Genomic DNA, 72,089 nt, shown 5'->3' with positions numbered 1-72,089 from the left:
AGACAATGTTCGGCGGTTGCACGATTGTGAATAAAAAGTAGTAGCTTTCTGACTAGCTGTAGTCAGAGTATCCGCCATATAATGCAATAAATATGGAGAATCTAACAGGGTATCTTCTTGGCCTCTGAAAATTTCTACAGAGTCACCTCCGACTTGAAATACATACGCCCTTCACTCAATGTTGGTTAAACTTCCCATCGGGCCGTTGGTGCATTCGACGCCTCGCACTGCTTGGGAAGAGACGAAACCACGACTCATTGGACCACACTGCACGGCTACAGTCATCTACTGTCCAGTTATTGTATTTCTTGTGTTGTTTTGCGTTGTATTGTTTGAACATATAACTCTTCGTGCACCTTGAGCAATGGTCTTCTCCACAATACGACACGAGATGCCCTCGTACTTTCCTTCGCAACGTTCCCCTGGAAATGAACCTACATTCAGTGACTGCTGCAACTGCTGTTAGGTTTGAAACTGACTCTTATTGACAAGGGGTGACATCCCCGGTCTCTGTCGACGATTGTTCTTCCGCAGTACTAGATAGCGGCGAGAGGTACACTATTCCTTGTCCATACACTGGGCTGTCCGCGTAGATGTATCGGCAAATTAGGCAACTTAATTCGCCCCAAGCTGTGTGAAGGTCCAGAGAGCGGTGTGTCTCTCCACGTTAGACCACCTTACCGCGCTGCTTGCACACAACCGCCTGCGACAATACACACGACTTCACTGTCATGGCATACGTCAGCCGTGGAGGGTCAACCGAAAGCCTGGTACCAGTTCTACAGCTACAGAGCTCCGAAGAGGACAGTGTACGCTTTTCAAGGGGGAGCTTATAGAGCAGATCTTTTCGCAAAAATCTTGAAAGTGTTGCACTAGTGGTATATTGTTAAAAACACTTAGGATCAATTTGTTATTTGAAGAGGCGTGACTATGATCAAAACCTAGCTATTTAACCGCCTTCAATTTATCACGTGACTTTTAAAAATTACTAGCGGCAAACCCGGCGTTGCCCGAGTATTCATTTTGAAAATTTTCTATTCGAAACGGAAACAAAAAAGAACTGTGTTTGAAGCGTAACATAAAAAAATTCATTTTCATTTATTCGTGATAACACCTTTGAAACTATTAAACAGTTTCCGTATGCTGGGTGCAGCTGCTTCGCGATTTCATTAACGTCTCTAAGGCAAAGCCTCTTCAAAACTCTAAAGACGGCTATTGTTTTCGCCTGCACCCCTTTGAGCTTAGAAGGTGAAAGCTGTCAAAAGTGCTGTCAGGTATCAGATATTTCCTTAAGTTGATTCGGCTGTGGGAGTGACCTAGTAGTAAATAATAAGTGTATTAAAATTTCATGCATGATATTGCATTTTTTCATGCACCTCAGTGTTTATGACGTCATCTCTTGAAATGCGTTTCGTAAAGTTATATATTTCTGTACATACATTCAGCGCCATACATGGATGCCCTCTGCGAAATATGTTGCGAATAGAGATAGTAGCGAAGAAATAATAAATCTCAATGTCATGCACAATGCGGTAGATTTTCAGGACTGTCATTGTTCATGATGTTATATCCCCTGAGCTATATATAGTAACAAGATATAATTTTGTAGGTGTGTCTAGCGGCATATGTAAATACTTTCTGCGAAATTTATTGCGAATAGAGTTAGAAGCACAGAAGTTATAATTTTAAACGTCATTCATGATGCGACAGTTATAACAAATCTAGTTCTTCATGACGTCATATCTCCTGAATTATAGATAGCAAGCCGGCCGCAGTGGCCGAGCGGTTCTAGGCGCTGCAGTCTGGAACCGCGCGACCGCTACGGTCGCAGGTTCGAATCCTGCCTCGGGCATGTGTGTGTGTGATGTCATTAGGTTAGTTAGGTTTAAGTAGGCCTAGTTCTAAGTTCTAGGGGACTGATGACCTCAGAAGATAAGTCCCATAGTGCTCAGAGCCATTTGAGCCATGGATAGCAGTTGTTGCCTGATAGTAAGGAATATGTGTAACAAGTTTCGTTGTAACTGATCCGGTGATTTAGGAGGTATGTGGAACATGCAGACGTACATATATACATTTTTATAATATGTATGGCTTGTTATTTTTAAATTTTGTCTTGTTTCACACGTTTTGTGATTTGACCGATCGTATAACGAATTATACACTCCTGGAAATGGAAAAAAGAACACATTGACACCGGTGTGTCAGACCCACCATACTTGCTCCGGACACTGCGAGAGGGCTGTACAAGCAATTATCACACGCACGGCACAGCGGACACACCAGGAACCGCGGTGTTGGCCGTCGAATGGCGCTAGCTGCGCAGCATTTGTGCACCGCCGCCGTCAGTGTCAGCCAGTTTGCCGTGGCATACGGAGCTCCATCGCAGTCTTTAACACTGGTAGCATGCCGCGACAGCGTGGACGTGAACCGTATGTGCAGTTGACGGACTTTGAGCGAGGGCGTATAGTGGGCATGCGGGAGGCCGGGTGGACGTACCGCCGAATTGCTCAACACGTGGGGCGTGAGGTCTCCACAGTACATCGATGTTGTCGCCAGTGGTCGGCGGAAGGTGCACGTGCCCGTCGACCTGGGACCGGACCGCAGTGACGCACGGATGCACGCCAGGACCGTAGGATCCTACGCAGTGCCGTAGGGGACCGCACCGCCACTTCCCAGCAAATTAGGGACACTGTTGCTCCTGGGGTATCGGCGAGGACCATTCGCAACCGTCTCCATGAAGCTGGGCTACGGTCCCGCACACCGTTAGGCCGTCTTCCGCTCACGCCCCAACGTCGTGCAGCCCGCCTCCAGTGATGTCGCGACAGGCGTGAATGGAGGGACGAATGGAGACGTGTCGTCTTCAGCGATGAGAGTCGCTTCTGCCTTGGTGCCAATGATGGTCGTATGCGTGTTTGGCACCGTGCAGGTGAGCGCCACAATCAGGACTGTATACGACCGAGGCACACAGGGCCAACACCCGGCATCATGGTGTGGGGAGCGATCTCCTACACTGGCCGTACACCACTGGTGATCGTCGAGGGGACACTGAATAGTGCACGGTACATCCAAACCGTCATCGAACCCATCGTTCTACCATTCCTAGACCAGCAAGGGAACTTGCTGTTCCAACAGGACAATGCACGTCCGCATGTATCCCGTGCCACCCAACGTGCTCTAGAAGGTGTAAGTCAACTACCCTGGCCAGTAAGATCTCCGGATCTGTCCCCCATTGAGCATATTTGGGACTGGATGAAGCGTCGTCTCACGCGGTCTGCACGTCCAGCACGAACGCTGGTCCAACTGAGGCGCCAGGTGGAAATGGCATGGTAAGCCGTTCCACAGGACTACATCCAGCATCTCTACGATCGTCTCCATGGGAGAATAGCAGCCTGCATTGCTGCGAAAGGTGGATATACACTGTACTAGTGCCGACATTGTGCATGCTCTGTTGCCTGTGTCTATGTACCTGTGGTTCTGTCAGTGTGATCATGTGATGTATCTGACCCCAGGAATGTGTCAATAAAGTTTCCCCTTCCTGGGACAATGAATTCACGGTGTTCTTATTTCAATTTCCAGGAGTGTATTATGTGAAACATACTTTCTATACTAAAAATCGTTAGTAAAGCACTTTGTTTTGTTTGGCATAGCCGTCCATTCGTTACATTTGTTTTGTGTGTGTGTGTGTGTGTGTGTGTGTGTGTGTGTGTGTGTGTGTGTGTGGTGTGTGTGTATGTGTGTGTGTGTGTGTCTGTGTGAGTGTGGATGTGGATGTATGTGAGTATGAGTATGTGTGAGCAGCGGTGTAACTTCTCCTGGTGTCTCAGTTTCAGTGACAACACAACACGAAAACCATCTCTGTCAGAACTCTCAGTTGTGATGTAACTTACCAACTCGGCAGTCCTACACATCTACTTGCCCATAGTGTTTGTGTTTAGTTATAGGATCTTTCAAAAGCAACTACAGTGTTTACGTAGTGAATATTTGTCGAGACAGAAAAACGACTCTAGTTTGTATGACTTCCTCAACAATTGCGTGGAAATGAGTCCGCAATTCTCCACGTTCCATTTTCATTACACTTCTTGTAGAACTGAGAAGAAAGAAGAGCGAAAAACCTGTGGTTTTCAAAACTAAATTGACTGCCTTCCTTTCAGTAGCAGCAGTAGTTCTGCGCAGGAGTTCCTCGCAGTAACTTAGAATGTTTCATCGTAATGTCCTGTTTGTTTGTATGTGCTAACGGAAACTCTTTTGTTTTTTAAGCCTTTAGTTAACACTTTGTGAGTTAACAAGTGATTGGTTTTCTCGATACTTAGTATGACTCACCCATACCCACAGAACTTCAGGAAGGTAAGGCGAATTAAGGAGATTACACATACAGTTCTCCGATTTTTCGCCGTGGTAAAGTTGCACAACACAGATTCGCTTAACAATACTGCAGCCTTCTCACATTAAAATGAATCTGAACCAGTAGACAATATGTAGCCACTTATTTTATTAGTTTTTCGTAACTGATGGAACCGCCAATGATCTTATTAACTCTGAACCTAGCGTAGCAACTGTATCCGTATTAAATACAGAACGTACTGGACTAAATCTTTAGTAGCACACTATAACTACGCAACCCTGTGCTTAAGTCTCGCAGAAGTCTCTGCGTAGATTTCACCTTTAAGATAAAATTTCTAAGTTTTCTATTATATTGTACTGACGAAAATGTTTTGTATCCACCTACAATGTAAATTCTAAGACGAATGAAGCCCTTTGACAATAATGTGTATTTATTAGTGAGGTGGATTAGCGTTTCCATGTAGCACCGGGAGGGAGAACATTTCCACTTCACAGAATCTTTCGGAGGTTCAGTGGAGGATGTATGCAGTGGAGCGTGCCTCTTGTGGTGAAGGGAAGTGTGCACTGTACATGTCTTCCTCGACGAGAGAAACCTTAATATTTACTTTTAAGAGGAACACCGGAAAGCTCACGCCCATCAGTATCCGTAAACGGGTACTGGTGACATAACGGGCGATCAGGAATACTGATAGTAGCGTAAAATGTAATCATAACGATGGACCTGTCAGCACAGTCTTAATAACTTACGCAGGTATTGGCTTGCGATCTACGATCTGTAATAACGTACCGGTCGAAGTGCCGCTCGAAAAGATTAGACAAGTTCTTAGCTTATGCGGGACAGTTTATGGTGTCGGGAAGGAGTGTGGTCTGAAAACTGTTGGCATGGGAAGGTAAACAGCAGTCGAGTAACTGAAGTGGGATTACAAAAGCCCATACCCTCTTGTGTGACTGTCTCTGTCATAGGGCGTATGTTGTGTATGAAAGCCATGCCAGCACTTGCTCCATATGAAATTACAAGATTGAACACCTGGGGGGTAATTGTGCCCGCAGACGTCTTGTACAACTGCATTTTCAACCTAATCAACCAGGAGTGGTGGTATATGCAACTGTACTGACCCCGCTGTGGACACATCGGGGTCTAAAACTGGGAGCAATGTACATGAGGACGTTAAAGAAACTATCTCTGAATAGCAAGGGTGCGAACTGGTGAGTCATAATGCTGACGGCAATTGTAAGCCACCCAGCAAATTTGCTATCAGCGAAAGTGGTAACAAAAATGATGCTGAACATCAAAATGTGCCTATGGACGTGGAGGACCATCTGGGGGTGGCGGTAAGCGTAGTGGAACTACTGCCGAAGAGCAAGGGAACGGAATGGATAGCGGCATAGCAGACGATAAAAGTAAATCAATAGACGAGTATGTTATTAGCATCATTGACAACATATTGGATGAACATCAGAATGCTACTAAGCCTGTAGAAGAGAATATGGAGATGACAAAAAGCGTTAATGAACCCATATCAAAACTGAAACGCAGTGAAACTAGCTAATCTGAACTTGCAGCAGACAAATGCGACGTCAAATCTTGGACTGCTGGTGAAAAGCAGCAAGCCTCTCGGTTTGTCTCTTTTCATTCAGTATGAATGAAGGACATAGTATTGCGAAGATACAGACACAGACACTGTAACTGTCAATGATGTATCCATGCCTCGACGAATTAAAATGACGATGTAATATTTGTCTCCTTGTACTGGAATCGCGAATTGTGCAGCATAGGCGTTGTGGCGACGTGGCATATGGGACGCCAAATCAAACACTTTTCGGTTGTCTAATTTCCAAATTTATTTTATTTGGCCAGTTTCGGCAGTAGTGATCGCTATAGCAAGCAGAAATCTACAGATACCACTACTTGAATGCTGGTCCTATTTTGACAGGAATCAAGGTTGAATTTTCCTACACGTCAGTCAGGGGCCTGAAGATGACGTTGTAAATTGCCGAAACTGATAGCCAAATAAAACAAATTTGAAAATTACACGGTTGAAAGGTGTTTGATTTAACATTTTGTGGCGAACAGCCGAGTCCCACAACCATCTCTGGAAAGATGGACATACAAAGACCTGACATATGAGAGTTTGGATCGGTCCTGGAGGAGTTCTCGGGTGGCCGAAGCTGTTAAGCCGACCGCTCACGAGAAGTGAGAAATCCGGGTTGAAGTCCCTGTCCGACAAAAAATTTTCATGCGTCGCAAACAGCTGACGTAAACGCATCCTCGTAGGATGCGAATCTATTTCGTAATGTTTCCCACAATTGTAATCGTCAGTGACAGTGTGTTTCTTCAGACATGCATGCAGCTCTGAAGCAGATTATATCATGGAAATGCAGACACCGAATAAACACAGACATTATAAGCACTAATCATCTTACTATTTATGAAACACAGTGCTTAACATTCTCTATCTTGCCCTGAGTGCCAAGTCGTCTTAAACCCCAGAAATATTAATTGAGATTACCTCTTGTTAACAAAAACAATATTAATAAAAAAGGCGAAATGAAAATTGAACTACACGACTTCAGACTGACCGATCAGGGATTGAATATTAATCAGTGTTTTCTACTAACTGCCATTCATGGGGTAAATGAGGTGTGTGATCACAGGAGGAAGGATGGCGTGCTGGTACACACACTGGGGAAAATTTTAAGGAACTACACCGAATTTGAGAGGAAATTTACTCACAAAGTGCAGCATTCTCCTTAGGTGCATTAAACACGGAACACTTATAAAAACTAACATTACGCTTCTTTAAGGACAAATTGTATTACTAAGTACGCTACTGAACACTAATATTGCAGCCGGCCGCGGTGGTCTAGCGGTTCTGGCGCTGCAGTCCGGAAACGCGGGACTGCTACGGTCGCAGGTTCGAATCCTGCCTCGGGCATGGGTGTGTGTGATGTCCTTAGGTTAGTTAGGTTTAAGTAGTTCTAAGTTCTAGGGGACTATGTTGAGTCCCATACTGCTCAGAGCCATTTGAACCAACTAATATTGCAACACCAAGAATAAATGCAAATGATAAGCAGGTATTCATTGGACAAATATATTATACAAGAACTGACATGTGATTACATTTTCACGCAATTTGGGTGCATAGATTCTGAGAAATCAGTACCAAGAACAACCACCTCTGGCCGTAATAATGGCCTTTATACGCCTGGGCAATGAGTCAAACAGAGCTTGGATGGCGTGTACAGGTATAGTTGCGCATGCAGCTTCAACACGATACCACAGTTCACCAAGAGTAGTGACTCGCGTATTGTGACGAGCCAGTTGCTCGACCACCATTGACCAGACGTTTTCAATTGGTGAGAGATCTGGAGAATGTGCTGGCCAGGGCAGCAGTCGAACATTTTCTGTATCCAGAAAGGCCCGTACAGGACCTGAAACATGCGGTCGTGCATTATCCTGGTGAAATGTAGGGTTTCGCAGGCATCGAATGAAGGATAGAGCCACGGGTCGAAACACATCTGAAATGTAACGTCCACTGTTCAAAGTGCCGTCAATGCGAACAAGAGGTGACCGAGACTTGTAACCAATGGCACTCCATACCATCACGCCGGGTGATACGCCAGTATGGCGATGACGAATACACGCTTCCAATGTGCGTTCACCACGATGTCGCCAAACACGGATGCGACCATCACGATGCTGTAAACAGAACCTGGATTCATCCGAAAAAATTACGTTTTGCCATTCGTGTACCCAGGTTCGTCGTTGAGTACACCATCGCAGGCGCTCCGGTCTGTGATGCAGCGTCAAGGGTAACTCCAGCCAGGGTCTCCGAGCTGCTGCAAACGTCGTCGAACTGTTCCTGCAGGTAGCTGTTGTCTTGCAAACGTCCCCATCTGTTGACTCAGGGATCGAGACGTGGCTGCACGATTCGTTACAGCCATATGAATAAGATGCCTGTCATCTCGACTGCTAGTGATACGAGGCCGTTGGGATCCAGCACGACGTTCCGTATTACCCTCCTGAACACACCGATTCCATATTCTGCTAACAGTCATTGGATCTCGACCAACGCGAGCAGCAGTGTCGCGATACGATAAACACAATCGCGCTGGGTTACAATCCGACCATTATCAAAGACGGAAACGTGATGGCACGCATTTCTCCTCCTTACACGAGGCACCACAACAACGTTTCACCAGGCAACGCCGGTCAACTGCTTTTTGTGTATGAGTAATCGTTTGGAAACTTTTCCCATGTCAACACGTTGTAGATGTCGCCACCGGCGCCAGCCTTGTGTGAATGCTCTGAATAGCTAATCATTTGCATATAACAGCATCTTCATCCTGTCGGTTAAATTTCGCGACTGTAGTACGTCATCTTCGTGGTGTAGCAATTTTAATGGCCAGTAGTGTATTATTCAGTGGAGATGAGTCTGGGATAAGGCAACATAGACGCACATACACTTATACTCAAAGTATTAGACAATCACAGAATTATCGACGATAATATTCACCTTTTCATAGCCAAAGTTGAGTCGTCGAAACTCGTTTGTGCGAATAGTTACCTTTTAAAGGACAAGCTCTGCCCCATCTTAATTTAGTTAAATGGTAGCAAAATTATCGGTCAGGAGAACCCCATAACGCTTCTAACAAACGACGCTGCAACTGCGGAAAGGTCGCCACTCGAAAACTCTGAACTACTTTCCACCTTAAAACAATTCACTAACTAGAGGACATACTGAAAATTGAGGAACACATCTGCAAGACAAGAAGACTGCAGGAATACGACAATCATGCTGAAACACAACAATCACGTAAACCCGCGCTGAATATGCAATATATCGGCGTTATGCAGTTAACTATTTTATTGGGACCCACAAAGCGAAAAACTGAAATCTGTTTTCGATGGCTAGGGAACCTGCTGGTAAATCTGAAAAAGTCCCTCTCCGATGTCGGCTGCAAACTCGGATGGACTGCTCGTTTTACCATAACCCCGGCTGTCCTAAGTTGTGTGCTTAGTGTGCCATTACATTAATCATTTCTTCATCATTTTCGCAAGTCTGAAAAAGAGAAAGGTAATAATAATAATAATAATAATAGTAACAAAAGAGACAATAACTAGTGCACATGAAAAAAAATTATGTTATATTCACTAAAGGTTTTTTTTATATAAGTGATAAGTACCGACCGTCGTTGTTTGTCAATAGTTTACAAATCACCTCAATGAACAGGGGAGAAGACGCCATGAATTACACTACTGTTCGTGAAAATTGCAACAAGAACAAGAAAGTGACATGGGATTATAATGAAATTTGTTGCACAGATTATGGACATTACAGTACAACAATAAATAGAATTACAGAACGATAAATGCGCTTTGATCGTGGGAATTCAGTGTAGTAAAGCCACAACACGCTGCAATCGGAGCCTGCAGATGTCATGGCATGGGATCAAAGAGGACTTGGATATGCTTATGAGGAATAAACTCCCACACGATTGGTAGGCGCTAACTCAAAGCACTGACAGTAGTAGTACGGACCAGAACGACCAAGCTACCGACTGACCACATTCCAGACATGTTCCATTGGTGACCTATAAGGCGAAAGTGTAGGCCAGAGAAGCAGGGGTACCTGTCGTCCTTTCCTTACCACGCGTGGCTGGGCATTGTCCTGCTGAAATATGACATGTGTAGCAGCCTGCAGGAGTGTCAATACCTCTGGTTCTAAATCGTCGCAGAAGTAGCCGTTTCTGTTCTGACTGACAGTACGTAGTGGGCAAGATCGCGTGTTGTAGCCAATGGCGCACCAAAGCACCACACCCAGCGTTTGTCAGCTATGCCTCTCAACAACGCATCTGCTCAATAGCTGTTACCTCGGCACCGTCTAACACGTACACTGGCATTGCTCTAGGACATCCTGAAGCGGGACTTGTCCGTAAACATTAAATCTTGCCGATCATTACGCCAGTGACAGCGTCCACTTGCCGAAATCTGTCTGAAGCTGAGGCGTCCGCAGCTAGCTTGTAGCAAATCGTTCTTGCGATGGTTTTGCTGCGCCTTCTACCTCTTTGGTCGTTTCGTTTGTTCTCCTGAAACTTCCCGTCAGACGGCATCTTGTACAGAGAGCGGGAAGCTGTTTGGGCGTGTGGGCGTTGCCGCTGGAGATACTTGGAGTGCAGCGCTAGGGTTTTGTGGCAGCTTCCCGCAAGGTGCCATGAGTGACGCAGAATGTGGAGACACGGGGCCGGAGCAGTCGGCTGTGGTGTGTTCACTGTGACTTGTCACTTATAACGTGGGCCACTATGCGATTGCTAGAGGCAAGTGTGTCTGGAATGGCTCTGTGAGCATCCAGAAGTACAGTGAAGGTGCTGCGTGGTATCCAGGAATTCTTTGGTTCGGAGTCTTGTGGAGCCTACAATGGGTTGGTTACATTGTGGTGGACGTTTGCAGGAGTCTTGTCAGGTCTTTTTCACTCTGTTAGTCTGTTGCCACCATGTTATTTCTAGTTGGTTCAAAAAAAGGCTCTGAGCACTGTGGCGCTTAACATCTGAGGTCATCAGTCGCCTAGAACTTAGAACTACTTAAACCTAACTAACCTAAGGACATCGCACACGTCCATGCCCGAGGCAGGATTCGAACCTGCGACCGTAGCGGTCGCGCGGTTCCAGACTGAAGCACCTAGAACCGCTCGGCCACCACGGCCGGCGTCTAGTTGGTCTTGAGAGCTAAGCGGCGGTGCAGTAGCTCTCTTCTCCCGACTCCTCCAGAAATGATTCAGTCTTTTATACTGTTACATTTGAAATCCGAATAATGTGTTTACTCTTTTGCAAAAGTTTGAACTGTGTCGTGAAGTCAGGTTGGTCGCATTTTGTGAACCTATTATGTTAACGGATACCACTAATTCGGTCCTTGTTTGCCATGTAACTACCTTCCCCCATGTTTTATGTATGTGGCTTGGTTGTGGTAATAAAAGTATGTTTCAGGTATATCCATCCAAATGTTCTACACTGTTAAATCGATTATGAAGGCAACACTATAATTACTAATTTCTCTATTCAAGTTCTGTGTACTCTGGGGGTCCTTAGTCACAGAAATTTGTTATTTAGTTCCAAGCGGTCGTTACTATTTCTGAACTAATTGACAGAAATTCCTGGTAATACAGTACATCGGCTCCCATAGGTAGATACCACTTCGAAGAGGCTGTGTGTGATTAATGTTATTTCGTATTTCTGTGCTCAGGCTTTAATTTTAAGAGTTTCCACTAATTGAAGTTACGGAATAACAGTTTTTTTAATCTGTTCATTGCACTGCGCTTTGGCATAACGCCATTAACAAGGTTTAATACTTTATATTATAGTTGCAAGTTCATATTAGCTTGACCAGGCTGAAATATTGTAACTGAATTACGTCAAAATTTCGTAAGCACGGTTACGTTGCTCAACTCAGGGCTTCAGTTATATATCAAGGGGACCTTTCATTTTGTAGTTATCTAAAGTCTTTGAAACTCATTTGAGTCTTGATATGTTCTCTTTTCCTGAGATGTACTCTCTTTGTAAAATTTATTTTTATAGCTTAGTTTCATGCGAATCACCTTCGGATTCTTTATCTGTTATTTTTTGAAGTATGATGTCATCATAAATTGTAATTCGACTTACAGACCTTCTATTAGTCATTCTGAAAAAGTTAAAACAATGTATTTGGGATTTAACATAAAAGCATGAATTTTTGTGTAATAAATTATTTTAAGTAAAATGTGAAATGTAATTTTGGGCCAGTATCTTATCACTTCCTACCCGCTCCTACTAATTTAGAGACGTTGGTGGTTTCTGGTCATTTGGGGCCGACGCAGTGGCACACGTGTTATCAGTCCAAGCTTCACAGAAGGCGTCGAAGCGTCGTAGCAGACAAGTCCACACCCGTTGCAGCGCTCCAACGTCCAGTCAACAATGTGGACGAGGCAACAGCCACGTGGACAAGATGGTGGCCATCCTTCGCTGTGATTACATTGTGGTCCGGTATCCATTGGTAGCTGTCTACAACTATCTTCTGTCCATTGGTTCGACACAAACATCACTGTCACAGCAGCGAGGTTTGTGCAAGCAGCAACCTCACTGATCGACAAACCCTTCTCCGGGAGACCAGTCATATTACCCCGCAACAACTTATGCAAATGCCGATATTGCACCCCTTGGGCCTCGACGAGTCATACTGGCATTCTATGCGATGTTTTCACTTATTTTTACGGCTCTGCGCCGACTGAGCGTAGCGTAACGCTGACCTGTCCGAGCACACAGTGGAGGCCGCTCCGAGGCCTATGTGGACCCAATATCTTTGCAGTCTTGATCAATTATGGTTCCACTGTTCTACATATCCTCCGGTTTTGGAGTGATAAATGCCATTTTCTCCGGGTGCTGCAGTTTTCACAAACAGAAGTGAGGTTTAGATAGGAGGTGCGAAAAGTAAAGCGTCCGAACCTATGATGCAAAAACTTTTAAAACTGTTTAATTAAAAAAAGTTATTAACATTCTAAGTCTTTATTCTTCATGTCTGCATATTTGTTCCTCAACATAGTCACCCTGGCGACTAACAACGAGACCTGTTCGTAGATACGGTCACTGAAGAATGTTTTGACCTTGTCGATGAAGCCAAAACCTCAACTCTTCATGCACCGCTTCATCACTGTTTAAGAGACATCTTCGAAAATGATCTTTTAATTTAAGGAACAGGAGAAAATCGGATGCAACAAAGTCGGCACTGTATGGAGGATGATACACTGAAGCGCCAAAGAAACTGGTATAGGCATGGGATTTCAAATACGGAGATAAGTAAACAGGCAGAATACGGCACTGCGGTTGGCAATGTCTGTGGGTCTGGCGCAGTTGTTAGTTGGGTTACTGCCGCTACAATGGCAGCTTATCATGATTTAAGTGAGTTTGAACGTGGTGTTGTGGTCGACGCTCGAGCGATGGTACACAACAAGTTGGAGGTAGCGATGAAGTAGGGATTTTCCCGAACGATCATTTCAGGAGTGTTCAGTGAATATCAGCATCGCTGCGACCAGAAAAAGATCCTACAAGAACGGGACCAACGGCAACTAGAGAATCGTTCAACGTGGCAGAAGTGCAACCCTTCCTCAAATTGCTCCAGATTTCAGTGCTGGGCCAACAACAAGTATCAGTGTTCGAACAGTTCAACGAAACCATCGATATGGGCTTTCGGAGCCGGAGGCCCACTCGTGTATCCTTGATGACTCCACGACACAAAGATTTACGCCTCGCCCGCGTCTATCAGCACCGACATTGGACTGTTGATGACGGGAAACATGATGCCTTGTCGGACGAGTCTCGTTTCAAGCTGCATCGAGCTGATGCACGTTTATGGGCATAGCGACAAGCTCATGAATCCATTGACCCTGCATGTCAGCAGAGGACTGTTCAAGCTGGTGGAGGCTCTGTAATGGTATGGGGCATGTGCAGCTGGAGTGGTATGGGACCTCTGGTACGTCTAGATACGACTCTGACAGGTAAGCATTCTGTCTGATGACCTGCATCCATTGAGCATTCCGACGGACTTGGGCAATTCCGGCAGGACAATGCGACACCCTACACGTCCAGAATTGCTACAGAGTGGCTCCAGGAACACTCTTCTGAGTTTAAACACTTCCACTGGCCACCAAACTCCCCAGGCAAGAACATTATTTAGCATATGTGGTATGCCTTGCAATGTGCTGTTCGGAAGAGATCTCCACCCCCTCGTACTCTTACGGATTTATTGACAGCCCTGCAGATTCGTGGTGTCAGTTCCAGGGAGCAGAACTTCAGACATTAGTCGAGTCCGTGCAGTGTCGGTTTGCGGCATTTCTGAGGGGGTGCTCGCGATATTAGGCACCTGTACCAGTTTCTTTGACTCTTCAGTGGACCGTGGTAGTCCACATAATTACTATTAATTAGTGGGTAAGCTATAAATTATGACTTCCTGTGAAAAAATTATGGAATAGGCCTAGCTAAATTTACGATGCTTTAGTAACAAGGTAACATTCCCCCACCCCCATATTGTTCTAGGGTTAAGGAATCCTCACGCTCAAAACGTTAAGGAAATTGTTGACAGATGTCGAGTCTCCTCTGTTTCATGTCAGGTGTGAGAATTAGAGGCATCCACCGTGCATAAATCGCACTGTTTCTCATGCATCGACGCACTTACGTCACGAACCTCCATGTTACAAGCTACAGTTCGGAGTTCTCTAGCGGCAGAGAGCTGCAGCTGGCGCAGCAAGCGCGAAAGTAGACCGAGTATTATGCATGGTATATGATACCTCAACCATTTTTAAGAACAGAATAAAAATTCAGATATATTAGCTTTCAGCACGCCCTTGTTTGTTTCATTTTTGCTAATTATTTCTTGTACTCGTTGCTTACCATGATAAGAAAGATTCCTTTTGTAAAAATTTTTAAAATTACACGGGTTTTCATATTGTTGGGACTCAGAGGGTTAGAGAGTTGTGTGTCCAATCGTCTGAGGGACTGTCCGTCGACTGGCCCAGAAGGGTCATTTCAAGCTCAAACCGTGCTATCATCATCATTTTTCTGCGAGACGTTACCTGCTGAATTGTGGTACACCACAGTGATGTCATTTGAATATTAGACTGCCACGCAGGCATTGAAAATCTACCTCGTGCTGTTTGTCCTCTATATACACTACTGGCCATTAAAATTGCAACTCCAAGAAGAAATGCAGATGATAAACGGGTATTCACTGGATAAATATATTATACTAGAACTGACATGTGATTACATTTTCACGCAATTTGGGTGCATAGATCCTGAGAAATCAGTACCCAGAACAACCACCTCTGGTGGTAAAAACGCCTGGGCATTGAGTCAAACAGAGCTTGGATGGCGTGTACAGGTACAGCTGCCCAAGCAGCTTCAACACGATACCACAGTTCATCAAGAGTAGTGACTGGTGTATTGTGACGAGCCAGTTGCTCGGCCACCATTGACCAGACGTTTTCAATTGGTGAGAGTTCTGGAGAACGTGCTGGTCAGGGCAGCAGTGGAACATTTTCTGTATCCAGAAAGGCCCGTACAGGACCTGCAACATGCGGTCATGCATTATCGTGCTGAAATGTAGGGTTTCGCAGGGATCGAATGAAGGGTAGAGCCACGGGTCGTAACGCATCTTAAACGTAACGTCCACTATTCAAAGTGCCGTCAATGCGAACAAGAGGTGATCGAGACGTGTAACCAATGGCACTCCATACCATCACGTCGGGTGATACGCCAGTATGGCGATGACGAATATACGCTTCCAATGTGCATTCACCGCGATGTCGCCGAATACGGATGCGACCATCATGATGCTGTAAACAGAACCTGGATTCATCCGAAAAAATGACGTTTTGCCATTCGTGCACCCAGGTTCGTCGTTGAGTACACCATCGCAGGCGCTCCGGCCTGTGATGCAATGTCAAGGGTAACCGCAGCCATGGTCTCCGAGCTGATAGTCCATGCTGCTACAAACGACGTCGAACTGTTCGTGCAATGGTTGTTGTCTTGCAAACGTCCCAATCTGTTGGTTCAGGGATCGAGACGTGGCTGCACGATCCGGATAAGATGCCTGTCATCTCGACTGCTAGTGATACGAGGCCGTTGGGATCCAGCACGACGTTCCGTATTACCCTCCTGAACCCACCGATTCCATATTCTGCTAACAGTCATTGGATCTCGACCAACGCGAGCAGCAATGTCGCGATACGATAAACCGCAATCGCAGTAGGCTACAATTCGACCTTTATCAAAGTCGGAAAGGTGATGGTACGCATTTCCTCTCCTTACACGAGGCATCACAACAACGTTTCACCAGGCAACGCCGGTCAACTGCTTTTTGCGTATGAGAAATCGGTTGGAAAATTTCCTCATGTCAGCACGTTGTAGGTGTCGCCACCGGCGCCAACCTTGTGTGAATGCTCTGATAAGCTAATCATTTGCATATCACAGCATCTTCATCCTGTCGGTTAAATTTCGCGTCTGTAGCACGTCATCTTCGTGGTGTAGCAATTTTAATGGCCAGTAGTGTAGTTATTTTTGCAGTGGTAAAAAGAGCATTCTTAGCCAAGAGAAGTCTGTTAGTATCAAACATAGGCCTTAATCTGACGAAGACAATTCCGAGAATGTACCTCTGGAGCACAGCAACGTGTGGCAGTGAGGTACTGAATGTGGAAGAACTGGAACAGACAAGAATAGAAGTATTTGAGCTGTGGTGCTACAGAAGAATGTTGAAAATTAGGTGTTCTGATAAGTCATCGAATAAGCAGTTTCGTCGCTGAATCAGGGCAGAAAGGAATATATGGAAAACACTATCAAGGGACGGTACGACATCTGTTAGGTAATAACTTTCACGGTACCAGAGGGAGCTGTAGAGGCTAAAAAACTGTAGAGGATGATAGAGATTGGAATACACCCAATAAATAATTGAGGAAGCAGGTTGTAATTGTTACTCTGTGATGAAAAAGTTGACACAGGATAGCATTTGTGAGAATATGTAAGAAGATTGATGACTCAAAAAAAAAAAAAAGGTTACTTCTATAGTTCCACAACGATTATTTTGTCATTAGGTGCTTCCGTTGTGATGTACTCAAGCCCGACACACATTCTGAATTCTTTGCCTCCGCAGGTACAGGTAATTTAACATTATAAATGTATATATTCGAAATAAAGGTATCTACTAAAATTCATTATTCCACACACACAACATATCTTATATGTTTAGATTTGACGTAAAATGTTATAAATTTAAATCTATCTAGCTTTGGTAAGTATTTATCTGCTAATGTCATTGACAAAAGAATAAACTTGATTGTTTCAAATGTTACGTTTGTACTTCTTCTTTTTGTACACTTGGCGCGAAGTTGAGAAGTAATGGAAACGAGTCGTGCGTGTCGTGTGATACAAAGTAGACACATTAGCTGGGATTGACAGCTCATGGAATGTAATGAATTTCACATTTCGTTACTCCGATGTTTGAAGAGTTCAAATACAAATATTTAAACTGCAAATACCTTTTATTTCGTAGATTTAATTCACCAGACTCTCAGAATGCCAGTATCAGTAATATTGTACAAAGCAGATGTGCGGCATTATCGTACCTAGGTAAGAAGCCCATGAAGCCAGCTTCAAGACAATAAGCTACGTAAAAAGTAAGTTTTAGAAAAGTGAAGTCACCCTTCAACGCAGTTTCATCCAGAATAATGACAAACGTAATTTCCATGGACAGCTTGTTGTACATACAGTATTGATCAGTACAATACACGCATTTTCAGATATGAAGATTGTGTAAAAATTCTTTTGGGTTGTTTATTAATTTGAAATAATTTTTTATCCTTTTACGAACATCAGTTCTAAAGTTCCTACGATTTTCTAATAATAGTACTCATCGTTTCAATGCCCTTGACACAGCTGCACAAGTTTTTGCAGGTATATAAGAATTTTTAAAATTATTATGACGCAGCCAGTATGGCTCCGGGGGTATCCGGCTACCAATCTAGAGGTCCGCAGCTCAGTACTCGGCTGGTCCTACGATTTTTTCTTTCTTACCCTTCCTTTCACGTGTTAAATGATTTCTAGATGTTAAAACTGCACAGAGATTCGTACTATAAGTTAAGCTCTAGGTCTCTCTATTACGGGGAAAGTGAAAGCCTATCGTCTGCCCTAGAACCCTGCCTACTTAAGCTGTACGGAGTTTTACCTTCGGATTATGGATAGCTTTATTTTAACATAATGGAATCAATAAGGAATCCAGTTTTACTACTGGGCAAACTGCATACTACTTCACAGTAGTATTTAATCTTCACCTATCTTCTACACGCCTTCCACCTTTCAGCTGATATTCCATCAGAACTACTGCCAGCCTTGGGAGAGCCAGTCATGACAAAACTATTCCAACTGGTGCGCAAGACGTATGAGATAGGTGAAATACCGTCAGGCTACAGGAAGAACATAATAATTTCAATTCCAAAGAATGTAGTTGCTGACAGGTGTGAATATTAGCGAACTATCAGTTTAATAAGTTATACCAGCAAAATACTAAAGCGATTTCTTTACAGAAGAATGGAAAAACTGGCAGAAGCCATCCTCAGGGAAGATCAATTGGGCTTCCAGAGAAATCTACGAACACGAGAGGCAATACTAACCCTATGGCTTCTCTTAGAAGATAGGTTAAGGAAAGCCAAATCTACGTGTACAGCCTTTGTAGACTTAAAGAAAGTTTTTCTCATTGTAGACTGAAATACCCTGTTTGAAATTCTGAAGGTTGTTGTTGTTGTGGTCTTCAGTCCTGAGACTGGTTTGATGCAGTTCTCCATGCTACTCTATCCTGTGCAAGCTTTTTCATCTCCCAGTACCTACTGCAACCTACATCCTTCTGAATCTGCTTAGCGTATTCATCTCTTGGTCTCCCTCTACGATTTTTACCCTCCACGCTGCCCTCCAATACTAAATTGGTGATCCCTTGATGCCTCAGAACATGTCCTACCAACCGATCCCTTCTTCTGGTCAAGTTGTGCCACAAACTTCTCTTCTCCCCAATCCTATTCAATACTTCCTCATTAGTTATGTGATCTACCCATCTAATCTTCAGCATTCTTCTGTAGCACCACATTTCGAAAGCTTCTATTCTCTTCTTGTCCAAACTATTTATCGTCCATGTTTCACTTCCATACATGGCTACACTCCATACGAATACTTTCAGAAATGACTTCCTGACACTTAAATCAATACTGGATGTTAACAAATTTCTCTTCTTCAGAAACGCTTTCCTTGCCATTGCCAGCCTACATTTTATATCCTCTCTACTTCGACCATCATCAGTTATTTTGCTCCCCAAATAGCAAAACTCCTTTACTACTTTAAGTGTCTCATTTCCTAATCTAATCCCCTCAGCATCACCCCACTTAATTAGACTACATTCCATTATCCTTGTTTTGCTTTTGTTGATGTTCATCTTATATCCTCCTTTCAAGACACTGTCCATTCCATTCAACTGCTCTTCGAAGTCCTTTGCTGTCTCTGACAGAATTACAATGTCATCAGCGAACCTCAAAGTTTTTATTTCTTCTCCATGAATTTTAATACCTACTCCGAATTTTTCTTTTGTTTCCTTTACTGCTTGCTCAATATACAGATTGAACAACATCGGGGAGAGGCTACAACCCTGTCTTACTCCCTTCCCAACCACTGCTTCCCTTTCATGTCCCTCGACTCTTATAACTGCCATCTGGTTTCTGTACAAATTGTAAATAGCCTTTCGCTCCCTGTATTTTACCCCTGCCACCTTTAGAATTTGAAAGAGAGTATTCCAGTCAACATTGTCAAAAGCTTTCTCTAAGTCTACAAATGCTAGAAACGTAGGTTTGCCTTTCCTTAATCTTTCTTCTAAGATAAGTCGTAAGGTCAGTATTGCCTCACGTGTTCCAGTGTTTCTACGGAATCCAAACTGATCTTCCCCGAGGTTGGCTTCTACTAGTTTTTCCATTCGTCTGTAAAGAATTCGTGTTAGTATTTTGCAGCTGTGACTTATTAAGCTGATAGTTCGGTAATTTTCACATCTGTCAACACCTGCTTTCTTTGGGATTGGAATTATTATATTCTTCTTGAAGTCTGAGGGTATTTCGCCTGTTTCATACATCTTGCTCACCAGATGGCAGAGTTTTGTCAGGACTGGCTCTCCCACGGCCGTCAGTAGTTCCAATGGAATATTGTCTACTCCGGGGGCCTTGTTTCGACTCAGGTCTTTCAGTGTTCTGTCAAATTCTTCACGCAGTATCATATCTCCCATTTCATCTTCATCTACATCCTCTTCCATTTCCACAATATTGTCCTCAAGTACATCGCCCTTGTATAGACCCTCTATATACTCCTTCCACCTTTCTGCTTTCCCTTCTTTGCTCTGAAGGTAGCAGGGGTAAAATACAGGAAGCGAAGGCTATTTGCAATTTTTGCAGAAACCAGATGACAGTTATAAGAGCCGAGGGGCATTGAAGGGGAGCATTGGTTGAGAAGTGAGTGAGACAGGATAGTTTATCGGTGATGTTACTCAATCTGTTTACTGAACAAGTGGTAAGAGAAACAAAGAAAAATTTGGAGTAGGAAGTAAACTCCAGAGAGAAGAAATAAAATATTTCAGGTTTGTAATTCTGTCAGAGACAGCAAAAGACTTGGAAGAGCAGTTGAACGGAATGGAATGTGTCTTCAAAGAATGATAGAAGACGGACATCAACAAAAGCAAATCAGGGATAAAGGAATGTAGTCGAATTGAATAGGTGATGGAATTAGATCAGGAAACGAGACACTTGCAGTAGTAGATGAGTTTTGTTACTTGGGCAGAAAAGTAGCTGATGATTGCCGAAGTAGAGAAAATATAAAATGTAGGCTGGTAATGGCAAGAACAGCGTTTCTGAAAAAGAGAAATTTCTTAACACAGAATATAGATTAAGTATCACAAGTTGCGACATTGTCGAGAATAGTACAGTGATCCGTATATACAATATGTTTCCTTTAATTTACGTCTACGGTCACAAACTTTTTGTTAACAGATTACCGGTTTCGGTCTATAATGACCATCATCAGATCTGTTTTAAAAAACAAAGTCCTAAATTAACGAAGTCCTAAGTAAAAAAGATCTGAAGATGGTCAATATAGACCGAAACCGGTAATCTGTTAACAAAAAGTTTGTGACCATAGACGTAAATTAAAGGAAACTTATTATAGAGTAAGTGTTAGGAAGTCTTTTCTGATGGTATTTGTATGTAGTAGAAGTGAAACATGGAAGATAAACAGTTTGAAAAAGAAGAGAATAGAAACTTTAGAAATGTGGTGCTATAGAAGAATGTTGAAGATAAGATGGGGAGGTCATGTAACTAATGAGAAGTTACTGAATAGAACTGGAGAGAAAATAAATTTGTGACACAACCTGACTAGAAGAAGAGTTCGGTTGATATGACATATTATGAGACATCAAATGATCTCCAGTGTGGCGGGTAAAAGTCGCAGAGGGAGACCAATAGCTGAATACAGTAAGCAGATTCAGAAGGATGTAGGTTGCAGAAATTATTCGGACATGAAAGGTCTTCCACATGATATAGTAGCATCGTGAGCTGCATCAAACCAGTCTTCGGACTGAAGACCACAACAACAAACAGCATTATTTTTGGGCACACCTTGAAAAGCGAAATTTCTTCGGTAATTAGCTGATTCTTCCACACGAAATTTTACGAATATTACATGAAACTACAGTGGTGGAAATATTTATTACATCACCATGTATTACTTCGTCTTTTTGTCTCTTGCAGCAGTTTGCTTCAGGTTATACCAGTCCCATTGTTGCTATACTTTGTTGACATATTCTTGCCTTAATAATCTGACTTCTTCATGCATGTTTTCCAACAATACACAACTCTTTGTTGTTGTCGTTTGGTTTTACAATGAAACCAGTGTTCATCCTGCCATTTTGAGTTGACACTTTGCAGGTCAGATCAATTAACGGCAGAAAAGAAAGCTGCTATACTTGCTTATTAGTCTGTTGGTCTCAGCATCACAGAGACAGTCATCAGTCTACGATTTCGAGGTTACTGAAAAAATACAGGGAAAAAGGAAGAGGTGGGAAAAGGGCGTCTACTGCCAAACGGACAGGGTATTGAAAAGTCTTTCGCTCAGCGATCGTTGTCTGTCATCAACTGAACTAAAGCGAGACTGGGAAGAAATGTGCGACATCTGAGTAAGCAGTAGAACTGTAAGAAAGACTACTGGAGGCTGGACTCTCAGCCCGTCGTCCTAGAAGGAAGTCTTTATTGAGCAAGATAATGCGACAACAACGACTACAATGGGCAAAGGTACATGCGACATGGACACCAGAGAGGTGGAACAAAGTTATCTTTTCAGACGAGTCCAAATTTAATCTGCATGGCTCAGATGGAAAAGTATTCGTGCGTCGAAGAAAAGATTAAGCATTTTTGCCATCAGGCATAACACATACAGTCAAACACCCACAAGGACAGATGGTCTGGGGGTGCATTTCCAGTCACGGAGTAGGTCGTCTGGACTACACTGTCAACGCAGATGACTACATAAGCATCCCTGAAAGGAAGCTTACGCCAACCATTAGAGGCCAGTTTGGAGACGTTTCCAATAGCATTTTTCAGGATTACCCCGCTCCTTGCCATGGAGCTTTGAAGGTGAGTCCTATGACTAATATTTGTACCGAACACGAAGCAGATTAATTTCTTAGTTAATTATCACGTACTTCTACATTTCAGGTAAAATCTTTCCTTCGACAAAATGGGGTTAGAGTATTAGAGTGGCCTGGAAACAACCCTGATCTCAATCCTATTGAGCACTGTTGGAAGGTTATGGAAAATGCTATCACCAAAAAGAAGCCACGGAATAAACAGGAGCTGTTGGAGACCCTTGTGCGTGAGTGGTTTCATGAACTGAGTGAGGAGTACATTAACAAGTTAATTCTTTCAATGCCTTCACGATGCCAAGCGGTGATTAAGGCGCGTGGTAGAGCAACCAAGTATCAAATGCAACAGTATGTTGAACATTTGTATTCGTTTGTAAGAATGGCAAACAGAATAGCTGACATATCGGCTTACACTCATTTTTCAAGAAAGTGTTCAGTTATAAAAAACAAACATATTATAGAAACAAAAATTAAGAATAAAAACAAATTGACAAAAATTATTGTGTATATTCACTTCTGATAGAAATAAAGAGAAATCAGGCAAACTTAGCTCAGTTACTCATTGATTGTAACAAAAATTGTTGTTTGTAAGAGGTGATGCAATAAATATTTCCACCACTGTATATCTGCTTGACGAATCTGGATTGATCTGTGTCTTAGACACACACTCAGCCGTGAGGATGATAAATATTACGAGCCACGACACTTGATACTTTGGCTAGCCGACTGCGTGCCTAGACTTAGATCGAACGTGAAGATACAGTGGCTTCCGTGTAGAGACAAGTTGCGCCGTGCACGGTGGAAACAAGTGGTGTATTTTACGGCGCTCTGGAACCGTTAGGAAACAGTTGCAATGCGAAAGAGGCGGGCAGCTCAGCCCGCCGGTGCCGCTCGAGTGATGCAAAGCAAGGCGAGGCGAAGCGGGGCCGCTGTGTGGAGTGACGTGGACGCGCAGCCCGCTCCTCATGGCAGTCACGGCTGTCGCTCTGGCGTCTGCTCCGCCCCGCCGGGCCGTGTACTGACAAACAGGCTGGCAGGCGATACGGAGCGGCCAACGGGACCGAGCAGCGACGATGACTCCGGGACGCCGAGGCGCCAGTCGCCTCCGCGCCGTCTCAGCAACGCGGTCCAGCACGCCTCAGGCCCCAGTTCGCGATCGCAGGTAAACACACAGTTCCACTTTGGTGGCGGACGACGCAACTCTCCAGCCCCGTGTGGCTCTTGGCGTTAAGTCTAGGGCGGCTCTTATGGACTGTAACTAAACGTTAAGATGTCGACACACAGGACGAGTTAGCTAAAGTTTACGGGGCGCTCTAAGAGTTTTGTGACGTCACTTCCTGCTATTTCTCGTTGAGGAGCCATTTCGTCACGTGAAACACAAAATAAGTTGTGCGATATTTCGGAACACGCCACGTAAAGCAGAACCAGTAGAAAGGAAGCATTTAATGATTATAAAGAATCCGCCACGATTGCAAATAGAAACCGGATGTTGACCTGGGTTTCGGCGCGGATAACCACGCCTTCTTCGGAACACACTAAAACTGCAAACTGCCAAAAGAGGCAGTTTTAGTGTGTTCCGAAGAAGGCGTGGTTGTTGTTGTTGTGGTCTTCAGTTCTGAGACTGGTTTGATGCAGCTCTCCATGCTACTCTATCCTGTGCAAGCTTCTTCATCTCCCAGTACCTACTGCAACCTACATCATTTTGAATCTGCTTAGTGTATTCATGTATTGGTCTCCCTCTACGATTTTTACCCTCTACGCTGCCCTCCAATACTAAACTGGTGATCCCTTGATGCCTCAGAACATGTCCTACCAATCGGTCCCTTTTTCTTGTCAAGCTGTGCCACAAACTTCTCTTCTCCCCAATCCTATTCGATACCTCCTCATTAGTTATGTGATCTACCCATCTAATGTTCAGCATTCTTCTGTAGCACCACATTTCGAAAACTTCTATTCTCTTCTTGTCCAAACTATTTATCGTCCATGTTTCACTTCCGTACATGGCTACACTCCATACAAATACTTTCAGAAACGACTTCCTGACACTTAAATCTACACTCGATGTTAACAAATTTCTCTTCTTCAGAAACGCTTTCCTTGCCATTGCGAGTCTACATTTTATATCCTATCTACTTCGACCATCATCAGTTATTTTGCTCCCCAAATAGCAAAACTCCTTTACTACTTTAAGTGTCTCATTTCCTAATCTAATTCCCTCAGCATCACCCGACTTAATTCGATTACATTCCATTATCCTCGTTTTGCTTTTGTTGATGTTCATCTTATATCCTCCTTTCAAGACACTGTCCATTCAATTCAACTTCTCTTCCAAGTCCTTTGCTGTATCTGACAGAATGACAATGTCATCGGCGAACCTCAAAGTTTTTATTACTGCTCCATGGATTTTAATACCTACTCCGAATTTTTCTTTTGTTTCCTTCACTGCTTGCTCAATATAAAGATTGAATAACATCGGAAGGTGTGGTTATCCGCACCGAAACCCAGGTCAACATCCGGTTTCTACTTGCAATCGAGGCGAATTCTTTATTATGTTACTTATAATCCGTCTTGATTGCAAAATTTTGTTTTATTCATATGACCGGTTTCGGTTCATCCAGAACCATCTTCAGATCTGATATTTCAGTTACAGGAGTAACCCGTCCAAATCTAGCAACTTTCACATGCTGCGTCACATCATGTGAAAGTTGCTAGATTTGGACGGGTTACTCCTGTAACTGAAATATCAGATCTGAAGATGGTTCTAGATGAACCGAAACCGGTCATATGAACAAAACAAAATTTTGCAATCAAGACGGATTATAAGTAACATTATAACACTCACTGATTGCTGCTATGTCTGTTTTTGCAAAGGATTCTTTATTAACCATTAAATTATTCACTATTGCTGACGCACTGCAATGTTAAAAGTCTTCAGAAAGGAAGAACGTTTCGTACGTCACAAGCAGAAAGCAATACGCCTTACTGTCGTTGTCGTGTTCAGTAGAAGCCCATGTGATACCTTACACCGCATGAATATATTCTGTTTCTATACTCCAGCACATTGAATGACTCGAGAACGAATCTTTATTGGCACGATTTCTTGCAATTAAATGAGGGAAACGTGATACAGGTGGTTAAAGAATTTTCGTATTTAGTTATTTTCGCGTTCTAGCTCAAGTGTTACGAGAGCAAGGCATTTTAAGGCAACAACACTGTGCAGATTCATGAAAACGTGCCGTCCTTGTTAGGATTTATTATACTTAAATGTGAACGAAATTTCGGCCATGAAAGCCTATAGAACATTGTAACATAAAATATGAGGTCGCTGAAGCAGAGTTGCAGAATAGCGAGGTGGTTGTGGTGCCACGTTATGGAAGCAAGGATGGGTCTGTCTGTAGAGAGTCCTCCTATAAGTTTTTTTATTATTTTTGCGTTTTCTAAAAGATTTTGAGAGTTTTCTATGAAATTAATAGAAATATTTCATTTATTATTTGGTGTTACGTAAACGTCTTTCAGGTGTGAGTTTGTTCGATTTGGTGACCTTTTATTACATAATGTGCTTACTGAGTGAACATGTATATTCATTCTTTCTTATTACACGTTCACGGATACTGGAGCTTTTATTTAGGTGTACCACTGATGGAACAATATGACAAGATGGGAAATACGTGTTTTAATAGAGCTAAAGTTGGAATTCTACGCGCGTCTATTTTCATGAACAAACTCTATGGTGGTTTCCGAGCCAAAAAAAGCCGACAACGGCCGCTGCAGAGCACTGAGAGAGCAAAATCACATCAACCACCTAGTGCCGTGTCCCGAAGACCCTATGTCTGGTGACGTGGATATACCACCTGCGTGAACGTTAACGTTGCTGCCTAGTACCGTGTGCCCATGACTTTAGTTTTAGCCCAGAAGGAACAAGCGATAAACAAAGACTCTTTCGGATAAGTAGTTTTAAATCGTCACAGATATAGCTCCTCTTGCGGCAACTATATGAGATTCTCTGGCATATTGTTTCGTACGAAAATGCAATTTGTTAGTTACATATACCATAGACCTTACTCATATTTATTTCTCAACGTAGTCGACCTAGCGACAAACACATTTCTCCCAACGAGAGATCAGATCGGTGATACGGTACCTTCTACTGTCCTGACGCAGTCACAACCTTCGTGAATATCATAGTGAAGTCCTCGAAGGTGTTATATGTAGTTCTGGTAACAGATAAAAATCGGATGTATGGAGGATGATCGATTACAGTGAATCCAAGGAGTTGGATTGTTGCAGATGTCGCAGCGCTCGCGTATGGTCTGGCACTCTCAAGCCGAATAAGAGGGTCGACGAACTCTTCGGATTCGAAACTCAATTGCAGCACGCTGTTTCTCACACACCGAAACACTTAAGTTACACACCGTCATGTCATATGCTATAAATGTGGGAGCTCCCTAGCGGCAAAGGGCTGCATATACTCATACACTGAAGCGCCAAAGAAACTGGTATAGACATGCGTATTCAAATACAGAGATATGTAAACGGACACAATACGGCGCTGCGGTCGGCAATGCCTATGTAAGACAACAAGTGTCTGCTGCAGTTGTTAGATCGGTTACCGCTGCTGTAAAGAATGGCAGGCTATTAAGATTTAAGTGAGTCTGAACCTGATGTTATAGTCGGTGCACGACCGATGGGACACAGCATCTCCGAGGTAGCGATGAAGTTGGGATTTTCCCGTACGACCTTTTCACGAGTGTACCGTGCATATCAGGAATCCGGTAAACATCAGATCTCGCCATCGCTGCTGCAGGAAAACGATCCTGCAAGGACGGGACCAACGACGACTGAAGAGATTCCTTCACCGTGCCAGAAGTGCAATCCTTCCGCAAACTGCTGCATATTTGAGTGCTGGTCCAGCAGCAAGTGTCAGCGTGCGAACCGATCAGCGAAACATCATCGATATGAGCTTTCGGAGCCGAAGGCCCACTGGTGTACCCTTGATGACTGCACGACACAAAGCTTTAGCCTCGTCTCGGCCCGTCAACACCGACATGGGACTGTTGATGACTGGAAACATGTTGCCTGGTCGGACAAGTCTTGTTTCAGATAGTATCGAGCGGATGAATGTGTACGGGTATGGAGACAACTCATGAATCCATGGATCCTACATGTCAGCAGGGGACTGTTCAAGCTGATGGAGGCTCTGTAACGGTGTGGGTCGTGTGCAGTTGGAGCGTTATGGGACTTCTGATACGTCTAGATACGACTGACAGGTGACACGTACATAAGCATCCTGTCTGATCACCTAAATGTCAATTGTGCATTCCGACGGACTTGAGCAATTTCAACAGGACAATGCGAGTCCTCACACGTGCAAAATAGCTATAGAGTGGCTCCAGGAACACTCTTCTGAGTTTAAACATGCCCGCTGGCGACCAAATTCCCCAGAAATTGACATTATTGAGCACATCTGACGTGCCTTGCAACGTGCTGCTCAGAACAGATCTCCACCCCCTCGTACTCTTACGGATTTATGGACAGCTCTGCGGGATTCATGGTGTCAATTCCCTCCATCACTACTTCAGACATTAGTCGAGTCCTTGCCACGTCTTCTTGTGGCACTTCTGCGTGCTAGTGGGGGCGCTACATGATGTTAGGAAGGTGTGCCAGTTTCTTTGGCTCTTCGGTTTATGTAGACATGTAGAACGTTAATAACGTTTGTTTTATTAACAATTTTTAAGATTTATCACATAACAAAGTTCAGAGGTAATAATTTGAGCATGACCTCACATAGAGATGAAGGTAGTATTGCGTGCATGTGGTGTAAAATGAAAGTGCACAGTAGGAGCTGCCATGTGTACTCGGATGGTCAATGTGAAAAGGCTTCCGACGGGATTATGGTGGGACGGGATTTAGCAGACTTTGAACGCGGAATGGTAGCTGGAGCTAGACGCATGGGACATTACTTTTCGTAAATCGTTAGGCAATTCAAAACTCCGAAATCCACAGTGTGAAGAGAGTGCCAAAAATACCAAATTTCACGTATTGTGTAAAACATACAAAGCAGTGACCGAAGGCCGTCGCTTTACGACCGAGAGCAGCGGCATTTGCGTAGAGTTGTCAGTGCTAAAGATCAAGCAACACTACTTGAAATAACATCAGAATTCAATGTGGGACGTACGACGAAAGTATCCGTCAGAACAATCCGGCGAGATTTGACATTAATTGGGTATCGTAGAAGATGGCCGATGCGAGTGCTTTTGCTAACAGCACGACGTTGCCTGCAGCCATTCTCGGAAGGTCGTGACCATATCGTTTGGATCCTAGGCGATTGGAAAACCGTGGCCTAGTCAGATGAGATGAGCCCTGATTTCAATTGGTAAGAGCTGATGCTAAGTTTCAAGTGTGGTGCAGGCTCCACGAAGCTGTGGATCCAGGTTGTCAACAACCCACTGTACAAGGTGTTGGTGGCTACATAATGTTGTGGGCTCTGTTTACATGTAATGGGTTGGGTCCTCTGGTCTAAATGAAACCATAATTGACTGAAAATGGTTATGTTCGGCTACTTGGAGACCATTAGCAGCCATTCATGAACTTCATGTGCCCAAACAACACTGGAATTTTTATGGATGACAATGTACCATGTAAAGTGGCTGCTTATTCTAGAACAACTGTGTAAGTTGAAATGACCAGTTTAATGTCGCAAATTTTAGTACAAAAACTAAACCTTTTACACAGTTTTCAGCTCGACAACATAAAAACAGCACAGTGGATAACACATCTCGCCAACATCAAAAGGTGAGACAATCGTATACACAACACTATTAAATATTAACTCTCTGAAAGAACGTTAATCCTACGCACAATAATATGAAAGTTTAATAGGAAGTTTCTTAACAAAATTGCTCCTACACATATGTTATGATGTTGGTCAACACTACGAAAATCGTCCGATTCAAAGTTCAGTACTATTTAGGATAACAATGCAGTCTATGGTGGATGGTTAGTTATGTGACAAATTATGTGCAAGATTACCCAAGGCCCCTCGAGTTTACAGTGGACGCAAGCTGGTCAACCAATAAAGCTTACGCCTCTGCATGCGGTATTTACCTTAAGCTGCGACGAGCTGCCGACTGCAAGGCCGCTCCCTCCCACTGAAATTCCGATAAAACTTATCTGGCCTTTGCTGAACTTTCCACCAGAAACTTTCCCGATGTTTCTCGTTATGCGAGAAAACACGTAATCATCCCAAGTCTTTGTAGGTGGCGATATACACGCTCAAGGTTGGAGCAGCGTGCATATTATAGTGCCCTCTCAGTTCTTACAAGAACCGTTAACTAATTTGGCTTGTTCATTTCTCCACAGTTGGAGCTAAACGTTGCTACAGTTAATTTCTAGCTGGATTGCAGCGGCTGTGAACGCAGTGTCCACACAATTTTCTCCTCTGCGTCGTACAGAGTGTTAAGCTCTCCGTTCTGCACTTGACACCAGTTCAGAGAAGAGTCCCTGAAAATTTCTCTCTTGTCCTACTCGTTTCAGAACTTCCTACACCACTTGGGTTCATTCGTTCTTCATGTCACGGCCTTTTTCGAACAATAGGAGCGTTCCCCTTATTTTGTGGAAACACTCTCTACCAATCACAATGTCCCTTCTATCAAACTGCGTCGAAACTTCAGTATTTTTTTCCTTCCTAGTACGTTTCCGCCAATCGGACTTTTTGTGCCCATTCTAGACGTCTAAAGTACATTGACCTTTCCATATGTCTCGCGTGCTGGACAAGTGATCGAAATGCGTTTTATTTGTATACTGCTGGAATTCCGAAACGTAACTTTTTAAAGCTTTTCCTCTGTCTCTTGTGCAAACGTGCCGCTACGCGCGGTCCTCCCTCCTGAATCACCTGGTTGGAGTCACTGACCTTCCTCCTGCCACCCCTTTAAGTGGTTTCCATCGTAACTCTTGCACCGTGCCTTCGCTATGCTGTTGTCTGCCTGGCTTTTCAAATTAAAAACGACTTGTGTTGCCTGTTCCACCTTCCACTCAAAGACATGCATTATATAGGAATGGTGTGTTAATTATTATCAATTGACTGTCATCCCTCTTTTGCATTACATACTGATAGGCAAAATGTTCTCATAACCGCCGAATTACGTTAGGTGTCATATTCACCTTCTCGTTGCGATATATAAAGCTCTCATGTAAGGTGTGAATTTGACCATTTATTCTGCTACCTTACAACCAAGTCACCGTACCACAATTGTTTGCGACTGATTTGAAAAACGTTCTGAAGAATTCGAGTGAATGATCTGGCCAGCCATCAAACATTTATGGAACATAATAGGGAGGTTCACTGCACACAAAATCCAGCACTGGCAATACTTACGGAATTCTGGATGGCTATAGAGGCACCATGGCTCAGTATTTCTCCATGGGACTTTCAACTACTTGTTGAGAACATGCCATTTCGAGTTGCTGTACTATGTTCGACAAAAGAGGTTCCGACACGATCTTAGGATGTATCCCATGAGTTTTGTCACCACAATATGTATGTAGGAAGAGTCGTTAAGGTGAAATATCTTAGTTAGACGAGGTTCTAGGCTCGCTACCATCTTTCAAGTGAAATATTTCAGACGAAATATCTTGGAAGATATCGACACTATCTGCGTTCAAGCCGAAAACCTCATGTAATACCCGTTGAGCCGTGAAAACTTCAAGAATCACATCTCGAATTTACATTTCAAGACATTTTCTGCTGTTTGTTTAATTCCACATTGCCAAACAGTTGTATAGCTTCCTATTCCGCCACTTTCTGTTAGATTTATGAAATGTAAATGGTGTTAATCTTTCATTCTAGTGTTGTAAGTATATCAGTTGCTGTCAAAGTCTGATGGATTGTTGATAACCCAATGCACAAAGTGGGACAGGAAGAATTTCGCTGACTTTTGGCCGACTTCAGTGTAATTTGTGCCAAAATCAGCGCTATTTTTTTGTCAAATTCTGTTATTTTCTGTCAATTTCGGTGTTATTTTTTGCCGAATTCGGCGTAATTTTTTACCAAATTCGGTATTATTTTTTTCTAAATTTGGTATTATTTTTGTAAACTGGGTGTCATTGTCTGGTAAATTTTTTGCCAGTTTCTCTGTTTTTGATATTTTCAGCGTTTTTTTTTTTTACAAATTTCAGAGTTTCTTGCCTCTCTAAATGTTTTTTTTGCATATTACGTGTTTTTCCAAAATTCTGTGCTATTTTTAATGTCATGTCATAGTCCGTTATGCGGAAAATGAACCGCCTTTTTAAGATTATACGTGAACTTTGAAGGAAAAAATGCAAAATTCAATTTCTGTATTCAATGACCATCTGTTACGAACGTTGATAAACTGCCGTCAATACGGAAAAATGACAAATTTCATGATATTTCGTAAAAACTGACGATTTAGTCTTTTTTAGCTAAAAGACACCTGTCGTCGCGGATGACTAAGAATCAGTTTTTGGTCAAGGATTGCAGCGAAGCGTGTGGTTTTACGCAGATTCTATTGGTGCGCGCTTCTTCCGTACGTTATATTACTCGCTAATTTTTACATTTCATATAGTTTTAATGCATTTAGTGGAAAATAAACACTTGCCGGACGTGTTTACGCACTGCATTGCCACTGATTTAAAAAGCACTCTGCGAAAGGCTCTACGTAATTTCGTGAAACAGTCAGTGGTTACTGCTTGTAGTGGGATAGATTGAGTAGGGACTCGTCTGCTCGCTCTTCAGGCTGCAGTCACATCGTAATAGATACACGTGTGCTTCTTGTCTACATTTTGGTATCATATATGTATGTAACATATGCTCTCGTATTTCAGTATGAGGAACGTAAAATACGTCTCGTCGAGGAGAGCCGCGTATATGCGATTATTACGGACCGTTAGTGCCACAGCTTCCCCATCGCTTTCCTGTCGCAGTTAATCTGCCCTCTGCATCCCCAGGATACGCGCCATGCGAGGATTAAGCCACAACTAGTAAAATTAAGGTACGGTAACAATAAAATCTCAAATATTCTGTAGATGTAATACTACACTCCATAATACGCTTCAGGCAGAATGTGGAAGATTGAGCAGCTGAAAACATGGGATATTTTGTGTGCGTAAAACACGTATAATGCGGAAATGTACTGTCAAAATTTCACCGCATTAACAAATACTGAAACCGTAGAAGGCATTACATAGTTCAGTCGTCTGGTAATCTCTCAGCCCCTTCAGTATCATAGTTCGAGGAATCCACCTCAGATATGGAGCTGTCAGTCGATATATTTTTGTGGGGAAAGGGAAACAGAAACTACGATTTATTGGCAGAACACTACAGAATGTAACCTGTCTGTTAAAGATGCTGTTTGCACTACGCTTGTCCACCTTCTTCTGGAGTATTGCTGTGCGGTGTGGGATCCGCATCAGACAGGATTGACAGAGAACATCGATGCAGTTCAAAGAAGGACAGCTCATTCCGTGTTTTCCCGAAACAAGCGAGAGAGCGCCACGGAGAAGATACATGAACTGGGGTGGCAGTCTTTTAAAAAAAGGCGTTTTTCACTACGATCGGACCTTCTCATGAAATTTCATCACCAACGTTCTCCTCAGAGTGCGAAAATATTTCGTTGGATGCTACCTACATAAGAAAAAATCAGAGCTCGCCCGGAAAAAAAAGGCAGTTAATTGTGAACTGCAGGGTAATCATGTAGACGTAGATGTAGATGTAGCCATTCAACGACAGCATCCTGGAAAGCAACCAGTTCCTGTATTTGCACCTTCGATGACATAGCACTTTTCACAAAATCGTGACATTTTCCTGGCATACACGATAAATTGAGAGTTATTTTTGAAATCTGCCTTATCGCCAGCGATAGATCTAACTTAAAATATTTTTGAATACATCCAGCGCATTAGACGCCAGTAAGGCATCTGGCCCAGACGGTATTCCCGTAAGATCATATGTTGACTATGCTACAAATATAGCACCACTCTTATCCATCATCTGTCAGAGATCATTGTAACAGCGGAAAGTTTCAGGGGACTGGAAGATGCTCCAGGTCATAGCAATAAATAAAAAGGGTAGAAAATCGGATGCACATAATTACCGGCCAATTTCAGTGACATCGATTTGTTGTAGAATTATAAAACATAAGACCTTTCTAGACTCTGAGAAGCTCATCTGCAGAAAGCAGCACGGTTTTAGGAAATAGCGGTCATGCGAGACACAGCTGGCCCTGTTTGTGCATGATATACCGGTACAACAGGTTCTAGATATCGGCTCCCAGGTTGATGCCATATTTCTCGACTTTCGAAAGGCGTTCGACTCAGTTCCGCACTGTCGCTTGCTGCAAAAATCGCGCGCTTACGATCTATCCGATGATATATGCGGTTGGATAGAAAGTTTTCTAACAGACAGAGTGCAGTATGTCGTCCTGAATGGGGTGACTTCAACAGAAACAAGCGTAACTTGAGATGCCACAGGGCAGCGTAATTGGTCCGCTGCATTTTACGATTGACATAAACGATCTGGTTGATGCTATTGATAGCGGCATTAGACTGTTTGCCGATGATTCTGTAGTCTGCAGGAAAGTAGTATCACACGAAAGTTGTGAACAAATCAATGAGGATTTGCAGAAAATAAATGCGTGGTGTAATGACTGGCAGTTACCCTCTATGTTAGTAAGTGTAACCTACTGCGTATAACAAGGCGAAAATCACCGTTAATGTACGAATACAAAATAAATGCCCAGTCTTTGGAAGCGGTAACATCCGTCAAGTATCTTGGTGTGACTATTCGAAATGATCTCAAATGGAATGAACAGATTACACAAGCAACGGGCAAGGCGAACTATAGATTGCAGTTCATTGGTAGAATCCTGAAGCGATGCAGTCATTCAACAAAGGAAATTGCTTAACATACGTTAGTTTGTCCAGTCTTAGAGTATTGTTCGTCTGTATGGGACCCTTACCAGTTGGGTCTCATTCAAGAGATTGGAAAGGTCCAAAGAAGAGCGGCAAGATTCGTTACTGGTACATTTAGCCATCGCGAGAGCGTTACAAATCTCGTAGAAAGTTTGAAGTGGGGTATACTTGCAGATAGACTACGCGCTAAACGGAAGGTGCTGCCCACTAAATTCCGAAATCCGACCTTTGCCGAGAATGTAGAGCATATATTATTACCACCAACTTTCAAATCGCGCAGTGATCACCATTCAAAGATAAGTGAAGTCAGACCTCGTACTGAGGCGTTCAGACAGTCGTTTTTCCCTCGCGTGTTCAGGGGGGGGGGGGGGGGGGCGGCACACACCACACACCACACACCGCTTGATGGCTAGCGGAGTATAAACGTAGATGTAGGTGGTTCTCACTGGTTTTTAATGGTCTTCCGCGCATATCTTTCACTACACAACAAGAAAAAAAGCAACATCACACATTTTCACAGCGCATGCGAATGACAAGACCTCTTGAGCACGACTGGTGGGAAAGAGAAAGCTACTGTCCAATAATATCTGAAATGCGAACTAGATGATTGGTAGGAATAATTTAGATTTTCAGTGATTTGGTGTGCGCCATTGTGATATTCACGCTAAAATAACGACAAAGTAACTAATACATGAGTAGGGTCCACTTCCAGTGGCGTCGGTGGTGTACGTGCGCTGCGCACGACGAGAAGTCGCTGAGTGTGCTGAGGAGGCTACCAACCACAATCTTGTCACGTCGCCATGTAAATGATATTATGTTCATTGACGTTGGCTTCGTGATATGCAGATAGAATAGCTAAGTCTCAGGATAAAATTAAAACCGTATGGTCAGTCGTAAAGGAAGTGGCTGGTCTGCAGAGACAGGTCGAGGATATAGAGTCAGTGCGTAGTGGGAATGTCCGTGTTACTGATAAGTCGCATATATGTACAGTATTTAATAATCACTTTCTGAATATAGCAGGTGAACTAAATAGAAACCTAGTCCCAACAGGGAATCATATAGTGCTCTTAGAAAAAAGTGTTCCGAGACTGTTACCTGAAATGCTCCTCCATGACACTGACAAGAGGGAGATTGAGTTAATAATTAAATCACTAAAGACCAAGAACTCTCATGGATATGACGGGGTATCTAGCAGAATACTGAAGTATTGTTCTATGTATGTTAGCTCAGTACTTAGCCATATATGTAACTTTTCTTTTAGGAGTGGTCGGTTTCCTGACCGATTAAAGTACTCGGTAGTGAAGCCACTTTATAAAAAGGGAGACAGGGATAATGTTGACAATTATAGACCTATTTATATACCATCGGTGTTTGCTAAACTTATCGAGAAGGTTGTATATGCAAGGTTACTGGAGCATTTAAATTCACATAATTTGCTGTCAAATGTTCAGTTTGGTTTTGGGGTTTAACAACTGAAAATGCTATATTCTCTTTTCTCTGTGAGGTCTTGGACGGATTAAATAAAAGGTTGCGAACGCTAGGCGTTTTCTTTGATTTAACGAAGGCTTTTGACTGTGTTGACCACAAAATGTTACTGCAGAAGTTGGACCATTATGGAGTAAGGGGAGTAGTTTACAATTGGTTGGCCTCTTACCTTAAGAACAGAAAGCAGAAGGTAATTCTCCGCAGTATTGAGAGTGGTAGTGATGTTCAGTCCCAATGGGGCGCTGTTAAGTGGGGCGTTCCCCAAGGGTCGGTGCTGGGGCCACTGCTGTTTCTTATTTGTATAAATGATATGCCTTCTAGTATTACAGGTGATTCAAAAATATTTCTGTTTGCTGATGACACCAGCTTGATAGTGAAGGATCTTGTGTGTAATACTGAAACAGTATCAAATAACGTAGTTCATGAAATAAGTTCGTGGCTTGTGGAAAATAATTTGATGCTAAATCACAGTAAGACTCAGTTTTTACAGTTTCTAACACACAATTCAGCAAGAACCGATATTTTGATCAGACAGAATGGGCATATTATAAGCGAGACGGAACAGTTCAAGTTCCTGGGAGTTCGGATAGATAGTAAGCTGTTGTGGAAAGCCCATGTTCAGGATCTTGTTCAGAAACTAAATGCTGCTTTATTTACCATTAGAACAATATCTGAAATAAGTGACACTTCAACACGAAAAGTAGTCTACTTCGCTTATTTCCATACGCTTATGTCGTATGGTATTATTTTTTGGGGTAATTGTTCTGATTCAAAAAGGGTATTTTTGGCTCAAAAACGGGCTATATGTGGTGTAAGTTCGAGAACCTCTTGTCGACCCCTATTCAATAGTCTGGGAATTCTGACATTGCCCTCACAGTATATATTTTCTTTAATGTCGTTTGTTGTTAGCAATATTAGCCTATTCCCAAGAGTTAGCAGCTTTCATTCAGTTAATACTAGGCAGAAATCCAATCTGCATGTGGAATGCACTTCCTTGACTCTTGTGCAGAAAGGAGTGCAGTATTCTGCTGCATCAATTTTCAATAAGCTACCACAAGAACTCAAAAATCTTAGCAGTGCCCCAAACACTTTTAAGTCTAAACTGAAGAGTTTCTTCATGGCTCACTCCTTCTATTCTGTCGAGGAGCTCCGGGAAGAGCTAAAAAATTAAGCAAATTCCAGTGTTACATTGTTGATTTTCTTTATTTAAATTTACGACTTGTCACTTGAATATGTTTTTTTATATTTCATTTTATCTGTTTCTAATATCGTGTTATAATTTCATGTATTGACTCGTTCCATGACCATGGAAACTTCTCCTTAATGTGGTCCCACGGAACAATAAATAAATAAATGAATAAATAACTTCTCAGAACAATAATTTGGTATCCGTGTTTCTCTTAGTAACACACTTTGTTAATTATATTTCTCATCGTTCTGCAGTTTTCCTACAACTTTCAAACTTATCCCATTACACACTACGATTCATTGTAACCTCCCCACCGCAATTTTTTTATAAGAAAATATAGCAATACTTAATAGAAATGGGGGCCAAGTGTAACCTCCCTACAAAATTTTTAAAAGAAAATAACGATACTAATTAGAAATGCTGATGGTCATGGCTCTATGCGTAACCTGCCCACAATGAAATGTACTGACAATGGCAACAAAAACGTGAAATTCGCAATCTGACTCAAATATAAATCCTTCAAAAAATTAAAGTCCATTCAGTGACAAGAAAATTCAATTAAACCGAAATATCGGTCTTTGGCCCTGTGTAAAAACAATCAGAATTAAAGTCTTACCTCAGAATAAATGGATGTCACATATCTGCTCTTGTTGTTGCGCACCACTTGGAGGAACTACATTGCAAATAATAATATTCTCCTTTTTTTTTGTAATTCTAGTGAAATTTTTCTTCAAAAAGAAGTAGAATGAAATGGGAAGTGCAACGAGATCTTTAGTTCAAAAAAATTAAAGTTTTGAGAAAATGCTTTTGAAATAAAAAATTATTATTGGGAGACTTGTTGGAGAATAATTACAATAAATAAAATTTTTCATTATCTAATGATTATATTAATTAACAGTATACCTTATTCCTCATCTTGACCATTGTTGCCGACCGCCTACATCACACAACCGCACTGGGCTGCTACTACTGACCGACCGCTCTGCATGACGACTACAGACTGAGTACTGCTCTCAACTAGACAGAGCTACAGACTCGCAACGACTGACTGACTGCTACTCTGCATAGCGACAACTAACTCGCAAAGACTACTACTAACTGAGAACCGCTCGCAACACTCGCGCGGTCAAGCGCATACTCTCTGGTCACAGATGCTACAATGCCTCGCCATCGCTGCTGCGTTACATACGTGTTTCATAACCCTCCACTCGGGGGGCAAAAATTTGGCAGCGATGGTGAGTCATTTGGACTTGCCAAGCGCGGCAAAATTTTTCTTTAATTAACAAAATCCTACAACTTACAGAATATTTAAATGTTGTGCACACGCACTAAGTACAAAATATATCAGACAAGGACAAAATGTGAATACTAAACATAGTAGCAAATCAGAAAAGTATATACAAATTATTTGACAGATAACAAAGTGCACAGGCACTGAAAAAATTCTTTAGCATATTCAGAACAAATAAACAGACTGGCAAAAAATATTATGTTGACAAGTGTACATGCACTGAAAAATGTCTTTAGCATTTTCACAACAAATAAACATAATGGCAAAAAAATTCATGTCCAAAGTGCACATGCACTGAAAAATGTCTTTAGTATTTTCACAACAAATAAACATAATGGCAAACATCATGTCGACCAGTGACATAAGTGTACTCACACTGGAGTTTAGCGAATCGAAAAATGTATAACCTATGAACATAAATGATGTTACCAAAAAAAAAAAATTTTTTCTTTATGTGACAAGAATCAGGATAGGAAAGGGAAGGATTGCATCATGGTTGTAGCACTTTAGATTGCACACAGCTGCTCTGAAAGTCCATATCTTTCCACAGTAGTACAACACCAAGTGACACAACTTGAAGTTCTTTTCCCATCAGAATTTATCAGTGTAGCCAAGACACTGAACTGTCGTAGTAATGTTCCATGTTTTCATTTTGGCAGTACATTAGGTACACCAAACAGTGGGACCATAATAATGTCTTCATCGCTCATGGTGGTGGACAGCATGTCGTGTCAACACCACACTCTTACAAGGCACACCAACGTAGAATTAGTGCAAAACCAAATATAGTGCTCCATGATCACTGGGATAAACAGGACAATGGACATTGCAGTAATTCAGGGTAGTCAGCTTATGAGGTGAAGGACATCAAGTCACATAATATTGACAATTACAGTCTTCATTGATAGTTCGTGGCATTCATAGCCCAGTTATTGAACATTTATGTACCAAGTATGTAGTATTACAGAAAAATGTTCATTAATTGTTTTACACAGAATCAGTAGCCTTCTTTTCCTGGTTACAAAGCATTATGAAATAATCGCATTCTTTTCAGTTACAGAGTATAATCAAGAATCATTAACCTTCTCCTAATTACAGTTAATTAATCATTTGTCTTTAATTAATCATTTGTCTAATTACAGTTAATTAATCATTTGTATAATTACAGTTAATTAATCATTTGTCGTTAATTAATCATTTGTCTAATTACAGTTAATTAATCATTTGTCGTTAATTAATCATTTGTCTAATTACAGTTAATTAATTAATCATTTGTCATTTCAATATACTAAGAATTATTAGCCTTAATTAATTACAAAGCATTATTAAACAGTACCATAGTTAATTAATTATGTGTCATTCCAATCTATTAAGAATCATTAGTCTTTTCCTAATTACAAAGCATTATGAAACAGTCACATTCATTTCCAACAACAAAGTATCAACATTGGAAACAAGAGCTAATCAATGGCATAATTAATAACAATTCGTGGAGTGACATTAATTATTGGCACTCAGTGGCCATCAAGTATTGAATAGAATAAAACATAGTTCATCATTCAGTATTATTCAGATCATTACAAAGTCATTATTAAAAATCAGTTAATTACAGTCAAATCATTAGTAATCACAGGCATTACAATAAACAGTGGCAGTTATTAGCTAGTGACAAAGCATTATTTTGAATATAGTCTCATTAAGAGGTCATTACTCGAGTGACATGCTATTCAGAGTTGATCAGTATTATTCAGAATTATCATAAACTAGTGACATTATGTGGGACTGGTAATACATTTTTTTGGTAGCAATGCATTGCGTTGGGATCGATAATTAATTGCTGAGGCATAATACTTTTTGCTTTTGACCTATTGCTGCAAATGAGGATAGGTAACGTCATTCGTCATGAGTCAGCTGTAGCAAGATTATGTAACAAGGCAGTACATGTGATCACATTTATAAATGATAAACACAAATGGGTAAAAAATATAAAAATGCAAGTACTAGAACAGGTATAATAAGTAACAGGTTTAGTAAGTGTCATGAAAAACTTCTCCTGGAAAAAATACAAAAACGGATTATTGACCTGAAAGAAGAAACGCACACTATGCTGAAAAGTAGTGAACTTCGAATTAACAAGTAGTGAAATGTGTATAAAATGTGTTCCATAGCTGTCCTTTCCAAAACTTTCCGTCATCCTACTATGCAATGTAACACCTGCTGTCAAAGCAAACCGCAACAAATACTTAAATAACTACGTGGCATAAAGAAAAAAAACTTCATTATCCATATCATCATAACTTCACCATTATCATCACCTGTAAAGAAAAACTTCATTATTCATAATACCATTTCCTTCATCATTATTCATCAGTATTCACTATCATCTGCAAAAAATCACTTCATTACTCATTACCTAACTATTCCTTATCTCTAGCATATTTCATCACTAAAATAAGATGTGTAGTTCTCTCTGACAGCCTGCATCAATCACCTTGTATTCTGAAAGAAAAAATTAGTTAAGACTGCTATTCTGTGATGAGTATAGTATAGTCTTGTTAATGCTTGTTAATCCTGATCCCTTTACTCTTCCTCATAAAGTTATTGCATCTCCTTTCGTTTATTCCGTAGGTGAAATTCCCATTTATGTTAAATTTATTTCTTAGAATCATCATTCCTTTCTGAAATTGATGAACAAAGATTAATGTCTTGCATTTAAATCCTATACCCACTAAATAATGACTGGTTTATGGTGACACAATTAACCATACAGCATAACATGACAGAAAACGTAATATGTCCAAGACATTGACAGTGTTCGGATGCGAAAAAATGTACACAGAATAATACAATGCAGTAGCAAAAAAAATGTGAAACAGTCACGATGTTGAGATGTCATAAGGCAAAAAAAAAATGTCAAAGTCGACTGGTGTGTGTTATATCTTAACTATTTCATAGTGCATACAAACAAAACTGGAGTACAGTCATATACACAAAAAAATGGAAAATGTGCACGGTCTGATGTGTAACGACAAGAAAAGCGACCTGCTAACCTTACCTTGCCGGGCACTTGCCAAGAAAAAAAAATACGATAATCATCAATAAGTAGTCACATAAATATAATTGCAGAAATAGTCGTAAATGTGTAAATTCATCTGGAAAAATATGCACGGTCTGATGTGTGACGACAAGAAAAGCGACCTGCTAACCTTACCTTGCCGGGCACTTGCCAAGAAAAAATACGATAATCATCAGTAATTAGTCAGGTGAATTAACTGCATTAGTAAATGGCATCATAGTGTGTTGAATCATACAGTGGTTTCACTCAATAAACGGTTTAGTGTTTGAGATATGGTGATTGCCTTTCGATTTTCTGGTTCTCAAAGTTTCGACGTGTACAACATTGGGGTGAGGGATGCTGCGAATCCGATACGGACCTGCGTATAGAAGTTCAAATTTACTGCACTTACCTTTTAATTTGCTGGATAAATAGTGTGTACGTACTAATATCTTCCGTCCAACGTGAAAGTCGCGGCGTGTACAAACCTGTTTTTGCTGTCTTCTCCGGCGCTCTGCGGCACGTTTGATGTTGTTCAGCGCAATGTCAATTATTTCGTGGTGTCGTAGGCGACGATTTTTGGGGAATTCTATTAATTCTTTAATTTTGTTCGGTGGTTCAACGTTTTTCAGTATAACAGTCGGAGATAGCATAGTGGATTCATTTGGAATGGAATTAATTACATCTTGGAATGAGAGTATGTGTGTATCCCAATCAATATGTCTTTTGTGGCAGTATATTCTGCACAGCTTACCAATTTCCTTCATTAATCTTTCACAAGGGTTCGAAGAAGCGTGGTACTTGGATATATAGATCGGAGAAATGTTTCTAGCTCGTAACATGCGTGTCCATACACTACTACGAAATTGAGATCCATTATCAGAAATTACTTTCATTACATGCCCTACATGAAATAGAAAATGTTTTACAAATGCTTTCGAAACAGTTTTAGCAGTAGCTTTGCGTAACGGAGTGAAAGTAACAAATTTTGAAGTGAGCTCAACAGCGACAAAAATGTAGCAAAAACCTCTGTTAGTTCTCGGAATCGGACCAAAAATATCTACTGCGGCCATGTGTCTTAATTTCACAGGTATAATGGGATATAAAGGAGGAATATGTGAAGTGGTGTCTGATTTAGCTTTCTGGCAAATTTTACAAGACGCTAAAACTCGTCGTATACGTTTTTCCATGTTGGTAAAATAACAGTTCTGTCTCAGTATAAGAAAACATTTTCGTGCTCCGTAATGTGCGTAACTTAAATGAGTGTACCAAATTAGTTTGTTAACCAGTTCGTCAGGAATGCATAATAACCAAATGTTGCTGTCAGGATGAGAGCGGCGAAACAGAATGTCATTGCGTACAGTGTAGTGGTTCCTAATCGTAACATTTTTCCTATCTTGCCAAAGGTGTTTAATTTCTTTCCACACATTGTCCTTATTTTGTTCTTGTGCTATGTCCTGTAATGACGATGAAATAAAATTTTCAAATGCAACTTGCTGAATGTACATGACACTGAAATTTGTTTTGCAGAAGTTGGTTGCTACGTCTTGCTGATTGTTGCCGAGAGAACGCGATAGTGCGTCTGCTATAACATTTTGTGTGCCGGGAATGTGAACAATCGTAAAATTAAATTCCTGTAAATAAAGTTTCCATCTACTTAACCTGTCGTGAGTAAATTTAGCTGAAAGTAAAAATTGTATCGCTCTGTGGTCTGTGTAAACGGTGGTATGTCTGCCATAAAGAAAATGCCTAAATCTCGTGAAAGCCCATACAACACATAATGTTTCAAGTTCTGTAACGGAGTAATTTCGTTCAGCAGGTGACAAAATGCGATTTGCAAATGCGATGTTTTTAATTACTGTAGAGCCATCTTCTTCTATTTCCTGGAAAATGTGTACGCCTAAAGCGGTGTTGGAACTGTCGGTAGCAATGGAAAAATTTCTACTAAGATCCGGGTGCGATAAAAGTGGAGCATTCAACAAAGCATGTTTCAGGTTCATGAATTCAGAGTGTGCTTGCTTATCCCAAGACCAAATAGTGTTTTTACCTGTTAATTGACATAATCTGGGTGTGTCTAAAGCAGAGTGATGAATAAATTTGCGAAAAAAGTTAATTAAGCCTAAAAAACTGCGTAATTGCTTCTTCGTCGTAGGAACAGTAATGTCACGTAGAGCTTGAAGTTTTTCTGGATCAGGCGCAATGCCTTCTGCTGAAATTACGTGTCCAAGAAATTTTATGGAAGTTTTGCCAAAATGCGATTTACTGAGGTTAACTGTAATTCCTTGTGCATGAAAAGTTTGCAGCAGTTGTTCAAGAATCAGGTTGTGTTCAGACCAGTTAGCTTCTGCGATAAGAATGTCGTCTACATACGTCGTAATTCTGTCTTTAAGTTCTGTCGGAAGTATTGTGTTCAAACCGCGAATAAAAGCTGCAGAAGAAATAGTTAAGCCGAACGGTAGTTTGCAAAATTGATAACAGTCGCCGAAACAGAGAAAAGCTGTATATTTTCTACAATTCGGATGAAGTTGAATTTGCCAAAATCCCGATTTCAAATCTAATGTGGAATAAATAGCTGTACCGTGAAATTTCTGTAAAAGTTCCTCTAATGTCTGTGGTCGATCTGTTTCATTAATAATAATGTCATTAATGTGACGTGAATCAAGTACAAGGCGAAGTGAGCCATCTTTTTTCTTAACAATATGTAGCGGGTTTATGTACGGACTAACTGCTGGTTCTATAATTCCTTGGTCGAGCATATCCTGCAATTCTTTTTTAACCTGTTCTCTGTGAATGTATGGAATAGGATAATGCTTTGCTTTAAGTGTGTCATGCGGTTTGACTTGAAATTCATACATAAAGCCGGACATAGTACCAGGAATGTTGTCAAAAACTGGAGCTTGCTGTAAAAGAATTTTGTGTAATTGCGTTCGTTCGTCGTCTGTAATTGCACTACTCTCTTTAACTTTATCGGAAATCATTTGTATTACGTCGTAGTCCATTTCGTCTGGAGTATTATAGTTGTGTACGTACGTATCCGTTAACAATGTGGGATTACAGTCTATGTCACGTGTTGCGGAAATGACCTCTGTGCGGTTAATTGTTTGTTCTTCCGCAGATAATGAGTGCTGAAATTCTAAAGCAAGTTGTACATTTTCATCCTTTAACATTAAATAAGAATTCTGAAAATCAATGACTGCTTCGTGTTGTACCAGAAAATTCGTGCCTAAAATAACGTCTGTTGTCAATAAAGGAACAATCCAAAAATTAGAGTGAAACGTGTGACCTGCGATACAAAATGATAAATGTGTCTGTAATTTAACGTCTACTCCTTTACTCGATACTGCTCCTTTCACTTTTGTTTTGCCTAAAGGTAATGTCGGATAAGTATTCTCTTTGTTGCACTCGTTGAAAGTCTCCTCATTAATTACTGATATAGGTGATCCGGAATCGATTACTGCTGAAAATTTCGATGAACCAATTTTAATTTCGATAACAGGATGTGAAATGGTTTTCTGAATAACTGGTCTTTCCTGTAAAAGAGTGTCTCTGATGTCGTCAAAAGTAATTACATTTTCGTGAACAACATTTTGCGTGTCAAAGGTAGTGCTTGTGTTACTAGAAGATGCGTCCTGTGCAGTATTTAGTCAGATTCTATCTGACGTGTTATTATTATTAGGAGGATTCTGTGGCATTTCAACTATTTGAACTGTCCTATTACTTCTTCCAGGCGTGTTACGCTCTGGATGGTACCTACTGTCGGGTTCATTCATGAGAATATGTTCTTGCGTATGATTTTGCTGCTGGTATGACCGACTGTTGTTAGATGTTCGCTGAAAATTGTCCTCATTATTTTTACGTCTGTCGTAATAGTCATTCCTATACGGTGCATTACGATAGGAATTGAAATACTGTCTTCTTTGTACGTAGTTGTTTCCTTGCTGACGTACGTTACTATTTGTTGTACCAGGGGCTATACGTCCACGCGGCGAAACATTAAAGCCTGGTTGACCTTGTGTATTCCATTGTTGGTTAGGTATGTTAACCGGCTGGTTTTGATGTTGTTGTTGTAAAACACCTCTATTGTTACTAAAGTGTTGTTCCTGTTGCTGAAAATTTTGACGGTATTGATAATTCGAATTTTGCCTGTTATTAAAGTTTTGGTAATTGTCGTTCCTAAAACGTCTGTTATCTTTCCGACTGGAATTACGTCCCTGATCATAATTGTAGTACTGTTGTTGACCTTGGTTGTTACTCAAAAAGTTTTTGTTTACAAAAGAATAATCAGATTGCTGTACTTCCAAGAGCTGTAAAAGATCTCTGAATGCTGAAATGTTTTCTTTTTGCTGGCCCGTTAGAAGTGACACTCGTAATGACCGTGGTAATTTAGAGATGCATAGTTGTATAAGTGCGGATTCACTGTACGGTTCACTTAGGTACTGGTTTTGTTGTACCATATGCTCAAAAAATTGCGTTACACTGGGAAAATTTGAGTTTTCATAGTTTGGCAAACTAATTAGTTGGTCTTTAATTCCGCGCTGTGTCGTCTTCGACCAGTACGCTGACAGAAAAGCATTCTGAAATTCCTCTACCGAGTAACACTGTCTCGCGATCGGTCTCATACGAGTTGCCGGTTCGCCTTCCAAAAAACTGCAAATAAATTCAAGTTTATGTGTTACAGGCCAAGTCGGTGGCAGAGCAAAACTAAACTGTTGAATCCAATCCAGTGGGTGAATCTGCGTTCTATCGTTTTTGAAAACCTTAAACTTTCTCACTGACAGAAAATGTTTGTAGTCGAAGTTATCATCTCTGCATGACGGAACAGGTTCAGGATCGTAAGAGTATCTATTGAACTGTGGTTGTTCGGAATCTAAGTCCCGTACTCTCTGCAGATTACCCAAATTATACGCGCTGCGTGAGTCTGACACATGTTCATAAAGTGGCGTCTGTTGTGTATTATTAACAGAAGTGTTTTTCATTTCTGTTACTTCTTGTTGTAAATTTGATAATTTCCGACGTAACGTGTTGTTAGATGAATCGATTTCATTAATTGTCAGCTGTAAATTTTGAAATTCAGGTGTTTGGATAAAAGAAACCGGTGCAGTATCGTCTGATTTATTATCATTAGTATTTTCGATAACATCAATACGACTGGCCAATTCATCACATTTTTCAGTCAGTATTTTAACCTGATCATCGGTTTTAGAATCAGACGCATTAATCTGTTTTTGCAACTTGCGCGTAGTTTCGCTCAGTTTTTTAACATCAGCTTTGATGACATCGCAATCCTGTGTTAGATCTAGTTGTTCGAATCTATCTGTCACTGTTTGAATATTTACTGTGTGTGTATCTGTTTTTGCTTTAAGATCAGAAATTTCATCCTGTAATTCCGCGTTCAATTGTTCTATGGTATTAATTTTGTCGGACACTGTAGTAATATTATTGTCTACATACGTCTTCGCTTTCGCGAATATTTTACGTTTGTCCTCTTGTCTCTGTGCAGTGATTGTTTCCATGACTTGTCGTTTTACTTTGTTTTGATCTTGAATAAATCTGCGGAAACGCGTATCACTGTTCTGTATGTGATGATTAAAGCGCTCGTTAATCTGAGTGTTCTGCTGTTCGAATTTCGCGTCTATCTTTGCGTCCATAGTGCGCGAAAGTTCTACCGTCATTGCTCTAAACTCGTCCCGTAATTGTGTAGCTTTTTCAGAGCATTGTTTAGCGACTCCGCTAATTTCGTCTCTGAGTGTTTCTGTTGCGACTGTTTGCATTTCTCTTAATTCTTGCGCAACAGATTTAATTTCTTCGCTATTTTTTTGTGAACACGCCTCAATTTCCGCGCGCAACTGTTCCTTAGTGTCATGACACTGCGCGGCAACAGCTTTAATTTGTTCACTAAGCTGCCTCGAATTGTCGTCAAATTTTTCATTTTGTTGTCTGACCTGTTCACTAAGTTGCTTGAGGTTTTCATTTTGTTGTTTGTTATCTTCCCTAAGTTGTTTGAGATTTTCGTCATTATTGTCAAGTTTCTCATTTAAGTGTTGTTTGAGTTTTTCATTATCTTGTTTGATATCTTCACTCTGTTGTTGTAGCAATCTTACCATGATTTGTTCAAAGCCAAAGTTAGCGTTTATACTCTCTGTGCTGTTTAGTGGTGGATCTGGAACTTTCACGCTTACTGTAACCATTTGGTTATTCTGAGCAGTCGGATGTACACTGTCAGACATTATTTCGGAATTAAATAAATCCGTCGTACTTTCAGTATCCTGTTCATTTTCATTAGACAAATTTGTCTGTACATTACTTGGATTTTCTAAATCGGGTGTGTTAAGCTCGGCAGCGCTCATTACTATAGACCGCTCCGCGTCATCAATTGTCGTCAAGTTAACAGACGAGACAATTGAGTTCGTTTGTTCATCATTAAGGTGAAAGTCATCTTTAGTGGTTGGAATGCACTGATTGTTAGTGAACGCAGGATTGTCATCATTACGTTGCGTATCACAGAGCCAACTGTAACCTCCCCACAAATTTTTTAAAAGAAAAAGGACGATACTAATTAGAAATGCTGATGGACATTGCTCTATGCGTAACCTGCCCACAATCAAATGTACTGACAATGGCAACAAAAATGTGAAATTCGCGATCTGACTCAAATATAAATTCTTCACAAAATTTAAAGTCCGTTCAGTGATAAGAAAATTCAATTAAACCGAAATATCGGTCTTTGGCCCTGTGTAAAACAATCAGAATTAAAGTCTTACCTCAGAATAAATGGACCTGTAGAAAGAAAGTCACAATATTATTAAAAGCGTTGCGCCAAATCCTAATTATCTAAGCAAATAAGAGCAGATATCTGACTGTCGCTCAAAAGACTCTCAACGAAATACGATCCTGGACTGGGTGTCGCCAAGTGTAACCTCCCCACCGCAATTTTTTTAAAAGAAAATATAGCAATACTTAATAGAAATGGGGGCCAAGTGTAACCTCCCTACAAAATTTTTAAAAGAAAATAACGATACTAATTAGAAATGCTGATGGTCATGGCTCTATGCGTAACCTGCCCACAATGAAATGTACTGACAATGGCAACAAAAACGTGAAATTCGCAATCTGACTCAAATATAAATCCTTCAAAAAATTAAAGTCCATTCAGTGACAAGAAAATTCAATTAAACCGAAATATCGGTCTTTGGCCCTGTGTAAAAACAATCAGAATTAAAGTCTTACCTCAGAATAAATGGATGTCACATATCTGCTCTTGTTGTTGCGCACCACTTGGAGGAACTACATTGCAAATAATAATATTCTCCTTTTTTTTTGTAATTCTAGTGAAATTTTTCTTCAAAAAGAAGTAGAATGAAATGGGAAGTGCAACGAGATCTTTAGTTCAAAAAAATTAAAGTTTTGAGAAAATGCTTTTGAAATAAAAAATTATTATTGGGAGACTTGTTGGAGAATAATTACAATAAATAAAATTTTTCATTATCTAATGATTATATTAATTAACAGTATACCTTATTCCTCATCTTGACCATTGTTGCCGACCGCCTACATCACACAACCGCACTGGGCTGCTACTACTGACCGACCGCTCTGCATGACGACTACAGACTGAGTACTGCTCTCAACTAGACAGAGCTACAGACTCGCAACGACTGACTGACTGCTACTCTGCATAGCGACAACTAACTCGCAAAGACTACTACTAACTGAGAACCGCTCGCAACACTCGCGCGGTCAAGCGCATACTCTCTGGTCACAGATGCTACAATGCCTCGCCATCGCTGCTGCGTTACATACGTGTTTCATCATATAACAGCGTCTTCATGGGCAGAACCCATTCAGATATCCTAACAGCATACTAATAGAGTCTCGGTTTATTTGCTGAAGAAGTGACCCTAATGAGCAGGTTTTAGTAGACTGTCAGTCCTGTGGATACACGTTTTGTGTCTTAAATGCAATGATCTCCATTGTCTTTTGCATCCTCATTCCACTGAACTGCGCTGATTCCCCCGACGTTAGACAACAGAGGTGGTTTTCTACGACAAGATCAATAGGGACGCCATTACTAGAATTCTTGATAAAATATAATTTCGAAACAGTAGATTTTGATTCATTTACGTAATAGTAGGAACTACCTCTAACATACCAGATGCGAAACCACAGGACAAAAGAATACATAGGCTCGTACTCTGTCGCAGTACTTCATACATTTATTCAAATTTATGTAGTATTGATTAATCTGCATTGCACTATTTCTGGCAGGTTATGCTTAGTAGGCGGACGTGGTGAAAAGTAATGCCTTTGAATTTCTTTATTTGAAAGCCGTTAAGGCTTTTTAAGTAAAACAAACGTTATGAATATTCAACGTCATTATTCTCCACGTCTATACGTTTGCACCCTTCTGCCGCTAGAGAGCTCCGAATTGTAGCGTGTAGTATGGTGGTGTGTAACTATGCGGGTAATTTTCGAAACCGAAGAGCTCGTCCGCACATGGAGCACCTTCTCCTTCAGTATGACAGTACCAGAGTATACATTAGTGATACACCATCGGCGAGAATCCGACACATTGCATTCACTGTCATCGATCATTCTTCGTACAGTCCCGACTTGCACCCAATGCGACACTTTTCTGTTTCAAAACATTAAAGGACGCCATCGAGGACTTCACTTTGATAATCATGAAGCGGTGCAAATAGAGTGGAGGTTGTGGCTCCATCAACATATATTTTACAGTGACAGTATCAACAAAGTGGTCTCTCATTGGGTGCCAGAACGGTGAATGGTGCACATGGTTTGTTGCAACACACGTCCCCATATTTCCTATGTTGTAACGTAGAAGTAACACCAAGTCAAGTGGCATATACTCGATAACCCCTGCCCTATAGTCCTGATCTCTGTCCAAGCTATTATCACGCCTTCGGTCCCATGAGAAAGTCCTTGAAGGGTTGACGCTGCCTGTCGGATGAGAATGTGTAGCAGGTCGTCGTGTTTAAGCAAACGGATGTCTTCAAACCGGTGCGTCGCTGGGCTGATTGCCTCAGCGCTCACAGAAATTTTGCCTGATTGATGTTTTGATTCTGGACTGTACAAGCTTTGAGTGAAAATATTTTGATCGTCCCGTATGTTACATGTATGTGACATAAAGCTAATCATGCAGTTATTGTTTAAGTGATCATTTCTTAGTCATTATTACAGCTGAGGAATCATACAGCAAAGCATAAAGCATAAAGCCTGAGAATTATTACACTGCATCCTTCTACCTGGAACCCAATACAGTGATGATGGAGGAAGATGGTAAGGGAAGTCCTGTAATTTGTAAGTACCGGTTGATCAAAAAGTCAGTATAAATTTGAAAACTGAATAAATCACGGAATAATGTTAATGGAGAGGTGCAAATTGACACACATGCTTGGAATGACATGGGGTTTTATTATAACAAAAAAAAAAAAAAAAAAAAAAATACAAAAGTTCAAAAAATTTCCGACAGATGGCGCTTCATCTGATCAGAACAGCAATAATCAGCATAAGAAAGTAAGACAAAGCAAAGGTGATGTTCTTTACAGGAAATGCTCAATATGTCCACCATCATTCCTCAACAATAGCTGTAATTGAGTAATAATGTTGTGAACAGCACTGTAAAGCATATCCGGAGTTATGGTGAGGCATTGGCGTCGAATGTTGTCTTTCAGCATCCCTAGAGATGTCGGTCGATCACGATACACTTGCGACGTCAGGTAACCCCAAAGCCAATAATGGAACGGACTGAGGTCTGGGGACCTGGGAGGCCAAGCATGACGAAAGTGGCGGCTGAGCACACGATCATCACCAAACGACGCGCGCGAGAGATCTTTCACGCGTCTAGCAATATGATGTGGAGCGCCATCCTGCATAAACATCGTACGTTCCAGCATGTGTTTATCAGCCAGGCTGGGGATGATGCGATTCTGTAACATATCGGCGTACCTCTCACCCGTCACGGTAGCAGTTACAAGACCAGAATCACGCATTTCCTCGAAGAACAAAGGCCCGATAACGGTAGATGTGATAAATGCAACCCATACCGTGACTTTCTCGTCGTGCAATGGAGTTTCCACGACAGTTCTAGGATTTTCGGTAGCCCAAATTCTGCAGTTGTGGGCGTCGACAGACCCTCGAAGCGCCGGTCCACAACACGTTGATCAACCTATCGTCATCTTCCGCCATCTTTTGAAACGCTCACACCGCAAATGCCCTCCGCTTCACTAAATCGCCAGGTAACAGTTCATGATGCCGATGGATTTTTGTACGGATAGCATCGGAGGGTACGCCTAAGTGCCAACCAAACAGTAGTGTATGGAAATCCGGTGCGACGTGCGACTGCACGAGCGCTGACTTCCCCGTACATAGACGAACCCGCTACAGTCTCCATTTCTTCCTGAATTGTCTCAGCAGCATTACGCCTTGTGCTCGGTCGGCCACTACGGGGTCTATCGTCCAAACAACCCGTGGCTTCGAACTTCGAAATCATTCTCGCCACAGCTGCATTTGTCAACGGACCTTTACCCGTTCGAATCCCCTTCCTATGGCGATAGGGTCGTAACTTTTTTTTTGTTTTTTTTCTTATTTTTTCCCAAATTTATGGAACATGCATAACCCACTTCCTAACACTTTTGAGTGGGCGTATTGTGACTAACTATCTCTGCTATTACACTACAGGAGTGGATTATTAATGCATGCATACTATCTAGTTATTAAGTAGCTTTGCTTAATGCCAATCATCGGCCTCTTAGCCTCTTTGGAACGCTGCCAGAGAGTTGCCCGTCCCTAGCCACGTGGAGGCGGGCCGCTACTTCTAGAGAAACCACTCCATTTGTGTTACTCTTTTATTCCCCCCACCACCATGCTGAACTAACTACAACTACTACCTACTCTAAGTCAAGACTTAAACAAACATAGTATCTACATATTTACAATTGCGCATTAGATCTTAAGCGCATTTACTCTCTCCCAAGGTAGGCTCGCTGGGCCTCCCTTGAGATTTTGTTAACCAATTTTGCGAAATTGCTGAACATTTCGCTTTCTGTTAATATTTCATTAACATTTCTAGTCCGCAGAATCTGCCTCTCCCCTGAGACAACCTGTTCATATATTGGGCACTCGAACACTATGTGTTCTGGCGATCCTTCGTGGGCACCACAGTCACACTCCGGTGTTGGCCTTTTCCCTATTTTATGGAGGTACGTGGGATAAGGACCATGTCCTGTGAGGAAGTGAACTATGCCCTGCGAGGGCTTCATTATCTTGTTATTTAATCTTCCCCTCACTGTGGGTATAAACCCATGGAGTCTACGGCCCGTACTGGATCCATCCCATTCGTCCTGCCAAATGTCAAGCACTTTCTTGCGGATGGCTTTGACACTTAACAGAGGAACGCCCATTATGTCTTGTACCCTGTCGATGTTCTGTTTGCGCAGCCAATAGAAGGCTGCGTGCTGCCTTATTATTAGGTCTAATGGACATAGACCCATAATTACCAACAGTGCATCTGTTGGACTTGTGTTGAATGCTCCAATGCATCTCAACAGAACGTTCCTCTGTATTCGCCTGACAGCAGCGGCAGGCCGCACCAGAGCTAACCTGTGGGCCCACACACTGGATGCGTGCCCTACTATTGGTGCCAATATGCTGTTATGATAAATATTTATTGCCTTTGATGGCAGATGGAACCTTCTTTGTCCAATTGATATTATCTTATTGAACAAAGCTAAGGACTTTGTCGTTATTTGCTCGATATGCGGAATGAAACTCCAATTCTCATCTAAATATACCCCAAGGTAACGGGCATATCTCTGTCGTGACACTGCTTGGCCATTAATTCTGACTGTTGGGTCCCTATTTAACTTGCCTTTCAAGAGCATATATAGGGATTTTTGTGGTGCTATAGACATTTTAGTCTTCGTACACCAGTTGGTTAATAGTTCAATAACCAGTCGTGATCGGTCCTCGATCACATTGCGAGTGTCACCTTCTACTAGAATTGCGAGATCATCCGCATAAGCAACGACTCCCAGAACTGCAGTCTTTCGCTGCAGGACGTTCAACAAAGGTTCCATGTTAATATCCCAGAAAATGGGACCACACGCCGATCCCTGGGGACAACCACGGGATACTCTTTTAGATACGACGGCTCCAGGAGCCGTTATCTTAGCAGTCCTTCCATCACAGTAGGCCTTTAGACAGCCATACAGCAGCTGCGGGCACCCAATCTCTCGCAGGCGAGAGAAGAGTGCCGGCCACCACAGGTTGTCGAAGGCCCCTGAGATGTCTATCATTATGCCAAGTACATACTTTGATGTCGCAGAGTGAACAATTCTGCAAACCTCATTGATCGCATCCTGGGTGGAGCGACCCTTTCGGAATCCGAACTGCCTATCACTCATACCATGCAGAGTTCGATGGCTCTGGAGACGGTCAGCCAGCAACTTCTCAAATGCTTTGCCCATTACATCCAGCAGACAGATAGGCCGATAGGATTTCGGCACTGTTGGATCTTTATCAGGGCCTTTCCTGATAATTACAACTTCTGCAGTTTTCCACCTTAGTGGATAATAGCCCCTTTGTAAACAGATGTTGTAAATACGACTTAGTGCCGGGGCGACCAAGTGTGCGAGTCCCTGTAAGATCTCCACAGGGATCCCGTCAGGACCAGGCGCCTTCTTCCTTGCAAAGGTGTAGATGGTTGCTTCTACCTCCTCTGCTGAGAAAGGGCACACGTTTGTATCGTTAAGATACGGAATCGACAGCGCCTGACGTATGTCCCGCTGCTCGTGCGAGTCTTGGTCCTCAATGTCATCAGGCAGTAATGTGTCCAGCAGCAACCTTGCTGTTTCTTCCCAATTCTTGGTCGTGTCTCCATCCCCAGCACGTAGCGTAGACAGCATCATGGGCGATCTTATTTTTTCTCGAACGGTTTTGTAAGGAACTCCCCAAGGGTCTGTTCCCAGCTGATCGTTCACAAATCTTTCCCAGGATTGGCGCCTTGTAATGTCCAACTGATCCTTGTATCTCTGCTTCAGACGACGATAAATACGCAGGTGGTATTGTCGTTCGTCGTGGGCAAAGCTCCTTTGATAGTTGCTTCGCGCCCTCCTGACCGACCGTTTGAGCACAGTCAATTCAGGGGTCCATGGGGTGGACTCCCTGCAGATGTATCTCGCTATTCGAGGTACAGCCAGTGTGATAGCCGTTTGCACGGAGCTTACCAGCTCCTCCACAGCTTCATCAATATTACCTATGTCCTCTCCGAACTCGGGAGGACTGAACACCTGCACGAGTCGGTCCCAGTCTGTCCGAGCATAATTGAAGCGTTCCACCCACTCGCCTGGCACATCCGCGATGGTCGGCGCTATATCAAATGTTATACAGTTATGATCACTGACAGTTAGATGTTCTCTTACTTGCCAGTTATGGACGTGGGGTGCTGCCCTCTCGCTTGCTAGTGTGACATCAATATTTGATGTTGCACCCGCCCTCCCTGAGTAGGTCGGGGGATACCCAGACAAGTTTAGCACATGCATGTGCGTTTCCATTATCAAATCAACAAGCTCCGCACCCCTACCGTCCTGTACATCACTGTGCCAGAGTGGGGTCGTAACGCTGAACTAGCACATTCCTCATTCTGATAATACAGCTTCACTAAAAGCGCCTTTTCAGGTACCGTCAACATGCTGCGACTGCTGGCGCATCTGATTCTCTCTCAGATTACAGCTCCTTTTATACACGATTGTCATGCGCAGTCACTGACGTTTTGCTGTCCAGCGCCATCTGTCGGACATTTTGTGAACTTTGTTTCTTTTTTTGGTTCTGATAAAATCCCATGTCATTCCAAGCATGTGTGTCAATTTTTCCTCTCTATCTACATTATTCCGTGGTTTATTAAGTTTTCAAATTTATACTGACTTTTTGATCGCCCAGTACTTTTGTGTTCTGTGTTACACGACCGGTTTTTTCCTTTTTTTTTTTTTTTTTTTTAACAACTGCGTATGGTGTGTAAAATCATAATGCAAAGAGCCAGTCAATCAGAATGATTAATCGTCCCTGAGAAGTACGATACATAACAGTATTAGTGGTATTCAGTGGGGTAGCTGACAAATGTAATTTACTCTTTATCTACTATTTTTTTCGAATTTGCATTCGAATGAGCATTGCTGACAATTCGAATACGTTTTCTATTTACACCTCCCTAGCAGAGAGAAAAATTTAAATATTGTATTAGCCATACACCATTTTTCATGTCATCGACATCTGAAAATTTCATTTTTGGCAGTCGCCCGTATAACTTCTATTAGCTCTTTGACGAATTTTCGAAAAGTTGCAATTCCAACACGGAAAGAACACACTAGACTGATAGTTGATGGGTTCCTGAGAAAAAAAATCGTAAGTCAGTAAAACATGTATTTTATTCCAGTTTATTGTGTGTTAATGGAGATGCCGTGTAGGTTTTATGTTAAGGCACATCGCTGAGTTTCTTCAGCAACTAGAGTGAAATAATCGAAAAAGCTAGCAAAGTAAATTTAGGACTTCAGTGGCTTCCATCCAAAACCAAACATAAAACACAGCTCAACATCCTGCTCCATGCTGTTGTCGACACTCCATCATTAACCCCTCAAGAACTGAGAACCAAAATTCGTTTCAGTTGCTGCTCCCTTGCACGCTTTTAATGGCTGTCACAGCTCCGACATAAACGAACCTTCACACAGGAGTAACTAGAGGCACACACAGGTCCAGCCAAAAAGGTGTTTCAGGTACTCAAAGGACTAGACGACCGTGGGAAACCTGTACAGGTAAGTCAGGTTTTCAACCCCAATCCTCCCAGATGTAAGTGCAATGCTATAACCACTGGTGCAACTCGCTTCGTGATAAACGCCACTGCTAGGCATGAAAGGTAATAGTCTTACGTCAGTGAACTTCAGGATTTAACTTTAAAAATTAGTGATTTAAAGGCAATTAGGTGCAAGTACATTGGTCTACAAAGTTTAAGGATGAAGGGGTAACGTTAGTATGATGTGTCAGACCCAAATGAAATATTTCACTGAAACTTGGACCATATGTACAATGAACTGCGCGGCTACAACCGACAGTGCACGAAGAAGAGCTCTTGGAACTAGAGGATATTCATCGAACGGACTGACCTGCCAGTTCTGCCAACTTAAAAGCTATTGAACAAGTGTGGGATGCGTAGGAGAATAGCAGGTCCACATGCACCAACCACTGTCCACCCGCTGTCACCCAGCCTGGTGGAGGAATGCAATGCCCTACCACAAGAACTCGTCGTCAATCTTGTCGCCAGCGCGGACCACACTGCATAGCACGCATTACGATCCGCCCCTTGTAATGCCTACGGGATCGTCATAAATCGCTGTGAGTTCAGCGTAATCACGAATACTGTCTCTGGACAAAAGTGTCATTTCTGTTCGTCTCACTCACTGCGTATTTCTTTTAGTTACTTTCCGCACTGTTGTGTACTTGACTGTGCTGTACTACGCTGTAGCAGTTCTTTCTGTGTACGGTCCAGGTTTGATGAACTTGGCAGTGACACATCACGCGAAAGTTACTTTCGTTCAGAAGTTACGCTCACCAATGTAGCAAGAATCTTTTTGGGTAAGAAACTTACTCGAATGAAAGTCGTTTATACGAGGTGTTCAAAAAATCTCTCCGCTAGAGATGGGCAAGCTGAAACACGTAGCCGGCCGGAGTGGCCGTGCGGTTCTAGGCGCTACAGTCTGGAGCCGCGTGACCGCTACGGTCGCAGGTTCGAATCCTGCCTCGGGCATGGATGTGTGTGATGTCCTTAGGTTAGTTAGGTTTAAGTAGTTCTAAGTTCTAGGGGACTGATGACCACAGCAGTTAAGTCCCATAGTGCTCAGAGTCATTTTTGAAACACGTAACTGTTTCGAAACAAATGAAACAGTACAATGTAATGTTTCGATACGCTGTCTCGAAACAGTGAAACAATTTGTGTTTTGTAATCTAATAAATCTACACATTTTATCATCTTGAATGTCTACTGTATAAGTATGTCCATATAAACACAAATGAGGTGCGAGAGCGCTAATCATGTCGCAGAAAGTATGAAACTATCACTTAGGTATCTTGGCAGTTTCGTATTTCCTGCAGAAAATGCTCTGCTTTCGTGTCGTGTGACTTTCATACTTTTCAACTGGCTGAGGACAGCCACAGCTGAAGACAGAAGAACCATCACGAACGGAACTGGAGGTGGGAGCAAACTGCAGAAACAACGGATATGCTACTGGAATTCCCACATTCCGTTAGTATGGGTAATATACCCATCCTGCTAATTTCCATGCACACAAAGGGAATCATTGTGGATAATAGGCACAGTGACTATAGACTCGCAAATAACGCCAAATAATTCTAATAAACAACAAAATATAACAGAAAAAAAATTTGTCTTTCAAGGTGTTTCGAACCGTTATTATAAATTCACCATGCTTCCCAGCCCCTCCTGTTCACCATTACACTATCAGTGACATGTCGAACAGATTGCTTGCAATTATACCTACATCAAATTTATTTATATGTCTAATAACTGTCACTTTACGCCTTTTTTTATTCAAAATGTTGTAGGCTTACTTGCGTTTCTTAATATGGTTACTGTACATGAACAGAGAAGTGTATGTTATTAAAAAAGTATAATTTAACTGAATGATTTTCACATATTTATGACTTCGAATGTGAATAGTATGTATTGTTTTATTGTTTGGTTAGTGTTTATAAAGCAGATCTTACGCCATTTCGGAATAGGGCAGTTAGCTAGAAACGAAGCTTTATTTTCGGATGTCTTAAGCTTAATGCTATTGCTTGTCAAAAAGATTTCGACACTCTTGAAAGTGTTTCATGAAGTGGTATGTTGTGTTTCAGTACCTGTGCCGAGCCCGAATCTCGTCCGGCACAGAGCGGAATGAAACATCACTGTTTCGATACAATTAGTCCGTTCGAAGCACAGGTGGACTGAAACAGCCTTATTTTGAAACAGCGATACAGTTTCTGTGTCTGGCTCTAGATCGAATCTGGTCCGGTTATCCGAGACAGGGGCGGAATGAAACACCACTGTTTCAAAACAGTGAACCACAGCCGTTCCGAAACACTGAAACAGTTCCACGTATCGATACACTGTATCGCAACATAGAAACAGTGGCCAAGTCTACTCTCCGCAGTACCGTACGATTGTTAGCCGCGCGTGCTGTGTGATTGTTCGCTTGCCTCGGTTTACTTCCCTTGAAGTGGACTCTCCCAACTTTCCACTGTTTCGTTTATCTCAGCCAGCGTCAGTAGTATCGCTGGTGAGTGTCGTTACGTGTTGACGTGAACGTATAAGTTTAGTTCCTTTGTTCGTTTTTGTCACTGTTAAAATGCTAACCATTGAAGAACGTGTGTTTTTAGTCGAACAAGTGTTCAAAGCTGGCGGTAAATACACGGTTTCAGTTCGTCAAACATTTAATTCAGTTTTCCCGGAGACAACACTCCCACATCGCGATACTGTGCGAGATTTGACTAACAAATTTCGAATTACGGGTTCAGTGGCAGATGCATCGAGAAGTGGTCGTCCTAGCGTTTTGTCTGAGGATAAACTGCTCGGTATTTCCGATGAAATATCCATGAGTCCGAACAAGTCAGTAAGAAAACTCGCCCAGAGAATCGATGTGAGTGTAGGAACGGCCCACACTGCTGTAAGGAAAAAATTAGAACTTTTCCCATACAAAGTGACTATCGAGCAAGAACTGAAAAATACTGATTATGGCAAGAAGCTGCATTATTGTCAATGGTTAAAAAATTTCGTTCAACAAAATGGAAGGGATATTCTTAATGAAACGTTTTTCACTGATGAGGCGTGGTTTCATTTATCTGGGTACATGAACTCGCAAAATTCCCGTATGTGGAGTACTGCAAATCCATTGTGTATTCATGACGAACTACTTCATTCTGTGAAAATCGGAGTTTGGATTGCAATTTCTAGACGTCGGATTGTCGGTCCCATATTTTTCAAGGAAACAATAAACGCAGAAACGATACTGCAGTGATATTTTGTACCCGTTCATAGGAGAACTTGTGTTAAGTCAAATACTGAACAGTTATTTTTAACAAGATGGTGCAACCGCGCATACAGCTCGCGTTTCAATGTCACTGCGTGCTGATGTTTTTGGTGATCGCATAATTTCACAGGGACCTTAACCTCCACGATCGTCTGACCTAACACCACCTGACTTTTTGTTCTGGGGTGCAGCGAAAGCAACTGTCTATAAAAACCATATAAATCCATCGATGAATTGGAAGCTGCAATATCCACTTTCACTGCTTCTGTTACAGAAGAAATGTTACAGCTTGTATTTGGAAACGTGATTACACGAATTGAATTGTGCATTCATCAACAGGGGGAACACTTTCAACATTGAATGTGAAAATTTGTAAGTAAAGATGAATATTCAATAATTTAATAACTAGTATTTCACTGAGTTTCATTTCGGTATATTCACTGCGGCATACGGCACGCGCAGCTAACAATCATATGGCACTGCGGAGAAACTTTTTGAATACCCCGTATATAGCAGGCAAGGGGAAAGAGTTGTCCTCTCAATGCTATCCGAGAACGTACTGTAATAGCTGACTGCTAAATCGGCCGCCACAAAAGCGTGAAGAATAGCAATTAACAAGAGAGGGATCGTGTGAGAAATTACGCGCATTATAATTTTTGTGTATAACATAACATCGCGACTTTCATCTTGAGAGTAATTTTCGATCGTGACTGTTTCGTCCTGCTACCTAATACCTCCTCCTGGAGAGGGTATCACTAACGTAGGAATTAATTAATTAAACGTAGAAGAAGGACTTCTATTTACGTCCGGTAAAATTTATTCATAATTACTTTACTTATGTTAATGAGGGCAGCGTCAGGCCACTTCAAAAGTCAGTTATCTGGGTTATTAACCCTCTCCGTTCGAAGTGATTGCTGGTCATAACTTTAAATTATCATTTTTAACCGTCGAAAGGATCATACGGTTTTTCACGTCGCGATGTTTTCCTTGTTGCTGTGCAGTACTTTGTTTCTGTGTCCCAGCAGTAATCTTTCAGTGCGTGACTTGAATCCGGCGAGAGAGCTTTGAGCCAATTCTGATACGTACAATGACAAGTGGATATGAGCAGCGTTGGCTATTCAACACAGAAGCGTGTCTTCCCCCTTTGTTCCTTTTTCTGAGAGTCATTGTGTCATTGTGATGCTGCACTCTCACGACTTTTCAGCTTAAACGCAGTATTCTCGCGATGCGCGCGCCGGTGCTGGGATGCCGTATGTGGCATTTACATCACGGGTGAGACGCGCATTGTCTGAGCGGTGCGTGGAAATCACGCGTGAGTCACAGGACTTCTCCGAGGTGGCCAGAAGCGTACTGACCCCTCAGTGGTCTTCTGCCGGCAGCGCTGTTCACAAAGCATGGGGAGACCATCTCGTTCTTCCAGACTTCGTCGTAATACATCGTTGGCGTGGATGGCATAATAAATAAATTTGCAGGACTTTTTTCTTTTCTCATTTTCCAACAAACTAACGAACAAGCACGACACAAGTGCAAATGAAAAATTTTTTTGATGATTCAATGAGGCGTGACTGGAGGATCACGTATGCGGACTACAAATCTCACTTATCGGGAAAATGTATTAGTCATTGCTTTTATTTTCTTGGCCCTTCCATCAATAAATCATTTTGTCAGTAGTATATATTTCATGGGTTTGAATAAGTACACTGTATATGCTAATGTAAACAGAAAAGAGATTTCTTAACGTTAATATCTTTGAAATTGATGAATTAGAATACAAGTTATTGTTCATGTTATAAAACAACTTCATAAATGCAAGAAAAGAATAATCTTACAACAGATTCTAGCAAGTAATAATTTACTGCTGCCAGTACATATCTCTTAACGTTTTACGACAAGTTTTGAAAACAATTATTTTTCTAGAATTCCGCATTTAAAGCACATGTGTCTTATCTAGGAACGACAGCCAAGTTTCCTGCATTTTGAGGCACTCCTTGCCTCAACACAATTTGGTAGTAGGTCAACATAGTAAGACATAACTTTTGAAATTCGTTGCAACACAGTTCTTCTTGGATTTTTATTCACATTTTCTACATCATCTACATCTTCGCTGTCAGAGAAAATTGCTGTTCAAAGGCGTTCTCTTTTCTTAGTAACCGGCACGACGTTTTAACGTTCTTGGCTTTCACTAGTTAGTTTCATCAAGCTCAGCAGCACGATCTTCAGCCTAAAATGGGAATTCGACATCTCCCCAGTCAGATAATTTCGCATTCCTGTCAACAACAACTTCTAATTGCTCTTCAGTTTATATTTCATGCAATGCTCTAGTGTGCAGAAATAATTATTATTTCAGTATTCCACTATCGAATCTACATTATGACGTTAGGTCGACATCGGAGGACCTTCAGAAAATGTGTTATTTCATAATACCGAACTAAATTTATGCAGATCTGGACATCTATAAAAATTAGCGAACGTTAGGTAAAAACACAGATTCCCAGTCTAATATTAAGGCATAATAAATATTTACATACCTTTTCTGTTCGTGGAAGTAACAATTTTCTGCGTGCGGCCAGCTGTTAACTAAAGCACAAATCGTTCATTGTAAGGTACTGTGCTCTAATTTTAAAACTAAAAACTGGAAGGTCCACTCTCAAGAGCCCTTGGTGTGTAAGTGGAAAAATACGCCTATATACGTACAAAAAAAATAATGAACGAAAGTCCACATGTGTGGACCGAGGGAACCAAGAGGTTGAGATTAGAACACTTCATAATCCATTACATATACTGTAATTTTTGTACTGCCTGTAGACCTACACTGGCAAAGTTCCTTCTGGTGAGCTTCCATCTCATCCCAGTACTTTCTCGTACTAGCGCTACAGGTACTGTTACGTTCCCGGGTCCGGTTATCAGAACCACTTTTGATACTGTTAGTAACTGGAGAGAATCTGTTGGTCTGATAGACGTTCTGTATTGTTCTCTGTCGTTAACGCCGTTGTGGTCAATTTATAGTCCCTGAAAGTCTTTCCAAAGTACTCTTGCTCACATTATGTTAGCCGCTTTCCCTTTAGAGACAGAGCCTTCACTTGAGTTTCCAGTTGCTCTTCTTGATCACATGACCATAGAAGATTGGCCTTCTCTTTCTGATTCCTGTTGTAATGCACACGAGATAGTATAGCTCCTTGTTGTGCCTGACACTGAATACACCACCTGCTTTGTTTGGGACCAGTGGTTTTTCTCAGCATCATTCTTTTCTGTAGTTCCACTGTCATAAATTCCTCCTATCTGATCATGTTCGACCACTGCTACGCACAAAATACTAAATATCTCAGAACGATACTGCATTTCTAATGTTTGTGATGAGCTCTGTCTCGTAACTGCTTCTCGATCCAGAGTGTTCTATAAATACCTTCATCCAATTCCCCAGCAACTTTCTCCAGCAGGAAGTTGAAGAGAATTGGAGGTAGGCGGTCCCCTTCTCTAATACCAGCTCCAGTCTCGAATTTCCGGTATTTCCATTGAATTTTACTTTGGTCATCATCTTGGTAAGAGCCGCTTTGGCAAAGTAAAAAGTCTTATCTTATTTTGTTATTTTCTATGATTTATATATCACAGATGTGATGACAACGATAACAAGTAATAAAAGAATATGTTATTCACAATGAATGTGTAACAAACTATGACAGTGAAATTAAAAAAGAGAAAAATAGCAATGAACTGTACCAGATATTTATTGTGAACCATTTACATATTATTTAAGCATTCCAGGTGTCTTTACAAAGTGATTATGCATACGAAATTAGGAGGTCACAAAAGTTCACCGCAATTTATAATCTTACTACGCATAAAAGGTGGTAGAAACGTATGGGAGCGTCTTGCTTCAATAATTAAAGAAAACACTATTTGTTATCCCTCTTGTTAGTACTAAAAATAGTATCACTGAAAGTAATATTTGTATGACACACTGCTCTGATAAACGCATAAAGTGGAATAACCCGTGGAGACCGCTTTCTTAAATGACTAATGTATTCTTCCTTGAATACTTCACAAGACATTCAGTGCAATCCAGTGCATCTCTAATAATGCATGAATAATATGGATGGCCCTTTAATATAAGACAGGGCTTCCCAAACTGTGGCTGCGGACGCCTTAAGGGGTCCGCCGGATCTTTCTTGGGGGGTCCGCGGCCACCTTTCACCAAATCGTGTAAAATAATGAGCAAAATTATTGAAAAAAATGCGAAAATCAAATTCATCACTATTTTTTTTCGTGTGAAAAACATGCGTACTTTTACTTCAGGTCGTATACCTAGGCAGCCTTTGCGGTTCCTAAGTGAGAACTTACACACAGTTTAGTGCCGGAGAATGCGGCTTCTCTGATCGACTGTTTAGCAACAATACAGGGGTCGTTTGTGCCCCGGCTCATGTCGCTAGATGCGCTGAAACCTTTTACGCATGCGCGGAGCGAGCTTTGTCGACCAATCACAGCACTCGCTGGCACGTATGCGGCCCCAGGCATCATCAAATGTTAAACTTGCTTTGTCAGTGCACTACCTATTTCATAAGTCGATTTTTGACCAGTTTATTACTTCTAACACGGATCGGTGGCTGAAGTCAGGATCATTGAAGAAGGGTTCAGTTTCTCCATCGCCTTCACAACAAGGGAGGTTTCCAGTTGAAATGAATGAGGAGGGAGGACGAACAAAGGAAGACGTTACATACATTTGAACATTTTTCTTCGGATTTCACGAAAAACCACACACACACACACACACACACACACACACACGACTGTTACGAAATATGCATGCTCCTTACACAACAGTAGCCAAAAAGTGGAAGTGAACAGACCATAAACGGTAAATTGTCAAGAGCGAACAGTCTGGACGTGACGTTGATTGCTCTTGGAGGAAGACAGCTCCATTGTGTGAAATTTCAATTACCAAGTAATTTTAATCAGGCTATAGCGTTTTGAACAAAGGGAGTAAATGCACTAGTAGGTGTCTAGATACAGTGGGAATTTAAACTGGATCGTTAATTTCAAGTTTTTTCATTCATCTCTAAACCAAAGACTATTGATACTTCGGGTGGGGGAGGGGGGGGGGGTCATTGGGAACATGGCACTTGCATTAAGAAGCTTTCAGTTCCCATGGGTTTCGCTCTGAAATTTAAAGTTACTGTGCTCTTGACTGACTAGGGGTCCACCATGGATTTTCGACTGAAGAAGGGGTCCGCCAGCTAAAAAGGTTGGGAAGCCCTGATATAAGATTATTATAACTAATTCGCAGTCAGTAATCGGTAGTAAGCAGAGAGTGTTCGTTGTCAACCAGGACACTAGATGCTCCAGTTAACATTCACAGAAAAGTATGGTAAGGATGCGGCAAACAAGTCCACCTTCGATCAGATGTGCGGCAAGTTCCAGAGCAGAGGCGGATGCAACCAAAAGTGGCCAACACCAGAAAAGTTGTACCACGTGCAAGCTGCGTTTTCTTGAGGTTCCACGAAGTTTGTGCCTCGTCTATCCAGCCTCTCGTTTTTTTAGTCCTCACACGACATTGCGTCAACATTTGAAGACGTATCTGTACACGTGCCGTGTTATTATTGAGACATAATGACTATAGGAAACTTGTAGCCAGTTAACACCAGATGGCGAGCAAGTCGATGATTAATTTTTGTCTGACGAGGAATGGTTTCACCCTGATGGATATGCGAATGCACAGAATTCACGCATTTGGCCTATGGAAAATCCATATCAGCAGCACGAGTCCTCTCCACGCGTACAAAAAAGTGTGTCTCTGATGTTCAGCATCACCGAGGTGAATATTCTCACATTCCTTAATGATACACATTGACGGTGAGCACTACATACAAATCAAGCAATGATTTGTAAATAATAGATTTCAGCTATCAGTCGTCCTTTGGAATTTTTATTGGCAGATCTAGATTTCAGCTAGAAACTAGCCATTCTCAATGCACTATCATTTTTGGTCAATGAATGTAATGCCTGTTGGTCGGGCTTCATCCACAGTTCATTGAATTCAATGAACTGTGGACAAAGCCGGACCAACTGGCATTACATACATTGACCAAAAATGATAGTGCATTGAGAATGGCTAGTTTCTTGCTGAAATCTAGATCTGCCAATAAAAATTCCAAAGGACGACTGATAGCTGAAATCTATTTTTTACAAGTCAAAATAACAGTCGCTGCAAGTCTGAATGGAGGGTAACCTGATGAAGCAATGATTTTCAAACACTATACTTGAACACCAGCACATGGTTTCAAAAGGAAAATGCTGTAGTTCAAGCAGACGAGAACACTTTATTAGATGCTTGTTTTCAAGGAAAGGTGATTTTTAAGGGTTCTATTCCCCCCTGGTCTCCTAATTTATGCCCATCTCATTTTTTCTTGTGCTTTTCACATTACTGCTGACAATGCAGGAGATGCTGCAATTCCTCAACAAGACTTACATGTGTTTAAGAAAATGTTTGAACACTTACATTATGTGAACCATATAAATCGCATAATGGAGGCCTATTTCAACAGCTTTTGTAATTTAGGCATTTTCTCGTAAGGTTGCGTTGTTTTCTGAGTATCTTGTATCTCGATGACAAATTGTAAATGTGTTCTTACTTGGCAATTTACGAGTATATATTAAATTGCGACCAACTTAAGCACTACGAAATCTAACAATTAACAGGTGATTAGTATGGGAACGACAGGGTCCCAAATCAGGAAATTAAAAGAAAGAACTAAAACAACATTGTACAATATTTGCCAAAATCACCTAACAATTAACAGGTGATTAGTATAGGAACGACAGGGTCCCAATTCAGGAAATTAAAAGAAAGAACTAAAACAACATTGTGCAATATTTACCAAAATCACATCAGTGAAGTCTCCTTTATACAGGGTGTTACAAAAAGGTACGGCCAAACTTTCAGGAAACATTACTCACACGCAAATAAAGAAAAGATGTTATGTGGACATGTGTCTGGAAACGCTTAATTTCCATGTTAGAGCTCATTTTAGTTTCGTCAGTATGGTCTTCCATCTACGCTCAATGGAGCACGTTATCATGATTTCATACGGGATACTCTACCTGTGCTGCTAGAACATGTGCCTTTACAAGTACGACACAACATGTGGTTGATGCAACAACAGATTCGGTGACCGATGGATTGGTAGAGGCGGACCAATTCCGTGGCCTTCATGCTCTCCTGACCTCAACCCTCTTGATTTTCATTTATGGGGGCATTTGAAAGCTCTTGTCTACGCAACCCCGGTACCAAATGTAGAGACTCTTCGTGTTCGTCTTGTGGGCGGCTGTGATACAATACGCCATTTCCAGGGCTGCATCAGCGCATCAGGGATTCCATCCGACGGAGGGTGGATGCATGTATCCTCATTAACGGAGGACATTTTCAACATTTCCTGTAACAAAGTGTTTGAAGTCACGCTGGTACGTTCTGTTGCTGTGTGTTTCCATTCCATGATAAATGTGATTTGAAGAGAAGTAATAAAATGAGCTCTAACATGGAAAGTAAGCGTTTCCGGACACATGTCCACATAACATATTTTCTTTCTTCGTGTCTGAGGAACGTTTCCTGAAAGTTTGGCCGTACCTTCTTGTAACACCCTGTATTTAAGTCTGCTTCAGTACTTTGCAAATCACCGAACGGTTTGTGGAAGAGGATATAATTTTTCCTTCGTGGTTATGACGCGGAACAGAAGTTGGGGGTGGGGGTGGGGGAGAGGAAGTAATAGATGTAATAGTTTCTCGTACTGGAACATGTGCTTGAAGAATCTGGAGGGTAAGGCTTTTTGTGATACACATCGCCTTTCTTGTAGAACGTCCGAACTGAGTCTGTTGAATAATACTAGGGCACTTTCACAAAGACATGCCGAATCAAGCAGCACTCCCTACCTGTTTCTTTAAAAATCTTGGTAGAGTGTCCAAGACCGACGAACGACAACCCTTTCTCAGTTTGTCTGCCTTCTCCTTGCTAGATTAAATCACTTAGGGCAGAAACTTCAAGACCATCACGGTCGTGATTAATTTCGGCGACTGACTATCTACAACATTTTCAAACGATAACAGGTCATTGCGTCTGTTTGGTGTGTTTCATTTATTTACGTTGAAGGAAAGTTACTATCTTTTTTAACGAAGTAATGATCCTCTTCAAGTTGTCCTCAATTTCGTAACAGTTTTCTCTTTAAGTGACTTTTTAACATTAATCTATATCTACGTCAATATTCCGTAGGCGGCGCAAGTTACTTCTGGTGGCACTGACTGATTATCCCTTTCATGTCCCACTCGCGAATGGCGCATGAGAAGAATGATTGGCAGTAAGCGTCTATATTAGCTCTAACTTCTCGAGTTTTATAATTGTGGTTATTTCATGAGATGTGTATAGGAGGAAATAATATGTAGTTCACCTCTTGACGGTAGGTACTCTGTCTCGAGATTACAGCAGTGAACCTCCCCTTGGCGCACAGCGCCTCTTTTAGTGTATGCTACTGGAGTTCGTTGAGCGCTTTTGTAAGGCTCTCGGTTAAGCTAAAGGATCCCGTATCAGTTAACGATTAATAAAAACAAGTTCAGCTGTATTATTACACATTTATTGAGCTACGTCCGGTTTCTTCATTGTCAGTCTTCAAGTTGTCGAGTTGTGCTAAAGTCATACCATAAATGATCTGGCTGTCGTAGATAACTTTAAGGACCAAATCAGAAATGACAGATCATAAGAATTCCGCCGCCAATCTGGGCGCATCAACATTATCATCTGTTAGTCCTACCTTGCAAGGGCCTCAGACAGATGAACAATACTCAAGAATCGGTCGAACAAGGCGCTTATAAGCCACTTCTTTCGTGGAGAAATTACATTTCCTTAAGATTCTTCTTACGGTCCTCTCTGTCTGGCATTTGCTTTTCCTACTATTTGTTTTATGTCATCATTTGAATTAAGGTAGTCCTGGGCAGTTACTCCTACATATTTTATGGTATAAACTGCTTCCAGCAATTTGTGATTTTCCAGCAACTTGCAATCAGTAGTGTAGTTGTGCAGTAGTGGATTTCTTTTCCTATGCATGCACAATGTGCTACATTTATTTATGTTCGGGATCAATTTCCAGGGCCTGGAACATTCGCCAATTCTGTGTAGACCATTTTGCAAATTACCGTGCGATTGCTACGGTCGCAGATTCGAATCCTGCCTCGGGCATGGATGTGTGTGATGTCCTTAGGTTAGTTAGGTTTAAGTAGTTCTAAGTTCAAGGGGACTGATGACCACAGATGTTAAGTCCCATAGTCCTCAGAGCTATTTTTTTGCAAATTGTCACTGTCTTCTGTCATTGCTATTTTCTTATAGACGACCGTTTCATCTGCGAACAGTCTTGAAGAGCTTCTGACGCCTTCTACTACATCATTTGTCTACATTGTAAACAGTAACGGTCGTGAAACTTCCTGGCAGATTAAAACTGTTTGCCTTTCACGGGCAAGTGCTCTACTGACTGAGCTACCCAAGCACGACTCACGACCAGTCGTCACAGCTTTACTTCCGCCATTATCTCGTCTCCTGCCTTCTAAACTTCACAGAAACTCTACCGCGGAACCTGCAAGACTAGCACTCGCAGACGGTAGGAAATGCACTGGTGGAAGTAAAGCTGTAAGGACGAGTAGTGTCTCGTGCTTGGGTAACTCAGATGGGAGAGCACTTGCCTTCCAAAGGCAAGGTCCCGAGTTCGAGTCTTAGTCCGAACCACAATTTTAAATTAGTGAGGAAGTTTCATACAGCGCACACTCCACTGCAGAGTGAGAATTTCATTCTGCAAACATTCTCCATGCTGTGGCTAAGCCACGTCTCCGCAGTCTTCCAGGAGAGCTAGTCTTGCAAGAATCGCAGGAAGTTTCAACGAAGTTTGGCAAGTAGGACACGACGCACTGGCGGAAGTAATGCTGTGAGGACAGGTCGTGAGTCGTGCTTGGGTAGCTCAGTCGGTGGAGCACTTCGACACGAGAAGCAAAGGTCATGAGTTCGAGACTCAGTCCAACACACATTTTTAAATCTGCGAGGAAGTTTAACATCTCTACGCACATTCCGCTGTAGAGTGAAAATTTCATTCTGCACACATCCCCCATCTCGTGGCTAAGTCAAGTCTCCACAATATCCTTTGTTTCAGGAGTACTGGCCTTGCCGGCCGGTGTGGCCGTGCGGTTCTAGGCGCTTCAGTCTGGAACCGCGTGACCGCTACGGTCGCTAGTTCGAATCCTGCCACGGGCATGGATGTGTGTGATGTCCTTAGGTTAGTTAGGTTTAAGTAGTTCTAAGTTCTAGGGGACTGATAACCACAGATGTTAAGTCCCATAGTGCTCAGAGACATTTGAACCATTTTTTTGAGGTACTGGGCTTGCAAGTTCCGAAGGAGAGCTTCTGTGAAGTTTCAAAGGTAGGAGACGAAGTACTGGCGGAAGTAACCCTTTGAGGAAGAGTCATGAGTCGTTACTGGGTAGCTCAGTTAGTACAGTGGTTGGCCTCGAAAGATAAAGTTCCTGAGTTCGGATCTCGGGCCGGCACATAGTTGTAATCTATCAGAAGGTTTCATATCAGGTCACATTCCAGTATAGTGTGAAAATTTCATTCTAGTAACGGTCCTTTAGTACTTCCTTGGAGTGCTCTGGAAATTGTCTTTGCATTTGTTGACTTTGTTCCGTTAAGGTCAACATATTGCGTTTTGGCTGCAACGAAGTCTTGAATGCTTCCATTTCCTGGAAGAAAGAATACTATGGAGACGTGGATTAGCCACAGCATGGATAATGAAGCTTCGTGGCAGATTAAAAGTGTGTGCCGGTCCGAGACTCGAACTCGGGACCATTGCTTTTCGCGGGCAACTGCTCTGCCAACTTTTTTTGTTTTGTTTTTTACAGACCGAGACACGAACTCGGGACCGTTGCCATTGCGCGGCTAGTGCTCTACCAACTTTTTTTAAAAATGTGTTAGAAACACGAAGAGGAAACAAAATATTTTGGTACTCAGCGGTATGCCAACCTAGAATATTTAACATGGTAGTTTCCTGTTTTTACTTTTTTAATTTTTGTCTACAATGTCCAAATTTTGATAAATAGTGGCTAATCAGAAAATAATTAAGCAAAGAAATGAATCAAATTAAAAATGCCCAAATGAAAATGACATGACGGCATCGTTGATAGCACAAATACAAAAGAAACATGCTCCTCTAGCAGTGAAATGAAATTCAAGTTGGGGGCGACAACTGTTCACCACCCGACGGCTACAGAGCAATAGAACCATCTATCGACCCATTCTCCAGATGTTGGCGTAAGACTGGGTCGCCTTCTCGAAAATAACTAACGTTCCGTTAAGTGGGATCGATGTCTGTCTCGGCTTACTTCGTCTATCTCATCTCTCACCCGTCACATCCCATCTGCTCGGCGGGTCGGTAAATGTCCGCCGCAGATAATTAGCGAAGTCTTGCCTATATTTCTTATGCTGTTGCAGCTTCTTGCGTCCATCCAGGAAAAAATGCCAGAAATCCATTTTGTCCTTTTCCGATTCATTGTAGACGTAAGTTCCGAAAGTTGCTTGTATCCGCGCTGCAATTGTGCGCGTCAAAGGCAGGACATGCACTACACGTTAACATAGGCCACCCTCTGAATCATATCCAACGCTCTTAACTTCTATACCAGCACTATTGTCCGCATAAGCTTCAGTCTGCGTCGGTAGTTATCCGCTGCTATTCGCTGCACATCTGAGTGGAACGTGACACCTAAACATTTTATGGTGTTAACTAACATGAGCAGGCCTTTCTCCCCCTGTCGTAATCCTCGACCGACACTCATGCAGCGTGACTTTTGTAGATTAAGCACGCTTCCCGCCGCCATCCCGTATCGCTATATCCATTCCAACGCCGTACATATATCGTCGCCTGTTCGTGCCAGCAGCATCACATCGTCAGCATAAGCATGGCAATGAAAGGTCAGCTGTGGCAACGGCACTCCCTCCAGCCGTCTTCGGAGACCATATAGGCAGGGTTCCAACGCCATCGCATACAAAAATATCGAAAGGGTGCAACCTTGACGAACTGACCATGGATCGCACGCCGTGTAACAGTCGCATGATTACTTGAATGAAGGCCTTTGGGATTCCCAGACTGCCCGTCACGGAGTGCAAAAAGGTATGATCCACCCTGTCGAACGCATGATCGAAGTCGGTAGAGACTAGTGCCCCACGCAGTCGGCATGCCGCTGCTAGTGCGACGATATCTCGGTAATCACCAAGCGCTGTACGGACATTACTCTTACCTCAGAGGCGTGTTTGATCTATGAGGAGTCTATCAGAAATTGAAGACTTCAGGCGAGCCCCAAGGATGCTCGAGAAAATCTTGTAGTCGCAGTTCAGGAGGGTTAGTGGTCTATAATCTCCTGGCCTTCTGCCACCACGTGGTTTGGGTACTGGGATGGTG

This window comes from Schistocerca americana, chromosome 3 (assembly GCF_021461395.2).
Source record: "Schistocerca americana isolate TAMUIC-IGC-003095 chromosome 3, iqSchAmer2.1, whole genome shotgun sequence".
NCBI lineage: Eukaryota > Metazoa > Arthropoda > Insecta > Orthoptera > Acrididae > Schistocerca > Schistocerca americana.
The sequence above is the reverse complement of the archived record's forward strand: the minus strand, read 5'-3'. Positions refer to the sequence as shown.